At 36.6% G+C, this 72089-nt stretch overlaps 3 protein-coding genes across 3 annotated transcripts; all 3 read right to left on the bottom strand.

Moving 5' to 3' along the window:
- Window positions 1–23230: 23230 nt before the first annotated feature.
- On the bottom strand, window positions 23231–37474 carry LOC105441600. Its single transcript, XM_030993986.1, has 10 exons — window positions 37349–37474; window positions 36821–36952; window positions 36295–36426; window positions 35437–35637; window positions 30544–30735; window positions 29190–29330; window positions 28127–28222; window positions 26060–26320; window positions 25303–25482; window positions 23231–23253 (listed from the first exon to the last, which is right to left on the bottom strand). The coding sequence occupies exons 5-10, from the start codon at window positions 30707–30709 to the stop codon at window positions 23231–23233; spliced, it is 867 nt and encodes a 288-aa protein (XP_030849846.1). The 5' UTR covers window positions 30710–30735; window positions 35437–35637; window positions 36295–36426; window positions 36821–36952; window positions 37349–37474.
- A 529-nt stretch (window positions 37475–38003) lies between these two features.
- LOC100888352 (inactive serine protease PAMR1) lies at window positions 38004–52906 on the bottom strand. The gene is made up of 4 exons (XM_030993985.1): window positions 52663–52906; window positions 40590–40734; window positions 38607–38786; window positions 38004–38023 (listed from the first exon to the last, which is right to left on the bottom strand). The coding sequence occupies exons 1-4, from the start codon at window positions 52672–52674 to the stop codon at window positions 38004–38006; spliced, it is 357 nt and encodes a 118-aa protein (XP_030849845.1). The 5' UTR covers window positions 52675–52906.
- A 5995-nt stretch (window positions 52907–58901) lies between these two features.
- On the bottom strand, window positions 58902–67142 carry LOC115927131 (WSC domain-containing protein 1-like). Its single transcript, XM_030992604.1, has 5 exons — window positions 67046–67142; window positions 64028–64197; window positions 62701–62889; window positions 59446–59640; window positions 58902–59288 (listed from the first exon to the last, which is right to left on the bottom strand). Exons 2-5 carry the CDS (start codon window positions 64182–64184, stop codon window positions 58912–58914), a joined length of 918 nt encoding a protein of 305 aa, XP_030848464.1. The 5' UTR covers window positions 64185–64197; window positions 67046–67142; the 3' UTR covers window positions 58902–58911.
- Window positions 67143–72089: the final 4947 nt, after the last annotated feature.

The raw sequence follows: 72089 nt of genomic DNA, 5'->3' as shown, positions 1-72089 counted from the left end.
CATTTATACTATTAAACTGGTCATATGAGAAATATAAATACATATTAATTAGGAGTAGTCAATTTAAAGGGGCACGTTACCGCCGGTGTAGTTATCGCTGCTCTAGTCATCGCCATCTTGGTTCGTAAGATCGACTTCTAATTTGAATACAGCTGTTAATCAAATACGTGCCTTCACGGTTGTCTCATTGCAAAGCATGCCGGGACATAAATCTAGTACAGGAGTAGATTTTCACCTTCGCCGTGATCAGCTATTCCGTTGCAAACAACAGGATTCTTATCCTGTCGATTCAACTCTTGTACAAAATCCGCTATTCTGCAGTGATTTTCTTTCAATCCAGTATCATTTGTACGGTAAGAAACCAAAGTTTGTGGTTATTCATTTTTATGACGAATAAAGGTGATAATACGACGTAAAGTGGGCCAATGTCTAATGAGAGTGGGTCCAAATTTAGTAAATGTAGGCCTAGTCCCGTATGTTCAAATGTGTGTGCATTTTAAGTAGACTGATTGCCTTTTAAGCTGCTAAACACTCGTGTTTTAGCTAGAAGTTAACCAAAGGTACAGTAAAATGAGACTTATGTCTCAGGTAATATGAATATATACATAATTGATAATGGAATACTAGAATGGCCGACAGTTAGTGATAGCAATCAAATCATTAATGTAAATAGTAAAAGGAATGTATATATTCATATTTCCTGAGACATAACTCTCATTTTACTGTACATTAGCCCACTTTACGTCTTTACGTATTATCAGCTTTATTCGTCATAAAAATGAATAACCACAAACTTTAGTTCCTCTCTGTACAAATGATACTGGATTGAAAGAAAATCACTGCAGAATAGCGGATTCTGTAGGCATACAAGATTATGATGTTGATTCGACAGGATAATAAATCCCGTTGTTTGCAATGTAACAGCTGATCACGGCGAAAGGTTAAAATTTACTCCCATACTAGAATGATGTCCCTGCATACTTTGCGATGAAACAACCGTGAAGGCACGTATTACGACCTGCCCTCGCCAAGCCAGCTGATCGCTGCCGATCGTGACGTGGTGGGCGGAAACAGTAGCCGAATCTTAGAGCCGAACTGCGATTGGTATTACTTCGGCACATGTATGCGATAATCGGTATTGTTCAGGCATTCGGAACATGCCATCTGCGTTAGAGCCGTATTCTGTTGGTGTCAATAGGCAGCTAGCACCGTCCACCAGCGCGTACGTATTTTGAACGCCCTCTGGAATACGGGGAACGTGCCCCGTTAATGTACATTGTACCTTGTCTAAATAGTCCCGATGGTAGATTATCATAAAGCTAGACTGGGATGTCCGTGCAACGAGGAGGCATAGTGACATTACTACTGTGATAATTTTCATTTAAGAAAAAACATGGAAAAACTCACAGTATTATTACCTTTATAATAATTATTATGACACATAAACTGTATTTCTTTATGCATTTGAGTGTATAAAGTACAAATACTTAAAGAAAGGGTGTTGATTAAAGTGCAAATTGACATGACGGGTTTTAAGGTCAGAAAATGAATTCCTTTTATTTTTTTAACACGCAATTGAATTGAGGTGTATTCAGATTTCATACTATTTAGATTTCGTAGTATACTGATGGGCCTACTGTGTAAGTGATCACGATTATAATATTTTGTATTATTATATTTCTTGTGATAATCATCAATCAATTAACGAAATGTTAAATAGGTTAGAATAAGATAAGTTATTAATTTGTAAATGTATGAATATGACAAGTAGAGAAATGGTGAGAACATATTCAATCACTTAAATGTTATAGCTGAATAATTACAACATGAATTATTTTACGATTATTTGATATTAGTTGTTTAATTAATTAAAATCATGAACTTGAAAATTGCTAAAAATCTATATTTTTTCAATTCATGTATGTTTATATTAATTTGGAAACTGAATTGTATGAGTCACCGACCTTTCTACTCAGCATGTTCTATTTTGCAACAGATATTGAATGTAATTCTGGAGCCTATTTTAAAAAAAAGTAAATATAGCGCTTATATGCCGATTGTTACTTGTGTAAACCCATTTTTCGAGAATGTATTTGAATTAGATAACCTATCTCGATATAGATATAAATAACACTAATACTTAATTACAAGCTAAACATCTAGCATAAATCAATTTCATGTCTCTTTCTCACCTACAGCGCTTGTACGTATAGCTCTTGACGTGTTATAATATTATGTGGATAGGACAATTTTTACAATCACTCTAACGATTTTGCAGGTTTTGTTTGCCAAAATAATTTTGTGTGTTTACATTAAAGAAAGATGATAAATATTATAAGCATGCGCAGAGAGGGCGCCCTTTTCTCGGTTATTTGATAGTCACCGGAAAAAAATATCCCTCAAAATCTCATTAATCGGACTATAAGCAGTTCTTTAAGGAATACAGATCATTTTGTGAATGAAATTTTCTCATTAAACTACATTACTAGCTAACCAGTGCAGATAGTCAAAATGGTGACCAGCAAGGGCCTTGCACAAGGTTCATACGCTAGCGCCGCTAGATCGGGCACGCCGGAACAACACCGTGACGCTAATGAACGGACCGTAGCCGGAGGTAAGCCTGTCTTCATTAAAGATCGAGAAGTACCTCTTTCGAAAGATAACTTTGTAACAAGTCAAGAAATGTATAAAGCTGTTGTGAATTCAATCTCCGCTACGAAAGATCAAGGTATTCAGAAAATCGGAGGCCTATGGAGGCTGTATCTTGGCCCAAATTTGAAATTATGCGAGCCAAATATTGGTACGTAATGGTGACCAGCAGTTACGTAATGGGGGGGGGGGGGTGCAGGGAGGGGCGGGTTTATCCCCTACCTCCTCCGCGAAGCGCGGAAGCTTCGACATTTCAATAAATTATTAAAGAAAGAAGGCGATTCGTTGTACCATTCCCAAAAATAATCCTCGTCTGAATTATGTTTCCCCCCCTCCCGCGCAAAGCGCGGTAGCTTTTACGTTTCTCTAAATCATTAGAGAAAGAAGACGATTCGTTGTGTCGTTATCGACTCTTAATCTTCGTCTAACTTCAGTTTTCCCCCTCCGCGCGAAGCGCGGAAGCTTTTACGTTTCATTAAATCATTAGAGAAAGAAGACGGTTCGTTGTATCGCTCACGAAAAAAATCATCGTCTGAATTTATTTTCCCCCTCCCGCGCGAAGCGCGGAAGCTTTTACGTTTTATTAAAACAGTAGCGAAAGAAGACGATTCGTTGTACCATTATGACTTTGAATCCTCGTCTAAATTCAGTTTCCCCCTCCCGCGCGAAGCTTTTACGTTTCATTCAATCATTAGAGAAAGAAGACAATTCGTTGTAACGCTCTCGAAAATAATCCTCGTCTGAATTTAGTTTCCCTCCTTCCGCGCGAAGCGCGGAAACATTTACGTTTCATTAGATCATCAGAGAAAGAAGACTATTCGTTGTACCGTTCTCGACTCTTAATCCTTGTCTAAATTCAGTTCCCTCTCCTCCCGCGCGAAGCGCGGAAGCTTCGACGTTTCATTAAATTATTAGAGAAAGAAGACGATTCGTTGTATCGCTCACGAAAATAATCCTCGCCTGAATTTATTTTCCCCCTCCCGCGCGAAGCGCGGAAGCTTTTAAGTTTTACTAAAACATTAGCGAAAGAAGACTATTCGTTGTACCGTTCTCGACTCTTAATCCTTGTCTAAATTCAGTTCCCTCCCCTCCCGCGCGAAGCGCGGAAGCTTCGACGTTTCATTAAATTATTACAGAAAGAAGACTATTCGTTGTACCGTTCTCGACTCTTAATCCTTGTCTGAATTAAGTTCCACCCCCACCTTCCTGCGCGAAGCGCGGAAGCTTTGACGTGGGGCAAGATCATTTTGACCCCCCACCCGCTCCACACATTGTTGGCTGGATTAACCGCAACTGATCTCCCCTTCTTTTCTCCCTTTTCTTTTCATCTCTCTCTTTTTTTGTTCCCTTTTAGCTCTCCCCTTTTCCTTTTCATTCCTTCTCTCTCTTTTTTTTTTTTAGCGGGAACGATACATGATGTACAATCAGTATCATCTGAGATTTGTCTATGTTGTTCAATGATTGAAGTATGAAGTGTCTTGTATTAAATAGCTTGTTTTATATTACTTATTGTGATTATTTCTTGTAATGTGAATTGATGAGGAAGGAAATAAAATATCATTAAAACAAAATTTAAGAGCTTTTTTATGCTAGAACTATTGAAGGCATTGTTCTCAATTGCATCTCTCTCTCCTCTGCTCCTCTCTCTTGCTCTGCTTCCCTTCTCCTCTCTTGTTCAGCCCCTCTCATTCTCTTGGTCTGTCTCTGCGTGTCTCTATCTCTATCTACTCTTTCACCCTCACCCTCTTTCACCATCTCCCTCTATCTGCCTCCCTCTACCTTTCCTGCCTTGCCTCCCTCTTATTCTCTTGCTCTGTCTCCCTTTGCCCTTCTCTTTTCTGCTCTCTCACCCTCTCCCTTTCTCTTTCCCGCCTCTGAGTTTCGTTCTCCCTCTATTGTGTCTTGTAATGTTCCTTAATTTCCTCTAGCTCTTCCATTCGCCTTTGTATTCTAATTTCACCCCTGCCATGTTTACCATAGAGAGAAAACGGGTCTATTCATTATTATTTTATTCACATAATCATCTTTTTCATCAGTATTATCATTATCTTCGTGATGTAAATTAGAGTCAAAGGTGTAATAAGTAATTGTACAGGTTCAATGGTCACATTGTCCCTATTTATCTTTCCTAGATCCATAATGATGAAGGCTGCCCAGTTGAAACTTGACATATGGATAGACCATAATGGGAGAAGCATTTTATAAGTAATATGAAATCGTAAAAATGCATTCTTAATTTATGTAAAACATTAGCATACGTATTACCTAATTCGTGACGAATTCAAGTTTAGTTCTCTTTCTTTCTTTTTTGGTCCTTTTTTCCTCTCTCTCTCTCTCTCTCTTCCACGCATATGGCTCCGAATAGTCTCATTGGACAACGCCCCCTATCATCAGAGTCCAGCAGCCTAACATGTTATCCTATAGACTTTTACCCCCCCCCCCCCAAAAAAAAAAAAAAAAAAAAAAAAAAATCGTTAAAAATTCATTTTTTATTTAAACGAAAAGCAAATCCACCCCGAGGTACGTTGACACTAGCTCTTTCATTGGAACCCTCATGTCCCATTGACTTTTGAAAGTTCACCCACCGTAATTTGGTAAAAATAGGTAGCTAGCTCACCATTGCCTATATAACACATGTGAAACAAGTCGAAATTTGGACGCAAATTGCCACGCGATTGTAAGGTTATATGTCAAGCACACGAAGGATAACAAGCATGAATTATCATAGATGTCCATTTCAGCCAACCCCCCCCCACCGTAATTTTTTCCATTTAGTATAGGCAAGCATTTTGCAGAGGTAAGCAAAACATGAATATTCATAATCGCCATGGACTATTCGATTATTTACAGAGGGGTGCAATTGTGCACCACATCAATCTCCCCTACTTTAAGTCAAGTATTTCATTGTATTATGTAGTTTGGTAGGTTTATTTTACTAACTGTTTAATTATCAGATATCAATGATAGTTTAAAGATATGGAAAATGTTCTTGGATTTTATATTTAGCAAAGCAATCTCACATACAAAATCACTACCAAATGTCGTCTAATACACCGATTGCCGTCTGCTATATACGCTCAAGGCACATTTATCTGTGTAGATCGACAGTTTACTCGTCATTGTAGATTCATGATTAGCCGTCTGTCATTATTAGTCTTTAATTGTTGACACACATACAATTACCACACACATGAACACTCTCACTTCCCCTCCCTAACACACCATTTCCGCACACCCTGCAACATAGTGGAACATTCTAGTTTGGTAGTGCCGTCGAACTAGCTACGTTTGTGCTGGCAATGGTCCAGCCAGCGAAAATGAGACAACCGGAGCAATATGGTTGTTTCATTATTTCTTCTTCACTTGTTTATTTTTCGTTAACCACCTTTAGGACTTTTTTTATTACATTATTAAATGATATATATATACATGAATATATATATATATATTTTATTACATTATTAAATGATATATATATATACATGAATACATATATATATATATATCATACATATATATATATATATATATATAATATATCTGTGTGTTTATGTGCGTGTGTGTGCGCGTGTATATGCGTGTGTGTGCGCGCGACAGAGATAGAGAGAAAGAGAGAGAGAGAAGAGGGCGGGTAAGAGAAAATGATAGGGAGTGAGAGAAAAGTGAAAAGAGACACAGGGGAATAGAGAGAGAGAGAGAGAGAGAAAGGGTACTAGACTTTTAAATCCGTTTTCGCAGAGCAGTGAAACCTCCTACCATCTTTTTTCAGTCTTTCAGTCTTGAATTCTGTGTTCCTTCCATTTTTACTGTCATGAATCATCCACTTATTTCATTAAATCATTGTCATACCCATTTTCGCCCTTTCTTTATTTGCCTCCACCACATATGCAATCTGACTCCCCTTTTCTCCTCTCTTCTTTCACTCTACCCCAGTTATATCTCACACTCTTTTTATTTTTGCCTCACAACATGAAACCTTTATTGCAAAATGGGGGAAATTAGAGGTCATTGTAAAATTATCAGAGGTAAAAATAGGGGTGAAAATATATCTTCGCCTCCCTCATATTTGTATGGATCTCAGAGGCATTATGGGAAAATGTCGACACTAATATCAGCTGTGGCATACTAACCCTTTTGACTTAATCGGAATTTTTGGTGGGAAATATTTGAACAGATTATCCGGGGTAAAATTATTGACCCTTCCCATGGCGGTATGGTCAGATCATTTAGGCCACTGGTCAATTTTTCCAATCGTTATTACTATTATCAAAGGAGATTTGATCGTCATATTCTATGTAAAATGTTCTGATGTTAGAAAAGTGTTCAAATTGACCCTTATCAACAACAATTTGGTTATTTGGGTCACTTTTTGGGCCCAAAATGACAATTTCTATTGAGTTTGGTCCAAAATCAGGCTACATTTTCAGTCAGAGTCAATTGATGGGTGGGTTTTGACATCCAAAGTCCATATCAAGATGTGCGCTGATATTAGAACGATGAATCCTATTGAAATTATCCCACAGTTCGGACCACTTTGGTCATTTCGATTAGTGGCTAGCGTTTTGCTGTGCTGCACTTTTGAAAGATTCAAGATTCAAATGATTTTATTTTTCATGCAAAACATAGTGCAATAAAATTGGTCTCATTATTTGCAATTTAATATAAGTATTTTACAACAAATATACAATGAAACAAAACAAAAATGATAGTAATGGCACAAGAAGAGGGAAACTAAATAGAAGCAGAGTTTGTTGAAGTATTAGTTCCCCTGAGGATGGTTTACATCACGTCTTGAAAACAAAGTACATGTTTACGTAGAAAATCAATAAATTAACAAATATGTATCAATAAGGAAATGATTTTTTGGAAGGAGAAACTGATATTTTTAAAACAAAGAGGGAAAAAGGGGAACAAATTAGGAAAAGGTAAAAAAAGTAAGATGGAAAAGGAAAATGGAAAGATTGCAAAAGCTCCAGAAAAATGAGGTTAGATCAGCAAAAAGGGAGAAAGGGATTGAGCCGAGAGTCAAACAAACCGAGATTCATGCATACTAACGTGTCAACCCGCAAGCTGAAAAATTGGCCTGTTGCGGCTTGCCGGTGGGGGCGCTGTAAATTGTGAATCCAGCCTATCGCAAAATGAAGTAGATCTACGTAAAAGTTCGGACATTTATAATTTGAGGTTTTGAATGCTCAAAATGAACAGAAATTGCATCGGCCCTGCTGAGAATGCACAGTACACAGATAAGGGTAGAAAAGACTACAGGAACTACATTCCCTTGGGGTATACAAGTTTGGTCCAAACATAATTATGACCTACTTTTTTCCCCTTCATATTCATATTTTTAATATGAGGACATTTGAACAATCCTTTTCAGGAAATATTTCTCCTATGACATTCTCCAAAACTGGCATAAACTATTGTTTTATATTGAATCTGACAGAGAAGTAAATTTAGTCTCAATCAATCAATCACCATCTTTCCTCTGAAGCATAGGATGTAAATACATGGAAATAAAATGAACATTTCTGAAGAAAAAACATGAACTGCAGAGTATCTAAATCATTGTAAGCTAGCATATAGGCTGCAGACACATCAACTCATTACAAATATTCCACCGAGATATGACAAACATTTCAATGTACTTTACGGTGCATTTGATTGGCTGCTATTGACTACTGGGAGAAGGAAACTACCAGGAGCCCGTTTCACAAAGCCTTTTTTCAATGACAAATTAAAAAAATCAGTGACAAATCTGCTGATAACCAATCAGAAGCAAGGATTTCAGTAGCTTATAACAAAAACCGTCATTTGTCACTAATGACAAGTTTTGTGAAACACCCCCAGGATAGTAAAGGGGATTGCTGAAAGAGTAAAGAGAAAACTAAATTGGATTTGTACACCTTAACTCATCTAGTATAAATTATAGCTCAAGAGCTCCAGGGGGCGTTTCACAAAACTTGTCATCAGTGACAAATGACAGTTTTTGTTATAAGCTACTGAAATCCTTGCTTCTGATTGGTTATCAACAGATTTGTCACTGATTTTTGTCATTTGTAATTGAAAAAAAGGCTTTTCTAAACGGGTCCTAGTTCAAAGGGGAGTTAGGAGACCACCGCTTAATGTTTGGGGTTCCATGGCATTCTACCATTATTATTAACGTTTTAAAACTCAAAACGTACCTTCTGTAAAGAGATCTTGCAAGTTGGAATGCACCCTTACTAAGTAGAATCTTGTAGACAAATTACAAATGTTAAAGCGCATACAAGGGCACAGGAGCTCAATACAAGTTAACTTCAATGTGGTTCTCCAAATTAAATCATTTGTAAAAGCCATTAGATATGTTGCCTAATTGTCACTATGGCAGCCGTGCTAAAGCCAGGGTAATCATCGGGAGCGCCAGGAGGGTCAAATCTGACTGAGATGAGCGCTTTTCAAGAACCCACTATTATTATTATTATTATTATTATATGGTGGGTTTTTGTTCTTTGGGGAGGGTTGTTATCATGTCTTGTAATGATAAACAAGCGATTGGTCCTTTATTATGTTGTTCAAAAAATGATTATTTTTAGAATACCACTCCAGAAATAATAGAATAATTTGTAAAGGGATGATGTTGTCTCTCTCTCTCTACGTGCCATACCCTGAGACGTTGGCGACCATGGAGTGCCACAACTCTCTTCCCATATTCTATGAAGTAATTTAATTCATTTCCCCCGAGATCAATTCCAGCTTCAGAGATCCCACTCGTTAAGCTACTCATTCACAGAATCCTCCTTCTACCCCTACTCCTCCGGCTACCCTCGATTCTTCCAGTCAGTGCAAGATTTTCCAAACCATTCTTCCGTATAACAATCATGACCCAGGAAGCTCAGCTGTCGACCTTTTATATTATTCAGAAGCTTTCGTCTTGTTCCTGCCATGGCAAGAACCTCATGATTAGAAACTCTTTCTGTCCATGAAATTCTTAGCATTCTTTTCAGGAACCAAACTTCACAACTTTTCAGTCGCTTTCTTAGGTGTGATGTCAACTGTTATAACTCATCTAATTACCAGCAAAATGAACATATTTAGCTTTTATATAGCACTTATAATACAATGTCTCTCAGCGCTTTAACAATTTATTATATACCTCACTTAAGAAATCCAGCCATCTGATTGGTCGAATTGCATTCATAAACTTCAACTATTTCTGTAAAATTCCCAATAACCATGGTTATTGGGAAAATAGTTCAGTCTCCATGGTTACCCCATAGGTTTACATGTTAAAAAATGGTCTGAGCGATCGAGGATACCGCGCACGTGTGCGAAAAATTGGTCGGCAATTTCAATACAATTGAATCTCGATCGATCTTACCGACAATTTTATCTTGCATTGTTGACATGAAGACGAAAATAAACTTCCAAAAACAAAAAAACAACATCTGCCGATAGATCTTGATCTAAATTCGTGCCAATATGCATTGCAAAAGTAAAAGAAGGGCCTGTTTATATGGAGCAGCCGCGAAGCATCCTCCACTCGAAACCGTTTTCAATCTATTTTAATGTTTATATAAGAAAAAACTACTATGTATTTATCAGAGCGCGATAGCCGAGCGGGTTAAGGCGCTGACTTTAGATACATCACCTTTTGTACGCAAGAGTTCGAATCTCATCTTCGACAAAAGTTTTTTTATTTTTTATTTTTTATTTTTTAGTCTATTTTTTTTCGGCATATAAAAGTATTAATGACTGCTTTAATATTCGAGAAATAGTTGTTTTATTACGCTCTCGGGAAGGTTACAATTGGGCTGTTGCCCTCGGCACGCCTCGGGTAATAGCACAATTCTAACCTTCCCGAGAGCGTAATAAAACAACTATTTCTCTCAAAGCAGTCATTAATACTATACTATTACCCTGGTCATTGGATTCAGTGCTTGCCCACATACACTGTGTGCACATTCTCCACTCCCTTGGGAGCATTCCAGACAGGCGTTACTTGGCGCTCAAAAACTGTTTGACCAACAATGATCGCATCCTTCAGGGTACCCATTTAACACCTGGGTGGAGAGTAGCAATTGCAGGTTAAGATCTTGCCGAAGGATATTAGTGCCGTGTCGGGATTCGAACCCTCGACCTTCGCATCTCCAGTCAAGCGCCTTAATTCACTCGACCACGACATGCGGTTGTAACTCATCTAATTACCAGCAAACTGAACATAGACAGTGTGAGAAAGAGAAGAGTCATCAGACCGGCAAGTGAACCACCCAGAATGTGACGTATGTGGTGGGCTTAGACTTATTACCATTGTTGATGGGCCATAATCATCCAAACGTACAGCATCCTGCAGAAAGAAAAAAAATGAAATGAAGTTGATTTTAAACCGTCTGTTTGGAACCACAAGGGCATTAATAAACTCATAATTATTCCAATATTCAGCATCCTGCAGAAAGAAAAAAGATAGAATAAAATAAATTTGATTTTAAACCGTCTGTTTGGAACCAGAAGGACATTGTTAAATTCATATACTTTAACACAGAGTCAACGCTCTTATGCTCTTAACAGATGATATATCCATACCCAATACTGCCATTTCTAATGAAATACTATTTCATCTTGTAAAATCCCCCATCAAGCCAGATAGGGTTGTGTATCTATATCCTACAGCGTCATAAGACGGACATATGTTGTGAAAAAATGAGTCATTTAGTAGACATGGTCATTAGCAGGACATTCTCATGTCCTGTTAACGATTTAACGATATAATCACTGCCCTCTACGTATGTTTGCAGGCAGAGAAAACCTATAGGCCTCCCAAGAAACAATAGGATTTTCATCATGATGATCATCATTCTTTAGTATTCTTGTTTGTACAAAATATTGTTCTGAATACCTAACCCACTGCAAAGACCCAAGTCTCCTATGAATTTTTCTACCGATAATAACAGCAACAATTGACGTAACACATCCAACAAGTTGAAAGGAATTTTCATCCGTCCGTCTGCTTTTATGTTTAGGGTTTGATGATACCACTCACTATGAACACGACGGACAAAGAAAGAGGACAAAGTATACAGTTCCTCAGGTAGACAAAGGAACATCCCTTCACTACTATTATGTACAAATGTGTAGAACAGGTGTCACATGCATATTCACCTGTTTTGCTAATTTTTACATAATAGCAGTGAGGGGATGTTCCTTTGTCTACCTGAGGAACTGTATATTTTGTCCTCTTTCTTTGTCCGTCATGTTCATAGTGACTACAGCCAATATATGCTCACCAGGCCATTCTGTGATTCAAATCTTGCTACCTTATTGGAAGGCACGTGACAATAAATGATGAGCTGACTGCGAGGCTGGATGATGATTGTTCCATTACTCCTGAATTCAAGGGGCCTGTAGTCTTTGAAGACGATTCTGGTGTCTGCAGGAACTGGAAAAGAATAATAATGGGAAAAAAATGTTAACTCTTATCATGCCACAGGGCTAATCCCCATTGTGCCAAGCCCCAAATCCCCCCGTTCCAGGTTGTTTTGGAGATAATCTGATTAACGCGATGGTTCTATGAATAGCGAGTGCAAAACACACAGCACAGTCCGATGAGCATGAACAATAACTGCTATTACAAATGCTGTATTGCACGCACATGGCACCCAAGCGATAGCTCTCTCGCATGGACAAAGCAGTATAACGATAGCGTGCATGCAGCCTTATGGCAGGCTAAAGAATGACAGTCCACAGGCAAAAGTCTACTGCTTACACCAATAGTGCGTACTAACACTGAGCAATACACCCATTCCACATTAAAAAAAATCCTCTGTACGGCCATGCATTATGGCTCAAGGCATGAACACACAGCAGATTTGTTTCTGTTGGGGACCGGGGGGGGGGGGGATTCAATGAATTATTCATAATTTATTGCATTTCTTTGATTTTTTTTATTTGTGGGAACTGCCCCCTACCCTAGCCCCCGTTGCGTACAGTCATGGTTCAGTAGCAAAGCAATGGCCTCATAACTGTGAGGCACCAGGATCGAAACCTTGTCGATTTGCTATATAAGTGCCCTTCTGTGGGGCATTAATCCTCATTACTGTCATTTATGACTTCAGAGCGTAGGTCCCCTAGTTGAAAAGCATAGTAGCATTTACATGCTTTAGAAGTCACGCATAACAAACACTTGCAAATTATGATTCAATACAATCTGAGAATGTATACTATTATTTAGATCTATTAGGAATAAATCATTGTCAAAATAATTCCATAAATTGGTGTAATAAAAAATCTAACTCATGAACAACATCCAGTTAATTCTAGAATAATGTCTGTGCATGCCTTCTTGTAAAGTAAACTTCCCCCTAATATTCTTTGCATCATGGTGACCATACAGTAGGAATACTCCCCAGGGAGTGGAGATGGTGCACATTGTTCGTGAACGAATTCGACGACCGGGGCAATAATATCTGTAAATCGTTTAGATTCTATATTTTTCATATTGAATGCTCTAAAAATCCAGATTAATATATAATCGTTTACACCACATCAGTTCTAAATGTTTCATTTTTGGGAGAGAGACGTCTTATAAGGACTAGCAAATAAATATTTTGATGAGTAGCCTTGCCCAGCTTGAAAACATATAGGGCCTACATGATCCCCATAGGGCCTTTAAAAAAGATGTTGTATTGTCCTATAGGTCCATTAACATGGGTCGGTCGGTCGGAAATCTTTTCTTTTTTAAACTAATTTTTTTTCTTTGGGCTGATGTTTCTCAGTTTTTAATTCCTTAATATTTTGTTTTCTCTAACAAATCAGTTATTTTTTTTATTTTTTTTAGTCGGTCGCAAAGAGCAATACAACATTAAAAAAAAAATCCACACTGTCCTACTTGTTGCTACTTGCTCCCTCTATATAGAAAACAATGCCTAATCGATGACCATTGGTCCCCAATGATCCTCCTTTCCTTATGTTAATTGAGAGCTGAGTTGATGAGATAACCACCTGTCCAATGACCTTGCAGGGTAGTCTAGTCCCTCCTATAAACTAGGACAGATAAGCTTTAAAGAACGTCACACTACTGGGCCAGAAGGGATTAGACCACACAGCGAGGTCATTGACAGGTGGCTATCTTATTAACTCAGCTCTCAACGAACATGAGAAAAAGAGGATCACGGGGGACCAACAGGCACCGATTGTGGATTTTTTTTTATATAGAGGGAGCAAGTAGCTACAAGTAGGACAGTGGGGCTTTAATGTCAAATTTGGGTATGTTGTCTTACCACAGCTCGGTTGCTCCCCTGCCCAGCTACCATCAGAACAAGTTCTATTTGAACTACCACGCAACACATACTCTCCGGGGAAGGTGCAACGAGACACTAGAAATGTCCCTTCAGGAAGCTCATCATGAGGATAAGTAGCAAGTTGGTTCGTCTCTAGTCCGTTCACATACTGGACAACGTCAAGAATGTATCCAGGCCAGGAACACGTCCTGACTGTAGAAGTCAGAATAATAATAATATTAATGATAATAGGCATTTCTACAGTGTGAGTCAAAAAAAAGTTTACACCTAGAAAATTGCTAATTATTTTTAAGAATCATCTATGTTCAGTAAATTATTATACATCTTATGAAAGAGTGTTTTATCCCAAATCATTTGGTATCATTTTTGTGTGGTATGTGTTCACGCTTGGATGAACAGGAGGCATTTTTTGCGAGAGTGCAAAATTCGACTTGCGTCAATGTTGTTTACGTGATGTTTAAGGGATTTGGGTATTAAATCGGTTTTTGTAGATCCAAATAACATCCCTAACAAAATTAATCATGCCACACATATCAAATATCGAATATCAAATATCAATGAACATTTGTGCGCGGGTGTGTGTGCGTGTGTGACGTTGCCCTTGCAAAAAGCATATGCAATGCAATTCATTTGATACATTCATTTCATTCTCTCACTTCGCTAATTCGAAGAACACGCTGTAAGCATCACTTTGGCGCAAGTCGATTTTTGTACTCTCGCAAACAATGCCTCCTGGTCATCCAAGCGTGAACAAATACCACACAAAAATGATACTAAATGAATTGGGATAAAACACTCTTTCATAAGATGTATAACAATTAACTATTCATAGATGATTTTTTAATAATTAGCATTTTTCTAGGTGTAAACTTTTATTTGACTCACACGGTAGAGCGCCGTCTATCTAGAAATTCTACTCCGAGGCGCATATGATAACGTCATGCCATTGTGTGCCTAGACTACAGCGGAACAATGGCAGATTCTGGTCTGAATATATCATCAGATCGAGTAAATGAAATGAATATCAACACTTGTGACTTCCATATCATTAGCCATGACATGGTTTCACACTATGTCAATATGTTGTAATACTCGGGTAAGCTATATGGAGGTATCATTATTGGTTGCGGTATATTTGAATTATGAACCAGTGGCGTGATGATTCATTTAATTCCTTCTCTTTTGATACATTGTTTATTTTGTGCAACGATCCATGTATATGGCGGAACGTGAACTACCTGATATTTCACAATACGCACTACACCTCGCTTGTCAGTTGCATACAATCAAAGGGTACACTATACTACATCGTTACCTATTCAGTAGAAAAGAGGTCCTCGCAACGGCAAAATTCACAGAAATTACTCGTAAGTATTTTTTTAAACATGAAAATTGATAATTTTCATTATTATAAAACAAAATTAGCAAATTCGATCAGAAATTGGTAGTCTTCTCACTCGGGCTATAATTCAGAGACACGCTATACAGTTTGACTGCAATGATCAGCGTGTATTATTCATCTCTTTAACCGTTACTATGAGTCGTATCAAACTGACGAGTAATCAGAATAAAAGAAGAAATAATGGGAATGCTTGATATCATAATATGTTCTTCGGATTCTCACTTTTATTTAACGTCCAATAATTCATGTCTTTGTCTGATTTTCTTTCCTGATCCGCTTTTCTATCATGTTTTCTCCGAAAGTCATTATTACCTATCTCTAGTTCAATTTGTATCATTGTTCACGATGCAGGTTACTTGCTTGCATTTGCTTCTCATCATGGCGTCCGATTTCATAAGAGAGAAAGACGAAAAGGTCAAGCTACGCACTAATAAAGGTCATGATATGACATGGTCATGTGACAAACACGGGGAGCCAATCATATTTTACTGCAAAGAACACAGAATCCCCGTTTGTCATCCATGCGCTACCAAAGATCACGGCAAGACACCATGTGAGCTGGACGACATCGAGGATGTCATCTTGGAGAGAAGGAGAAAACTGGATGAAAAGCAGCAAGAGATAGAGGAAATGAAGAAACAAGTGAAAGCGCTTGACTCTAAACTAGAGTCCACTGCAATCTCTGCAAGTAACCATTTTCAATCAGTCAACAATGTACTTAAAGTGGCATTCGAAGACAAATTAAATACTGTGAAAGACAGTAAGAAACGAACGATTCGTTCGATCGACGAGGAGGCGGATAAATAAATACAAATAATTAACGAAAAGAGGGAAAGACGGATTAAAAAATGTCATGAACAAGCAGAACAACAACAACTAACCACCAAAGATAGCCAAGCAAAAGTCGAATCAGAGACAAAGGCAATCAGCGAGGTGGTTGCTAAAAAGATAAACGATCTCACAAGTAAGTATCAGCATACAATCAGCAATATGGATAATGTTGACGCCAAGATCAAACGAATCAAACAGGATGACAAAACATTGGTGAATGAAGTTCCTCAAGTTCTTGCATCCCTAGATGACATTTTAAACTTGAATGTTCATCAAGGTGTTAGCGACTGTCTTGACAGAATACAGATTGAAGTTCAGAGAGTGCAGTTTGTCGGGGGTGAAGTAGGTGGGGGACACTATGGGAGAATTGATGGCTATTTCGGTAAATGGGAGCTTGTCAAGTTAATCTACATTCCATCGATTGTTAATACACCGACGGTGTGTGGTTTGCTCAGTAATGATGAGATATGTGTGCGGGACGTAAAAAGCAATGCCACGTATGTTACAAATATCAGCACTAAGCACACACAGAAAGTCATTGAAGGAGATGATAACGTGGGTATTACCTCATGCGCCACCATAGGCAGCAACGTAATAGTATGTGGTAAGGAGAGGGAAGGTTACACGGGTGACAGCTTGGATGGATGCATCACTCTCTATGACAGACAATGGAAGGTGATAAGAGACATCACCATACCGAGGAATAACTGCTCTACTGTAGAAGTGAACGTTGATGTTGACAGGGATGGGATGATCCTCGCTGCTCAGTACAATCAGTCTAATATCTACCTCATCAACCCTGATGATGGTAAGATAGTAGACACTATTGCGATGCATGGCAAGAAGGTGCTTGGTAAGATACAAGCCTTGTCATCAGGTGATATCATTGTGGAGACAAATAAAAATGAATTCACTTTCATCCAACGATCAGGAGAAGAGAAGAATGTCGTACACTCTGATGAGTGGTACTGGCCAGAATGGTGTTGCGTTGACAAACTGACAGACACACTCTACATCGCACTCTGGGATGACGAGCGTACTATGTACACAGTTGAACAGGTGTCATGTGATGGTGGGAGCATGGAATTCGAGCTATCATTCCGATGTTCTGTCGCTAGCCCATGGCTCGTAACTCCTTCTAGGAATCTTGTAGCTTGTGCCGGAGACAAGCTTTTTGTGTACAAGAAGAGCTTTATTGTATAAGTCATCAGAAGTAATAGATGAAATATCTCATAATGGAGACCTAATAGCATTAGCGGAATTTGGCTTTTCCGATTGTTCATATAACCCAGTTGAAGTTATAGCAAATACATTTTTCACGTAAATATGGTTATTACTTCAAAAGTTAGTTATATGTATTTGTAGCAGTTGTTTAATACCACCATACCCGGAATAAAATTAAAAAAATTCACCTTTTAACCATTACGTGATATTTAATTTCTTAATGTAATAATGGAAATTAGAATCACAGTAATTACAAATTCATGTTTAATTGAACAACGCGGTTTGGAGAGTATTTCTGTCACATAATTTCTGAAATAAACCGAATGAACCTGAATAATCTTTATGTACGATTAATTAGGATTTTGTATAAAGCTTGCATATGGACTAATGTTCAAATAAATGGGAATATACTTAAGTATTGATAGGGAAATAACAACTAATTCCCTTCAGTGCTACACTATATATTTAGATCGATTCGAAATCATCATATGTTGAATACAGTGATTATACAAATCTTTGCTCTAAATGTTAGAATGAGGCAAGCGGATCGAACCTCCGAAAATTCTTTGGTATAGTTGTAAATATACAATCCGATCACGAAGGCTTATATATTCATGTTTTTTCTGCTTTCTTTATTGTCTGCTAGTCTTGATAGTCAGTGACAATTTTTATTATATGAAATATTGCACTAAGTGTCTTTTAGAAGACAATAATGTTATATCTGTAAATAATCTGATGACGTGTACTTTACTGAAGTTGAAACCGGTTTATTGAGTAATAAATGTCATTTATATTTAATGTATTTTTTGTTAATTGTTGGTATGGACCGAATATACAAAGAATTATATCTAAGAATTTCAGACAAGCATTGTTATAATGAAATACCTGAGTTTAGTTTTGTATCGATGTAAATATATATTCGGGGTATTCTATCCTGGCAAATTGAATACACGATTTTTTATGTGATTATTTACTACAAGCTCGGCTAGTGAAGAAAAAAGGTTTGTGCATGTTTTCTTCAATATTTGTCTTTTGCGGTGTATTTATGTCTTAACTTAGAGGTAAAGAGTTGTATGGCATAACCGAGAGGTTGGGAGATTGGGTGACAAAGACAGAGAGAGGCGGTGTAAAAAGAGGGAGAGAGAGAGGATGACAGGAAAGGGTATATGTAGAACAGAGAAAGATAGAGAGGTTTGGAGGGGAACAAGAGAGATAGATAGATAGAGAGAGAGAGAGGGGGGGGGGGAGAAGGAGAAGGGAGAGGGGGGAATACTAATTATGTGTTGAGCTATCATAGGCCATATGGTCGAGTGGTAAACAGAAGTAGATTTAGATTAAGCGACACTGACTTAAGAGGTTGGGTGATTGGGTGACAGAGAGAGAGAGAGAGGCAGTGAAAAAAGAGGGAGAGAGAGAGGATGACAGAAAAGGGTAGTTATTATCCGTTGAGCTTAAATCGGCTAAAGTTTAGAGACATAAACACAGAAGAAGATTTTAATTAAGTACGCACCTAAATTACATGTTGGGATTACATGTGTTTCTCATATGCATCACATTATTTTGTAGTATGATGTAAGTATGATGAGAGTAAAGATCGAACATAAATCACACAACTCTTCACATTAGCAAATTGCCTACACTTGAGTTTACGTTAATTGCTCTGTAAAAAGCTTCAGAGCCACAGACAAATGCTGTTCCCGAGTAGTAGTTATGATCTAATTTGTATTTCTCTTCCTTTCTATGTGTGCACTCATATTTTTCTACGTGGGTGGTAGCATACACCCGCCCCCCCCCCCCAACTCAGAGGTCGGAATGACCGCATGCGTGTTGCCAAAATGTCCGGTAAAGGGGTACTTTTCGTGCGGACAAAGTCCGGCCCGAGAATTGTAAAAAAAGGGAGGTATTTGACTTTTCACCCGGAGATTTCTTTATAAAGGGTTTTTTTTTTTTTTTTTTTTTTTCTCTCATCTCCTTGGACTCCTGAGAAATTATTCCGAATTTAGGGGGGTACATAGAGCATTTTCCCTGATTTAGGGGGGTCTCCAAGGCAGCAAAAGCCCGCGAAAGGGGGGGGGGTTTGAAAATGTTGGCAGTCCTCAGATAGGGGTGCTTTCAAAAAGAGGGAACAAGCATATGCGTACCCTAGATAACACATATAACCCAGTTGAAGTTATAGCAAATACATTTTTCACGTAAATATGGTTATTACTTCAAAAGTTAGTTATATGTATTTGTAGCAATTGTTTAATACCACCATACCCGGAATAAAATTAAAAAAAATCACCTTTTAACCATTACGTGATATTTAATTTCTTAATGTAATAATGGAAATTAGAATCACAGTAATTACAAATTCATGTTTAATTGAACAACGCGGTTTGGAGAGTATTTCTGTCACATAATTTCTGAAATAAACCGAATGAACCTGAATAATCTTTATGTACGAATAATTTGGATTTTGTATAAAGCTTTCATATGGACTAATGTTCAAATAAATAGGAATATAATTAAGTCTTGATTGGGAAATAACCACTCATTCCTTTCAGAGCTACACTATATTTTTAGATCGATTCGAAATCATAATTATGTTTAATACAGTGATTATATTCCAGTAGTAAAGAGTAAAAACAACCGTAGAAGAACTCCACGTTTGCCGTGGGTCACCAATGCTATGCTGAAATCAATAAATAAGAAAAATGAGCTGTTTTATAAGTATAAGAAAGCAGAGACAGAAGCTTTAAAAAGGAAATATTCCGTTTACAGAAATACTCTGACTTCTGTTCTGCGTGCAGCCAAAAAACAATACTATTTAGCACAGTTTCAAGCAACTTACAATAATATCAAGGGCACGTGTAAGGTGATAAGAAATGTATTTCAAAAAGCATCTAAAGTAACAAGTATAATACAAATGAATATAGATGACCAAGTGGTTGAAGATAAAAAATATTATAGTGGAAAAGTTTAATGAATATTTTTGTAATATTGGTCCGAATCTGAAGAAAAAAAAAATATTCCGAACAGTCAAACTGATTTTCATGATTACTTAGGAGAACCTAACATGCACAGTTTATTTTTGGTGCCCCGAAGAATTGCTTGGTATTGTTAGAGCCCTCAAGAACAAGAAAAGTCCTGGGTATGATCATATTGGGAACGAACTTATTAAGCAAGTTATTGTAGGTATCCTTCAACCACTGGTTCATATTTTTAATTTGTCTATATCAAGCGGAGTTGTACCGATAAACATGAAGATCGCAAAAGTTGTACCAATTTTTAAAAAAGGTGACTCTCAATTTATACTGAAAAATTATCGTCCGATTTCTTTGTTAACCTGTTTTTCAAAAATTCTGGAAAAAATTATTCATGTAAGGACTATAACATTTTTAAACAAAACATGTATCTTCAGTAATTATCAGTTTGGTTTTCGGGAGAAGCATACAACAACACATGCAATTTTACACCTTATAGATAAACTTCCTTCTGCCTTAGATAGTCGCTTGAACACCATCGGTACATTTTTAGACTTTTCCAAGGCCTTTGATACTGTAGACCATGAAATTGTCTTAAGTAAATTATGTCATTATGGTGTCAGGGGAGTCGCCTTGGATTGGTTTAGAAGTTATCTTACTGATAGAAAGCTATATGTGTCCTTAAAAGGAATTAACTCTAGTCCCCAAAAAGTATCATGTGATGTTCTCCGGGGATCCATTTTGGGACCACTTTTATTCATCTTGTATATTAATGATTTTCAACGCTCATCAAGTGTATTATCATTCATATTTTTTGCTGATGACTCAAGTGTATTTTGTTCTGATAAATGTCCACAAACATTGTTGAAAACTGTTAATGAACAGTTTCGAAAAGTTATCCTTGAATCTTCAGAAAACTAATCATATACTGTTCAGTAATTCAGTTAATATTTTGCCAGGTGAAGTGGCATTTAATTATAACCTAATTGAGAGAGTAACTTCAACAAAATTTCTTGGAATATACATAGACGAGAAACTGAATTGGAAAACTCATGTGGACAAATTAAGTAAAGTGGTGTCAAAAAATACTGGTGTTATTTATAAGTTGAGATCATGTTTACCTCAAGAGGTATTGTTCATTTTGTACTCTACTCTTATTTTATCATATATTAATTATGGTATGTTGGTATGGGGCAAATCATCCCAAACTCAAATCCACAGGCTTTTCGTTGTGCAGAAGCGGGTTATCAGAATAATTTGAAAAGCGAACTATCGTGCACATACAAATCTACTTTATTATGAAAACAGTATTCTAAAACTAGAAGATCTCTATTCAATGCAACTTGGAATACTCATGTTTAGCATTCACTCTGGGGACCTCCCTCCTGCCCTTGCTCAAAATCTTTTTTCTGGGACGTACTGTATATATACAGTGCGTTCCAGAAAAAAACGAAACCGAGAAGTATCGATGTTCTATCATAACTTAATCACAACTATAATTAATAAATGATACATATTTGGAAAGCTTAGAGTCTCCTCTTTCATGTGATGCTACTCAGATAATGCATTTTTCACGCATGAGTGATTAAAAGCAATTTGAAGGAAGGAAACCAAAAAGACATTTGGCGGGCGGTATCTGAATTTCGAAGACAAATTCACATTTCTAGAAAGTTGAGTTTCTGCCCTTTCATATGACACCTCAATCAGGAAAAATGAGCAAGGAATGACAAAGTTATGTTTGTTTAAAGTAGTGCTTGCATTTCCATAATTTTATTAAACGAATTCGTTTCACTGGCTGCCTGTCGTATCAATAAACGAAATTAACAAAAGACTTAACTCCGTTTCTTTGACAATCAGCCGTAGACGAGAGTCTTCATGCATGGCTGATTGTCAACGAAACGGAGTTAAGTCTTTTGTCAAATCTGCTTTTTGCTACGGCAGGCACCCAGTGAAAACGAATTCTTTTTTTGAAAATTATGAAAATGTAAGGGCTACTTTAAACAAACAGAACTTTGTCATTCCTCGCTCATTTTTCTTGATTGAGGTATCATTATGAAAGAGCAGAAAATGAACTTTCTAGAAATATGATTTCTTCTTTGAAATTCAGATACCGCCCGCCAAATTACTTTTTGGTTTCCTTTCTTCAAATTGCTTTTAATCACTCATGCGTGAAATATGCATCACGTGAGTAGCATCAGCTGAAAGAGGAGACTCTAAGCTTTCCAAATATGTATCATTCATTAATTATGGTTGTGATTAAGTTATGATAAAACATCGATACTTCTCGGTTTCTTTTTTTCTGGGACGCACTGTATATATATATATATATATATATATATATATCGGTGAAGAAAATGACCTAGGAACGTGAGACGTAGCTGTACTTAACAATTTTATTACGAGCTTTCGGCTTGTGAGGCCTTCTTCAGCTACGTCTCACGTTCCTAGACCATTTTCTTCACGCCTACATATTCTGGAACACCCAATGTCATGTCAGAGTTGAGTTCTCGCATTTTTATCTCTCTTTCTCTCTCTCTCTCTATATATATATCTCTCTTTCTCGTCTAGGCTGGCATATAGTGCCTATAAGTACACACCTATATTATTTGTTGGGAATATATGTGTTCCTCATATGCATCATATTGTTGTTTAGATGTATGATGTAAGCAAATAAATATCAAAGAGCGCGGAGATCTTCACATTAGCAAATCGGTTTCACGTTCATTGCTCTGCAAAAAGCTTCAGAGGCTTAGAACAAAATTTCCTCGTGTAGTAGTCAATATAATATCAGATTAGTATTTGTCTTTCTTATTATGTGTACACTCATATTGTCTAAATATAGAAAGGCATACAAACATCCTTCAATATGAAGGTGGTAAATCCGTTCATTTGACATTCCATTGCCTGCCTACACGGAAAGCAAACAATGGAAATTTGTGGTCTGAATAGATCGTCATATTGAGTTGATGAAAAGAATATCAACACTTTTGACCTCCATATCATAAAGCATGACATGATTTGACACTCTATCAGGATCTTGTAATACTTGGGTAAGTTCTGAAGGTATGACGTAGTGGTTAGGGAAAGTGTTGTGTTACTGGGTAGTTAGAAAGGCATGGTGTTTTGGCAGTGGTAAGGTTTGATACCCTGTGCGGGAATGTACTATTAAAGATACGAAATTTAAAGTTTAAAGTCTTTACAAGGATTCGTGTTGATACTGCAAACTATAACTATTTTTCGAATTCGCATGTTACTTCCAATTTTGCACGAAAAAGAAAGAAATAGAAGGAAAAATGAACATAAAAGTAACGTCGGCCTGATTCCCTTTCTTTTATTTTCATCACACTGCGCCTCGTAGTCCACAAATCATTTGTAAGGTAATGACACATTGATTTGTTGTTTTACAAATGCCATTTTTGGTACAGGGCTTCATTAGGACCTGCTGAATGATGGTAAGGTAGGAGCCCCCGGCATACGTACTCATAAATGGGTGATTGGGGGATCCATGGCGTTTGTAAAACATCAAATAAATGTTATATTACCTTACATATTATTTGGGGGCTACGAAAGCGATGCCCCCCCCCCCGCCCCACACCCTTATATGATATTCTTCCGGGGGACTTCTACCCTAATATCGTTCAGTAGGTCCTAAGGAAGCCCCGTACCAAAAATGGCGTTTGTACAACAACAAATCAATGTTATGAAATTATTTGGGGGCTCCAAAAGACGCCCCCGCCCTCACACCCTTAAATTGAATTTTTTTGCCGGGGGCTCCTAGCCTAATATCGTTTAGTAGGTCCTAAGGGAGCCCTGTACCAAAAAATGATGCTTTTATCCGGCAAGTAACGATAATTTCACTAAGCCACCTGACTATAAAAAGACTTCTTATTTACCCAAAGTCCTCCGAATTTGTTTAACCTGTTACTCACCCTCTCTCTGTGCAACCCCTTCTATGTCCCTGGTACCATGCACATATCATTGTACCATGTTAGTATTTCGATGGTGCTATGTTAAAGGCCCTCGCTGGACGTCCACATGGTACCACATCACAACAATGTCAAAACTGAATTTGAAAGTATGAGGATATAATATACAGCCCAGATATAATTTATATACATATATACATGTATATATATATATATACTGTTAACAACTAAATTATTCATACTCCTTGTAAGAGGATTGTATGTGTTTTTTGTAACTCAGCCAGCGGGGGGGGGGGGGGGGGGGGGAGGGGGGTAAGAGGTCACTTTTTTTTTTTGGTCCCCCCCAAAAAATCGCAATGACTCAGCCGACCGCTGAATAAGCCGGGGGGGGGGGGGGGGAGGGGTAAGAGGACATTTTTTTTTTTTTTTTTTTTTTTTTTGTGGGGGGGGGGGGGGGGGTCTCGAAATTTGAAAATTTGACATTTGGCTCCGTTGGGGGGGGGGGTAAGGTCACCTTGTTTAGTTCAGCTATGGGGATAATTTTTTTATTTTATTTTTTATTTTTTTAATAATTAAAAACAAAAAACAAAGGGGGGGGGGGTTTAGGGGGGTTATGGGGGGGGGGGGGTTTATACACATAAAAATACCAAAGGGGGGGGGGTTAACCCCACCCCCCCCCCCTGTGTACGCGTCTGACAATAGTATTAACCGTTCAATACACTATGAATATGACGGACAAAGAAAGAGGACAACAAAATACAGTTCCTCATTCTAGCCTCAACAATTACTGTGGTAGACAAAGGAACATCCCTTAAGTGCTATTATGTAAATATGTGTGGAACAGGTGAATATGCATATGACACCTGTTCTACTCATTTGTATATAATAGCAGTAAAGGGATGTTCCTTTGTCTACCACAGCAATTGTTGAGGGTAGAATGAGGAACTGTATATTTTGTCCTCTTTCTTTGTCCGTCATGTTCACAGTAATAGTTGTATACTAGATAGTGGTCATATTCTCTCAAGACTTACCTCTCTGACATGTTGCAGCTAAGGGTGGGCTCCAGTCACCTTCATGGCATCTTGGCAGTTCTTGGTTCGTACTAAGCTGAAACCCATCTTCACACGAGACATTGAGAAGCGTACCATGAGGAAAGCGAGATCGTAAAGGTGTCATATGATCTGGGAGGTCTGGCGCTTTGCAAGATCGTGCTATTAAGAAAAAATCGTGGAGCATAAAGTAAGAACAAAAAATAAATACAATGGAAGAAACTTTGCTTGACATTCGGTACTAAAGAATCGGTCACAAATGCCTTTACGAACTGCTACGAACGCCGTACGAACGATTTTCAGACAATGGACATTCGGGAAGACAATGGAAAAACAGGGAGATTCGTACAAAATTATCGTTCGTACGAACTTTTGTGACTGTAGCATAATGCATTGTGATTTTCAATCATAAATATCTTGATAATCAGACAGGCGATCGGCTGAATTTTGCGTTTGCCAAACGGTTTTCATATTCACTACAGTCTATTGGGGAAAACAAGTCACGCTAAGGTTTTTACCTTTTTGAGGCAATTCTTGATCACTTTGAAGCGAAATTAATTTTCAGGGCTTTAATTAAACACCATACCACAGACACTGATAACACGTAAGATCAAGCATCTCAGATTTAACATTGTTAAATGATCTCTTTAATATATTGACAGTGGCTCTTAGTACTTTACAGATATATCAATTAATTTATTCATATCAGTAATTCAAATAATCAAACAACAAAGCTTACCTGGTATAGGTTCTCCTTGTTGATAGACCTCAACCTCGCACAGACTGAGCTCTCGTCTCTCATTTATTTTTGGAATGTGCACACTGATGATGTTACCCCTGATACCGGTGATACCCTCTCTCTCACATATTATTGTTATCCCATGGTTTGCCTCAGTACTATTCTCGATTTGGCGTCGGGTGACTGGCTCTCCACACAGCAGGTTTGTGGTGTAATCTTCATTCACCCCTACTCTTATTTCTGCACCCACCAGATCAAATCCTACAATGCAAAATACTTTGGTTTAGATTTATTTTGACATAAACCCTGTTCAATTGTAACTACGAAGTTAAGTATTGCTTTTGACAGCAGGTTTGTGGTGTAATCTTCATTCACCCCTACTCTTATTTCTGCACCCACTAGATCAAACCCTACAGTTAAAAATACTTTGGTTTAGATTTATTTTGTCATAAACCTTGTTCAATTGTAATTGCGAAGTTAAGTATTGCTTTTGAAAGCAGTTTGTGGTGTAATCTTCATTCACCCCTACTCTTATTTCCGCACCCACCAGATCAAATCCTACAATTCAAAATACTTTGGTGTAGATTTATTTTGTTATAAACCCTGTTCAATTGTAGCTACGAAGTGAAGTATTGCTTTTGAAAGCAGTGTTTGAAGTTTGTATTGCTTCTGTAAACAATGCAAGCATTACATTCATTCAATGCAAAGGGATGGTTTTTCGTGACATGACCAACGGTTCTTTCATGAACCCAAAAAGTTGAATATGTGAGGCTGATGAGTATTCTTTCTTGTATTGATGAACATACCTCAGTATAATAACATATGCATGAAATTGTCAACATGGCTTCTGTACATGAGAAAATTAAATGTCGTTTTTTAATATGCTTAAAATTTTGGGGAAAAAATGTAATCTGACTTTTAAACATAGCATAGCCCCGGGTAGTATTCTGAGCATGATGTTATCTCTAATTTTTTTCATTTTATCTATATAAAATAATCGTAATTTTGAGACCACACTTTATCTCAGATTTTATCTAGAATTTTAACTCAATTTCTTACTCATTACGTGCCAATTACAGTTAAATACATGACACGCGCAACTTTAACGGTAACGCCCATCTTATTTTATGCGAAAGAAAAATGAAATTTGATATAAATTCGGTGATATTTTATCTCTCTGACTATGAGTTAGTGCAGTATTTATTTTATAGTATGCTGCTTGTTGTGTGATAAATAGAAAAAAAATACTGAGTACAGACTACATTTCTCAATTAAATTACTCATAGGGTTTTAGAGTTTTATTTCCATATGTTTTACTGACTAATATAATACTTGTAATGGTGTTCAAAAGCCTTTGGTACTACCTCAGTCATTTTCAAAGAAATCTTAGCAAAAGAGCATTTGGGGCACTTGCTGTAAAATCTGAAAAGGTCATGCTTTCGTATTCTCTTGCCAAGAGTAATACACCGTCATTCTATTGGCTGGACATGAAGAGGGTGAAATGTAACAACATTTCCTATTGGTTATCGCATCACAAATGGGTGTGTCTTAGTGAAAGTGAAATGTAACCATTTTTTTGATTGTTTATCGCATTACAAATGGGTGTGTCTTAGTGAGATAAAATCTCGCTAAAATGATTTTGAGAATATTGATTTAAAAAGATTGTAAGGGTATTTTATCTAAATGAGAAAGATCTAATATTTTATCCGATATCAAATGAATCTCAGAATACCACCCAAAGGTTGGTTTCACTGAGGAAATTATAAACAATACTTTAAAATTCACAGTATCATTTTTGTAACAAGCAGGTCTGAAAGAAAGAAAAACTAACTGATTAGTGTTTCTAACACACTCTAACATCACAATGGCCCATGACAATACGAGCACAGGAAAATGGAAACAAACTGTTGCAGAAAACTTAAAACGCTAGAATTTAGTAAATGGGCTATTCTGGATGTGCACATAATGAGCATATTCAATGAATCTGTATACCGGTAACATCTGTATCCTAACATTATTAATATGATTGCCACACTTGTTAATAAATAAAAAGGGTCGTCTACTCACTGTGATCTTCCCTATCAAGACGATTGTAAATTTTCACCAGGGTGATATTATAGATATTCTTCAGGACAGCCTTCCACCATGGATGGTAGGTCAACGCTACAATGAATGAAAAATAAAATAAAACAATAGTAAACATCAAATTAATACAGAAAGGTAAGGTTTGAGATAAACAGATAAGTAGATTCCAATAACTTTTTGGAGAGCAGAGTACTGCAATAATCGAATATCATTTTAATAAAAAGTCAAATAAATGAATGAGCACAAAAAATGAATACATAAACATCATTACAAAATAATACATAGAACTATAAATGAAAAAAAAAATAGACAATACAAATAAAAACGCATTACTGAATTGACTTATAAGCAAATCAATAGATGCAGTTAAGTAAAAGAACTTGAACTTTTATGGCAATTATAAGTACGGCAACACATCTGTAAGCACTTTACAAATACAAATTCACATATTGGAATATGGCACGCAATATATGCACTATATGCTCCTCTCATTCAGGAGTAATTAAGCAGGCATGTACGGTGTTTTTTTTTTTGTAGCATTCTTTATTGCATTCATTCAGTACCAAATATATAAAAAGAAACATACATTTTCATTGATTTACATAACATAACATTGATCAATCCGAATGGATACCAAATATCCGGGTAGATAGAAGCAATACATGCCTTTCTTCCAGCGGATCAAACCCTTCTCAACTATTTGGATAGTAAACTCAGATATGATTTGAGCGGCGAGATGTGTAAAGTAGCTGTGACATTTGAAATATAGCGAAAGCGTGAAATAGAAAATAGAAAAGTAGAGGTACCTTTTATTTTTACCACTTCAACTTTCACCTACACTTTCAGTACCATTTCATGTCAATAGAAGTGCCAGTGCGGCGACTTCCACATGTCGATCGGGATCCCAGAACGATAACAGGAGTCAAAGCGTCCATTTGTATATCAAGCACAATACCAGAACGTAGCTGGCGCTCTCTTTATTAAATAATATCTCATCGTGACACCAGTAGGAATAAATGTTCTCAGCCACTGCTGCTATACTTACGTGTTCTTGAGCAAAACTGCGGAGCACTGTCGGTATTACCATCCCTGGCCAACCATGCATTGCTTACTACAGCTCGATTATTCTTATTCTTAGTTGGTGTTTGAGAGGTTTGGGTATGTGGGTCTAGGAGTTTGTTACGTGCTAAAGTAGAAAAAGACATCAACGTTGTGTTCATTTTAACTCATAGCCTGCCACAAGGCTGCATGCACACTGTTGTTATAGTGCTTTGTACACGCGAGCAACCTACTGCTTCTCTGCGTCGTGCATGTTTGCACGCATTTGTAATAGCAGTTATTGTTAATGCCCATTGAACTGTGCCTAGTCTTTGGCACGCGCTATTGATAGTACCATTGCGTTAATCCGATTATCTCGTTATAAACTTGGCACTGGGGGATTTGTGGCTTGGCACAATGTGAATTAGCCCTATGGCAGGATAAGAGTTAACAATACAACATTGCAACACATTTAGACGTGCTCTATAGGTTCCTATGGTAGCTGAGTATTACAAATTGATAATTTCATTAAAGTCATGTGGTAGCCTTTAATCTTTTCATTTTCATTACTTTTGTCCTCAATATTGTCATTCATGTATCATCCTCTGTTGTCCTTTCTTTTATTTTCTTTGTTTTCGCTTAGTTTGTCCTTAATACTTCTTTCGACAAAAGAAAACAACAGCAGCCTTTCAAAAATGCTACAATATGGTATTACCGAAGGCCTAGTTTGTGAAAGCAACGCAACTTAATTGGTCTAACGCGTCCAGAAAGATCATGCTCATTTGATATCCATATGTTAATGTCTTATTGTTTATTATGCAAGGTTAACTGTAGCATCTTGATAAAGTTATGGACAGATCATAATTATAGCTCTGTATTACACTAAGAACAACAAAAAAAGAATTCAGCTATATAACCGTGACAAATAGTGATACGTGTAATAAATACTGTTGATAATGATGATGATAATAATAATGATGATGATAATAATAATGATAATTATAAAATAATAATAATTAAAGATAATTAAAAAAACTATTTCCGAATTCTACGCAATCGTACGTTTTCAAGAGTGTTGTAAGTCCATTTATCTATCCTATTCTCTTATATTATTCCACTGTGTAAAATGATTTATATCCGTGTTTCCATATGAATATGTCATTGTACAATTGCTACAACAAGTGTGGTAATCGTATTATCTATTTGTGTATATTATTCTCTATTGTATATTGTTTATGTGCTTTATTTAATGCCAACAATTGAATTTCCAAATGGACCAATAAAATTTATCTGAATCTGAATCTGAATCGTAATCTGTGAAGACACTGTTGAACACACAGAACAAAATTCGATATTCTTACATTGTGTGCACGTAGGAATAACTTTCCACCATCGGGAGGCATTGCAGACGGATGTTCCATTACCAAATGCAGGTACGTATCCAGAATCACAATTGACAGTTACCACTGTTCCATGGCTGCATTTTCCATTTCGCTCAGCTTTTCTGGTGTAGTTAACAAGACCCATTGTTTCTCGGATAGGGTCGCACGGCTCTAAAAGAGTTTGAACACACCACAGGTAAAAGCATAGTGTTACAAAAGTCACAGGAATTCGTTAACGTCATGAATTGGTTTATGTCTAAACTGCTTAATTCCTTGGATTATGATACTGTGTAATATGAATGAATAAATAAAGGTAACTATTACAGGTGTAAAATATTCATACTTAGACCAAACAATGATAGAAGTACATTTTGATACAAAGTATTTCAAATCAAACTCTTCTAGGTACTATGAGCAATTGAATAGTTGAAGAGAAGGAATATCGAAGTTTAGGAGTTCAGCGGTAAATGGAGATATAAAACCGTGAAGCTTTTATTCGATCTGCGAATACAGATACAAACTAGATTTGTAATACTTGTTTGGGACAAGTATAGGTGGGCTGATCCAACAAAAAATTGAGACAAAATAAAGGGTACATTTGAGATAGCTTTTTGTCTCAGCTACAACATACTCGAAGATCAGCGTAAATGAAGCTAAAACGACGTAGAAATTGCTCGCGAAAGATTGGAATGTAGAATCGAGTTTTGAGAAAAAGTCATGTCCCATAGAGAATACATGCAAAATGTGAAAAATTGACATGCGTCCTTTAATCGCAAAAATACGCCATGATACCATTGTCAAAATGAAATATCGTGGTTACTGCATTTGTAGAGAATATTCTCAGGTAGAACATATCAAAATTTGAAAGAAAATTGGTCAATATTTACAGAGATACAATCAATTTTCCAAAAATCTGCTGACGTCATAATATGCAAATTGAAATTTTGAGTTCGGAGGCCATTATGATGACGTCATGAGTTAATTGAGGGTCAAATGAGACATGAAATCATATCTCCGACTCATAATCTATCTAAATATGAAAGAAAATTGGGGGTATCTGTCCATTCTGAAGAGTTACAATGAATTTTGTATAGGCATGTTTTTGCACATGTATGTTATGTATTACAAGAGCTCGCACGCACGGATGCGTATCTTAACGGACGCTCATTCCGTTATTAATGGTCAGAAAAAGGTGAACAAGTTATCAAAATGCTTGAAGAAATGTGCAAAATATGATGACAGAAAAAAATTGGCGATTCTACGTTGCAAAATGCATGTACGCGCGAAAACGAGCGCGCATGCGCGTGTGCGCGTTTTTTTGCAAAATGCTTAAAATGGCCTGAAACGTATGCAAAATTAATTTTAAACGAATCGGAGCATTATACAATTTTGATGCGCGCGTACGTGCGCGTCGAGGTGCGCGCGCGGAATTTGTTGACATTTTTAGTTGACCTTTGACCTGAAATTGATGTATACTAAATATGGTTTATTTTTGATGACTCGTTATCGAGATATGATAATGACCTGATTTTTACAAAATGGCGCCTGGATGACGTCACGGTGACCTAATGACCTTGAAAAAGTTGATTTGACTTGAAATCATAGGGCTTGATGACTGACAGAAATTTGAAGGAAATTGACCCTGTCGATTTCGAGTGAACGTGCGTACAAAAAAGTGTACGGAAGAAATAAAAATAAAGAATAAAGAAAATTCTAGCGAAATCAATAGGTGATCTGTCATCGACAGACCACCTAAAAATAAATAAATAAAGGCAATTCTTACGAAATTATAAGGTGGTCTGTACGTTATACAGCCCACCTGATAAATAAAGGCAATTCTAACGAAATTATAAGGTGGTCTGTACGTTATACAGCCCACCTGATAAATAATAAATAAATAAAGGCAATTCTAACGAAATTATAAGGTGGTTTGTACGTTATACAGCCCACCTGACTAGGGTGTCCTTGGAACCCTAAAGAGCTACAATGGATTTTGTGTAGGCATGTTTTTTGTCCATATATGCTATTACAAGAGCTCGCGCGCACGGAAAGTTTGTTTAACGGTCGATCATTCCGTTATTAATAGTTATAAAGAGACAAAAATGGTATCAATTTGTTTGTAAAAATATGTGGAATATTATGGAGGAAAAAAATGGCGATTCTATGTTGTGTAATAGTTTTACGCTCGAAAACGCGCGCGCGATTTTTTATAAAATGCTTAGAATGGCCTAAAACGTATGCAAAATGATTTTGATACGATTTTGAGCATTTTAAAATTTTGCACGCGCATTGACGCGCGGACGTACGCGCGCGTTTTTTGACCTGTAATTGACCGGACGGATATTGACCTTGATCATGATAAATATGGATGAGAAATAACCTTTGGTTATGAAGATATGATCATGAGTTGATTTTCGTAGAATTTTACAAAATGGCGCCTAGATGACGTCATCAGTGAAGGTCAATAATGAAAACGTTATTGTGCTTTGTACATATGCCAATACATATGTGTGCCAAATTTGAAGGCTTTTGATTGAGCCATTTTTAAGTCATCGTGCCTACAAAAAAGTGGTTCGAAATAGGAAAAATAAATAATAAAGGCAATTCTAACGAAATTATAAGGTGGTCTGTACGTTATACAGCCCACCTGATAACAATGGCAAATTGAGTACATTGTTCATGTTACACAAGACACAATATAAAATATCTGAAAAAACCAAGTACCTGGGTCTATAAAAAATCAGATTAACCAAATGCTACAAAACCTTTTGCATTTCCTAATATACACTACTTTGATAAACTCATATTTTCAGAGCTTTCTTAAACTGACTTAAACAGATTACTGCCAATTTTCATTGTAAATATGTCTATCTTGCAACCATACGCAAGCTTTATTATTCGCATCTACCTTGCATTGTATAAATTCGATCTAAAACCTCAATATTGGATTGTCACTTGAAATGTATTGTATCACCTTCCACTGACTTTGACAGGCTTAAATTACATATTTCTGCTCGCCTAGGAAAAACTACCTTATAAAATGTCTTCATTAATTTCAACACGGTTTGATGGATTCAACTTAAAGGCACCGTTTAACAATGTTAAATCTGAGGTGCATTGCCCTACGTGTTATCAGTGTCTGTGATATGGTCTAATATTGAAGCCCTAAAAAAAAAGCGCTTCAAACTGATCCTGAAGTGCCTCAAAAAAGTAAAAATCTTTGAGTGACCGGTTTTACCATACTCATTTTCCCCTTTAGACTGTAGTGTTATACAGACCGTTTAATAGGAAAGCGCAAAATTTGATTTCGATTTCCAATCATAAATATCTTGATAATCAGTCTGCCTTAGAATTTCATTATTAACTATCAATCGAATAAACACTTAAATTCAATTCTTACTCCGAATACCATGACAGAAGAGCAAAGCTTTACATTTCAACAAGTAGTAATTAATAGTGTCCGCAAGCTAAATCAACTTTTGCAGACTAACTTTTGTCACCGAAACAATTAAGCACCATGAATCCATGATTTGATGTAGACTAAAAACAACCTTTTTCTTCAGTACATCTATAAAGAACATTAAACTATATTTGCCTTTAGCTGTAATTCTGTATTGACAATTATTTGACTGGACACAAACATGACTAAAAGTACGTCGCATGGGCGCGGCCATTTTGGATTCAATGCCACGTACATTATGCTAATGAGTTAAAGATGAAGTTGAGTTCTGGGCCCCGTCTTACAAAGAGTTGATATCAATCGCAACAGTATTTGCGATTGATATCAATCGCAACTATGTACATAAGAGATAGGAGACTGCAAACTTGCGATTGATTGGAGGGCTTAAGATTGATTTGGATCGATCGTAACTCTTTGTAAGACGGGGCCCTGGTCATGCGATTGCATTGTGAAAGACACGGTGTGGAACCGACCAGAAAAGGTTGATCATCTAGCATATAAGAATTTGTGTGTATTGCAAGGTTCTGTAATCATCAAAATGATAAGAAATTTGGCCAAGTCTTGGTAAAGTTACAAACACTGTACACAGAAAGATGTATATGGGACTACACGAACACGTGGCGTAAAAAACCGGCCCCCGATTTTTACGATGTTACATGCATATTTAGAATATGAAGGCATTTGAAGAGCCATGCTTTTCAGGAAACATGTCTTATCTGATGTTCTTCCACACTTGCATAATAAGAATGAGTAATGCTCACAAATTATTTTTCACCTCTTCCCAGAACTCAACCTTTTCTTTAAGTATAGATTATGTACAGTTCTTTAGAGTTCGTTTTTAGAGTTCAACTTGAATTTATCTTATAATCAAGTTTCTATAAATCTTAACGTTCACTTTGGTTGCGGGACAAAAACTCAACTGGAATGCTGGTACGGCAACTGACAGGTTAGCTGGTAAACCTGTCAAACTTGACCAGTATTAAAACTGCTTGCTGGTGTGACAGAAGAAAATGGCGACAGTGACAAACTTGACATATGGTAACTTTAATATATTCATCACATAAATTGTTCGGTTTTCAATTAATTACTGAGACTAACTTTTAAAGGGAGTGTGTCATGACGAAACTATGTGTTTTTCATGTGGCCCTACTCGGGGCCAATCGGGTATAATATGTCTACGGACGACGCGACCGCAGCATTCATGTGCGTGCAACATACGCGAAACCGAAGCGTGAGGACAACTTCGGTCTGTTTCGCGAACGCTAGCGCGCTGACCAAGTTAATCAAGTCCATTCGTTTACGTGTATTTGTCCAAAAGAAGACGTAGATGGCGTTAACCAGTATTTTCAATGATACCCTCCCTTTAACATTAGTAATGACTCACAGGACAAGAAATGAAAATATGAACTTACTTGGATGACATTGGATATCACGACTGCCTTCCACCCATACTCCATTATCACATCGACTTCTATTGAAGCTTCTTGACCTGTAACCTGAGCCGCATCGAAGGAGCCGGGTGTCTCCATGAAGAGGGTGATCATGCTTATTAACTCCATCAGGGGTTGTGTAAATTAATCTCCCATGGGAAACTTCTTCCGCTGGGCATGGGACTACAGATAGCAACAGACACCGGACCAGATATAATGTTATGAACAAGAGCAAAATAACAATGATTTCCTATCGAAATAAATTCATTCGGATCGGCATATATCACCCGATACTTAACATATTCAATTCGTTTTAACATTTGGAAATAGAAGATGAAGTTCATACGCATTCCATTTGCAGAATCATAGAACGATGGATCCACAGTGCATTCGTCAATATCAAGGAAAAGCTAACATTTGTTCACCCATAGCAGTCAAGATATTTCTAAAAGTCTAGATGCATCAACTTTTCTCTTTGATTGGTAACAATTATCCGTATGTCGACTCTTTCATAGAGTGAACAAGTAAAAATGGATGTTAAATCCAAGATTGTGAATGAAAACTTCAACAAATCAAGGAGAAATTGCTAATTTGTAAACGAACATAGTGATTACAAACTTCACTCTCCATTGCAAATTTAAAAAGTGGAATGCCTATTTCAGATTAAATCGGTTTTATTGATGGCATAGTGACAGTGTACTGTTCCAAAAGTGGCTTTAAACTTTCTAGTGTCTTCTGGACTTCATGATCTTGTACAACTTGTAATTTAGAGCATTATGAATCTAAAGATTAGTAAAGATGTCACTAAAAGGTGACACTAATTTGACATTACATCCTTACCACTGCAAGCAATGCCATCATCGCGTAATTCATATCCAGAGTTACATGAACAGATGTACGAGCCGACTGAGTTCCTACACACTCCATTCACAGAATCACAGGACGATGTATTCACAGTGCATTCGTCAATATCTAGAAAAGGTTAAAATAAATCACCCATAGAAGTCAACAGTTTTCTAGCGTCTAGATGAATCAGCTTTCCTCTTAAATTGGCGACAACTATTTGTATCTCGACTTTTCATGCAGTTAAAAACATAAAAAGGAAGTTCAATAAAATTGTGTGAATGAAAACTACGAAAAATAAACGGGAAAATGCCAATTTTTATACGAAAAGAGTAATTACACGTTTCACTCTCCATTGCTAGTTTAGAAAGTTAAATGCTTATTGTTCTAGAAGTGGCTTTAAACTTTCTACTGTCTTTTGGACTTCGTGTGCATGTACAACTTGTAATTTAGAGCATTATGAATACAAAGATTGGTAAAGATGTCACTAAAAGGTGACACTAATTTGACATTACATCCTTACCACTGCAAGCAATGCCATCATCGCGTAATTCATATCCAGAGTTACATGAACAGAAGTACGAGCCGACTGAGTTCCTACACACTCCATTTAAAGAATCACAGGACCATGTATTCACAGTGCATTCGTCAATATCTAGGCAAAGTTAAAATAAATCACCCATTGAAGTCAACAGTTTTCTAGCGTCTAGATGAATCAGCTTTCCTCTTAAATTGGCGACAACTATTTGTATCTCGACTCTTTCATGCAGTAAAAAACATTAAAATGAATGTTCAAAGAAACTATGTTAATGAAAACTATGAAAAATAAACGGAAAATTGCCATTTTTTATACGAAAAGAGTAATTACACGTTTCACTCTCCATTGCTAGTTTAGAAAGTTAAATGCTTATTGTTCTAGAAGTGGCTCCAAACTTTCTACTGTCTTTTGGACTACATGTTCATGTACAACTTGTCATTTAGAGCATTATGAATACAAGGATTGGTAAAGATGTCACTAAAAGGTGACACTAATTTGACATTACATCCTTACCACTGCAAGTAATGCCATTATCGCGTAATTCATATCCAGAGTTACTTGGACAGATGTACGAGCCGACTGAGTTCTTACACACTCCATTTACAGAATCACAGGACGATGTATTCACAGTGCATTCGTCAATATATAGAAGTTGGTCTAGAAGTGGCTCCAAACTTTCTACTGTCTTTTGGCCTTCATGATCATGTATAACTTGTAATTTAGAGCATTGTGAATCTAAAGATTGGTAAAGATGTCACCAAAAGGTGACACTAATTTGACATTACAACCTTACCATTGCAAGTAATGCCATCATCGCTTAATTCATATCCAGAGTTAAATAAACAGATGTACGAGCCGACCGAGTTCATACATATTCCATTTACAGAATCACAGGACCATGTATTCACAGTGCATTCGTCAATATCTAGAAAAGGTAACATTTTTCACCCATAGCAGTCAAGAGTTTCTTACAGTCTAGATATGCACAAATTATTTGTATCTCGAGTCTTCTTCTATTGGGTAAAAAAAATATTTCGAAAAAAGCCCCCCACCCCCCCCCCCCCCCTCCTCCGAAAAAGTCTGTGATATACATTTTATATAAATATCTTCTAAAAATATTAGTATACTCAGATAGCACAATATCTGTGAATAAATATACCTTGGCCAGCTATTTTGAGCATGTCGGTCCTCTTGAAAGAATATACCAACAAATTGAAAAAAGTAATTGCCCTGCCTCTTCTTTTTGAATCACCGAGATAAAAAAAATCTCAGAATACCTCCAAAGGGCATGTGTACTTGAGGTAAGTCAACGCTTCAAGAGCATTTCAACTCAGCTAGGTCAAATGTTTTTTTTCTCATCACATGTCATATGTTTTCATTGGGGATTGTTTTAAACGTCATATACTCAAAACAGAGAAACTATCCAACCAGGGAGTGTTTCACAAAGATCCCAAGTCGAACTTAACTCTAAGTTGGACTTAAATATTATGGAGAGCCATGTGTAGCCTTATAATAACATATATTCAAAAGCGAAAATTCTATCTATTTATAAGTATTTATCTATTCTAAGTATTTTAGACTTTTTACAAATTTCACATGAAGAACATGAAATCACCTTGATATTAGAAAATATGAATGATTTGAGTCACAATTTTATCCCTTTTAAAATAACTTTAACAAAATATTTTAGTTGATGCTATATAAACGGCTTTCCATAATTTGTAAGTCTAACTTAGAGATAAGTTTGTGAAACACCCCCCTATATACTGACCACCACATACGGGCACAGGGTGAGCCCACTCTCCAGACTGAGTGCAAAAGTTGAGTATACTTCCATTCATTGTGTACCCGTCGTTGCAGTGAAAGTAGACCGCGTCATTCAGATGGTATACCAGCTTCGCGTTTGCCTTGTAGCCATTCATTGGGACTCCTGGGTCTTCACAGATGATTTCTATGGGAGGAACAGTCAAATTGAAATCCTTTAAAACTACACTGTCCTACTTGTAGCTACTTGCTCCCTTTATATAGAAAAAACTTCCCCAATCGGTGCCTTTTGGTCCCCCGTGATCCTCTCTTTCTTATGTTAATTGAGAGCTGAGTTGATGAGATAGCCACCTGTCAGTGACCTGGCTGGTTGGTCTAATCCCTTCTAGCTCAGTAGTATTGACGGTCTTTAAAAGATTAACTCTGGATCAGACACCTCCTTACCTGTGAGTCATTACCAGAAAAATGAAACTATATTCATATTAACGTTTTAAAGACTGCATTCTTAAGTCTTTACCACGGCATATTGCCTCCTTCTCTAACTGCCCTTTTAAAGAAAAAACGAAGACGTACATTCTTATCCAACAGTCAAATAAATTTCATCTATCCAATCCCAAAGCCGCTAGGGGCACATATATCATTTATTATACATAGTGGCCCAGAATATTACCAAAGTTTTAGAACGCACATGAAAGACATACCGTAAGAAACTGCTGGTTATGGAACCTTGAAAGACAGAGTTTGCCAATTGATGGAGTGAGCTTTTAATATAAAGATCATCAATACATATACATATCTTTCTTAGTCAGAATTTCATCGAAATTGCGGTAATCTGTCTCTCTCATTTTTTAGATTCCAACTAGATATACAGTGCGTCCCAGAAAAAAACGAAACCGAGAATTATCGATGTTTTATCAGAGTTGAAAAAAAAGAGTTATCTCCGTTTCGTTGAAGATCAGCCATGCATCAGGTCTTTTGTCTTCTTTGTGCATAGCTGATCGTCAACGAAACGGAGTTAGAACTTTGGTAACTATGTTCGTTTCTACGGCAGGCAGCCAGTGAAAACGAACCCCTTTTGGTCAAATGATGGAAATGCAAGCCTTACTTTAAACAAACAGAACTTTGTTATTCCTGGCTCATTTTCCTGATTGAGGTGTCATTGGAGAGGGCAGAAATTGAAATTTCTAGAAATGTGATTTTCCTTTTCAAATAACACCCGCCAAATGACTTTTCGGTTTCCTCTCTTCAAATTAGTTTTAATCACTCATGCGTGAAATATGCATCATCCGAGTAGCATCTCCTGAAAGAGGAGACTCTAAGCTTTCCAAATATGTATCATTCATTAATTATGGTTGTGATTAAGTTATGATAAAACATCGATACTTCTCGGTTTCGTTTTTTCTGGGACGCACTGTATACCGGTCGAGTTTCCCTTAAAGGTAATACAAAGTTTTGGTATGGGGTCATGAATGTGGTTCAAATTAACATATTGGACGCATATGCGGTCCTACAATATTCAGTGATCGTTGTCGCGGTTGAAATCGAGTCTAAAGTTATGAAATTGTAAACAATAAACTCTTTATGTTGTATAGCTCCCTCTCAAGGTCAAGATATAAATTAAGCTATAACACAATGTTTCTTGACTAATATCTACCGATTAGTTGTTCCCGTTCGGAAATTATATATCACAACTACATATTCTGATATTTTCATTGTCGCAGCTACCATTGTACGGCCGTAGGCGCGATATGAAATTTATCAAAATTTACCGGGAGCACCGGTAAATTGTATATTCAATTTTTCTCGAAAGCAGATGTAGTTTAGAGGCTAAATTTTCTAGTGCTTATAATACATCCACAGGGGCATCCAAATATATCAAAATTGTAAAGAATCACTATCCACCCAATTTTCAAAATTTCCCAAAACTTTGTATTACCTTTAAACTAGAGGAATTGTACCAAAGTTTTGATGAAACATATGATAGACATACCTTTAAAAAATGATGGGTTTAGAACTCTGAATACGGGTGGAGGATGACTGCAATTACAAATCCCGTATGAAAGACAGACATCGACAGCGCCTTCCATCCCGTGGATGATTACCATCAAGGAGGCTATAAGTATCTCTCGGATCATCTGTAAATAAGACAATGAATAACATTTCAAAATGAAAACAAGAGGATAATTTTGGAAGTTATTTACAGTGCGATTTCTTTTATATTACACATGGAACGGTGAAATTTAGAGAGGCGAAATTTGCATCATCATATTTGTAATAAATGGTGGCAGAAATAATTCATGATGTTAAGCTTCATGCCCTACATCAATTAACTTCTGCCACTACCAATACTGCTATTACTATCCTCCTCCTGCTGCTACTGCTGCTGATGATGAGGAGGATGATGATGATGATGATGATGATAGTGATGATGATGATGATGATGGTGATGATGATGATGATGAGGATGATGATGAGGATGATGATACAGTGATGATGATGATGATTATGATGATGATGGTGATGGTGATGATGATGGTGATGATGATGATGATAATGGTGATGTTGATGCTACTGATGATGATGAGGAGGATGATGATGATGATGATGACGATGATGAGGATGAGGATGATGATGATGATGATGATGATGTTGATGCTACTGATGATGATGATGATGGTGATGATGATGATGGGGATGAATTGATGATGATGATGATGATGATGGTGATGATGATGATGGGGATGAATTGATGATGATGATGATGATGATGATAGTGATGATGATTATGGTGATGAAGATGAGGATGAGGATGATGATGATGATGATGTTGATGTCGATGCTACTGATGATGATGATGATGATGATGATGATAGTGATGATGATTATGGTGATGATGATGAGGATAATGATGAGGATGATGATGATGGTGATGATGATGATAGTGATGATGATTATGGTGATAATTATGAGGATGATGATGAGGATGATGATGATGATGTTGATGTTTATGCTACTGATGATGATGATGTTGATGATGATGATGGTGATGATGATGATGATGATGATGATGATAATGAGGATAATGATGATGATGATGATGGTGATGATGATGATGATTATGAGGATAATGATGATGATGACGATGATGAGGATAATGATGATGATGATGATGAAAATGATGATGATGAGGTTGATGATGATACTGAGGATGATGCTGATGTTGATGATGTGGATGTCGATGCTACTGATAATGATGATGATGATGATAGTAACAATGTTTTTTCTTATTATTATTCTTATCATCATCGTTATCTTTACTATTAACAAAATCACGTGAAAATCACATCAATATCAAGGTATCGACTTGAGCAGATTTACGTTCTTCAAACACCTGAAATTTACATAAATGTGTTAATACGTTTATTGCACTAGGTCACTTAAAACACACGTACACTATATCACGCAGTTGTCACAGCAATATCACCATTATAATAACGTGAATATCCCTACCTTGGAGACCATGGTTTGTAAACCTAACGCTTCTGTTTTTGTTTGGTTATGAAATTACATCTTCATAAACGAAATTATCACATTCTTTAGAAGTTTTAGAATCGAGTCACAGAAACACGTGAAGCGTTAGTGATAGTTTTAGTCAAAATATATGCGTGAACCAGTTAATGTAAACTGGTAACCCTGGAAATTGAAATGGCTAAATGATCCAGTTGGACGTCACACGTATCACTCTACGCAAATCTAAAAGTCCCTATTATTACCAACGCTTCTTCTCTCCCCTTTTCTTTTCTTTTCTGCAAGTAACTCTTTTTTTCTTTCTTTTTTAATTGTTGTATCTAGGTTGAGGGCTGCAGGCACGTCAAGCTACTTTGGTTATTTCTGTAGCCCTCCTGCATCTAATGTAGGTTAATTATGCATTTGATATATCTGTCAAATTTTGTTTATTATCTGTATAACATTATATACACTTAAAATATTGTATAAAACCATATTATGTCCATGAAAATGTATGATGAGAAAAAATGCAATAAATAAGAAGTTACATTTTCTAGAAGATTAGTTCTCAAGGGGGCTTGTACGTGTATAATGTTGAATTGTGCTATTTTTGCTTCAAGAAAGTTAAATTGACTCAAGAACATAACGTGTTTAATGACCTTGACTCTTTATACGGTTAGTCAAAGAAATTTCTTTAGCTTGGTTGAAATATGTCAGCTGTGTTCAATGTTTAATTTAGGAATCTTATTCAGTGAAGACTAGTTCTCAGAAATTATTGTTTTGGATATATGTAATAAATGTATGCATATTTGCAATAAACGATTGTAAGGCTCAATCAGGAGAAAATACATGTATTTGATATTTAACACCTGGGTGATGTATTTAAAAAAGAATATGATTTATTGGAAAATATGTCATTTCGCATGATGTGATATACACTGGAATGATCTTATTTATCATTTGAATTTTTCTCTGTGATTGCAAGGTTTTTTGTATACATTCGAACTTCAATAAAGACTTGAAGCGAAGATCTGGTATCCTAAGCGGGAAACAAACCATCATTTTTTTTTTTTTTTTAAATGATATTTTATTTCCTTCCTCATAATTTCACATAACAAGAAATTCACATAACAAATAATTATCAAATTAAGCAATATAAAACAAGATCTTTGATACAAGACATTTCATGAGTTACATCAATCAATGAACATAGAAAAAAAAAGGGATCATATAGCTCCGTTTAGTCTCATTTGAGAACGCCCCCTATCGGCAGAGTCCAGCAGCCTAACATGTACGTTTAGCCTATGGACTTTTACCCCCGAAACAATTCATTTTTTGTTTAAACGAAAAGCACATCCACCCGACGTACGTTATCACTAGCTCTTTCATTGGAACCCTCATGTCCCATTGACTTTTGAAAGTTCATCCACCGTAATTTGATCAAAATAGGTCGCAAGCTCGTCATTGCCTATATAACACATGTACAACAAGTCGAACTTTGGACTCAACTAATACCCTTTTCACATCTACCAAATATTGCTTAACCCCGGGAAATAGGTGGGGCTAAGGGGGCTCTTAGCCCCACCAATTCCTTCCTTAGCCCCACCAATTACCCGGGGTAATTTTAGCCGGCTTTCTGTTCACATTACGTTTTGCCAAAGTGGGCTAACCCCACAAATAGTACGGGACTATCTGGCCCTGCAAAATAGCAGGGTTAGCCGGGCAATTGCGGGGTTAGCCGGGCAATTGTGGTGCTAAGCTGCGTAGTGTGAATCCGAACCGGGCTAAGGAGAAGCGGGGCTAAGCAACAGCCAATCACAGACAGCGTGGTCGTGTGGTCGTGAATTTGCATTTATCGCGCGCTATGCATGCAGTTCACGTTACGCATGCATGCAGTTCACGTTACGCATGCATGCTCTCTGTATTGACGTTTAGTCTTTTACGAGGCAGAGGTCATTATGAAAAAATCATTTAGTCGAAAGGCGCATGCGCGGTAGCAAAAGCATTAATATTCATGAGCTATCGAATAGTCCGGGGCTAAGGCGAACGTAGTGTGAATCGCGTGAAATTTCTTAACCCCGGCTAAGCACATAGTCCGGGGTTAAGAAAATAGATGTGAACAGCAAAAAAAATAGTATGGGGTTAAGGATAGTATGGGGTTAAGGATAGTCCGGGGTTAAGAAAAATAGATGTGAAAAGGGTATTACCATGCGATTGTAAGGTTATAAGTCAAGCGCACGAACGATAAGAAGCATGAATTATCAAAGTTCTGATTTGTTCATTATGTCCATTTCATCCAACCCACCACCGTAATTAGGTGGTCTGTCGTTTTCGACAGATCACCTATTGTTTTCGTCAGAATTTTCTTTCTTTATTTATTTATTTATTTATTTATTTATTAGGTGGTCTGTTGTCAACAGACCACCTATTGTTTTCGTCAGAATTTTCTTTCTTTATTTATTTATTTATTTATTTATTTTTCTTTATTTTTATTTCTTCCCGTTTTTTGTTTATCGATTAACTCAAGATCGGTTGTGTTAATTTCTTTCAATTTTGACACAGTCATAGGTCATTGTCACGATACGTGACAGGAACATTTTCAAGGTCATCAGGTCATCGTGACGTCATCCAGGCGCCATTTTGTGAAATCACGTTATCCATCATATCTTCGTGATGCATAAGCAAAGGTCATTCATATTCATATCACATATACTTCAGGTCAAGGGTCAACAGGTCATGTCATCAAAGGTCACATAAAGGTCACGACGCGCACGTACGCGTGCGTCAAAATTTACAAATGCTCAAAATCACTTAACTATTAAAGGAGAGTACGAATCAGGTCATTTTAAGCATTTCAAAATTTTCCGTCCGTAAGTGTCCCCGCGCGCGTTGCGCGCGCTCATAGCGCGCGGAAAAGGTCAAATTCAAAATTTTTACATGATTTAGATTCCTCTTACCGTAAATGACAATTTACATTTTTTTTCAGTCACCCTTGACCTTTCATAAGGCCGTGAGCGCGCGTCAAAGTTCAAAATCCGCGCGTGCTGCTATGGGCAATATAATGCAAATTTGATCAAAAACATGCCATTTTAAAAATCATAATAGCTCTTCAGATAGTCCATTGACCCCAACTTTTATATCATGGTTAGAAAAAGCATGAGTTGGAGATATGATTCCATGTCTCATTTGACCCTCAATTGACTCATGACGTCATCATAATGGCCTCCGAACTCAAAATTTCAATTTGCATATTATGACGTCATAATATTTTTGGAAAATTGATTGTATCTTTGTAAATATTGATTAATTTTCTTCCAAATTTTGATATGTTCTACCTGAGAATATTGTCTACAAATGCAGTCACCACGATATTTCATTTTGACAAGGGCATCATGGCGTATTTTCGCGATTAAAGGAGGCATGTCAATTTTTCACATTTTGCGTGTATTCTCTATGGGACATGACTTTTTCTCAAAACTGGATTCTACATTCTCGTCTGTCGCGAGCAATATCTCTGTCGTTTTATCTTTGTTTACGCTGAGCTTTGAGTATGTTGTAGCTGAGACAATAAGCTATCACAAGTGTGCCATTTATTTCTCGATTAGATGACGGGATCATGCTCATATTTCACTTGCAAAGTGGGATTTGAGAATTTCATTTTCCGTTTACGTGTATTCTCTATGGGAAATGTTTTGGTATATCGGTAACGCGCTTGACTTCCGACCTCGAGGTCCCTGGTTCGAGTCCGGGCGTCTCCAACAATTTTTTTTTTTTTTTCTTTTTTGACTTTTCAATGATCATAAAATTGAAAACAGACCACCTAATTCGTCACCATGACGAATTCAATTTCTAGTTATTATTTATTTTTATTTCTTCCCGTTTTTTGTTTATCGGTTAACTCAAGATCGGTTGTGTTAATTTCTTTCAATTTTGACACAGTCATAGGTTATTGTCATGAGACGTGACAGGAACATTTTCAAGGTCATCAGATTATCGTGACGTCATCCAGGCGCCATTTTGTGAAATCACGTTATCCATCATATCTTCGTGATCCATAAGCAAAGGTCATTCATATTCATATCACATATACTTCAGGTCAAGGGTCAACAAGTCATGTCATCAAAGGTCACATAAAGGTCATGACGCGCACGTACGCGTGCGTCAAAATTTACAAATGCTCAAAATCACTTAACTATTAAAGGAGAGTACGAATCAGGTCATTTTAAGCATTTCAAAATTTTCCGTCCGTAAGTGTCCCCGCGCGCGTTGCGCGCGCTCATAGCGCGCAGAAAAGGTCAAATTCAAAATTTTTACATGATTTAGATTGCTCTTACCGTAAATGACAATTTACATTTTTTTTCAGTCACCCTTGACCTTTCATAAGGCCGTGAGCGCGCGTCAAAGTTCAAAATCCGCGCGTGCTGCTATGGGCAATATAATGCAAATTTGATCAAAAACATGCCATTTTAAAAATCATAATAGCTCTTCAGATAGTCCATTGACCCCAACTTTTATATCATGGTTAGAAAAAGCATGAGTTTGAGATATGATTCCATGTCTCATTTGACCCTCAATTGACTCATGACGTCATCATAATGGCCTCCGAACTCAAAATTTCAATTTGCATATTATGACGTCATCATATTTTTGGAAAATTGATTGTATCTTTGTAAATATTGATTAATTTTCTTCCAAATTTTGATATGTTCTACCTGAGTATATTCTCTACAAATGCGGTCACCATGATATTTCATTTTGACAATGGTATTATGGCGTATTTTTGCGATTAAAGGAGGCATGTCAATTTTTCACATTTTGCGTGTATTCTCTATGGGACATGACTTTTTCTCAAAACTGGATCTACATTCTCGTCTTTCGCGAGCAATATCTCCGCCGTTTTATCTTTGTTTACGCTGAGCTTTGAGTATGTTGTAGCTGAGACAATAATCTATCACAAGTGTGTCCTTTATTTTTCGATCAGATGCCGGGATCATGCTCATATTTCACTTACAAAGTGGGATTTGATAATTCCATTTTCCGTTTACGTGTAATCTCTATGGGAAATGTTTTGGTATATCGGTAACGCACTTGACTTCCGACCTCGAGGTCCCGGGTTCGAGTCCGGGCGTCTCCAACAATTTTTTTTCTTCACTTTTTTTTCTTTTTGACCTTTCACTCTACCATCTCCTTTGAATATTAAAACACGTACAATCGCAAATAATGTAATAAACAACCATATTTACTTTATTATTACCCTATTATCACTAGATCCATTACTTTTGGCGTGTAATCCTTATGGGAGATGACTTTTTCTCAAATCTGGATTCTACATTCTTGTCTTTTGCGAGCAATATCGCCGTTATTTCGGCTTGGTTTTTGTTGATTTTTGAGTATGTTGTAGCTGAGACTATACGCTATCTAAATGTTTTCTAATTTTGTTCAGTCTGATGTCATCGTGGTCTGTTGATGATAATCATCAACATCATCATCATCATCATCGTCATCACCATTACTATCAAGATCATCTTGATGATCATCATTGTTTACATGTCTATATAACTTCTCCCTTTCTCAATATAGTAAATATTATAATCTCTCATAAGACTTGAAGACAGACCACCTAATTCGTCCCCATGACGAATTAAATTTCTAGTTTTTCCATTTAGTATTATAGGCAAGCATTTTGCCGAGGTAAGCAAAAACATGAATATTCATGAACACCATGGACTATTCGATTATTAACAGAGGGGTGCAATTGTGCACCACATCAAACTCCCCTACTTCAGTCAAGTATTTATATAGTATTAATGACTGCTTTGAGAGAAATAGTTGTTTTATTACGCTCAAGGGAAGGTTAGAATTGTGCTATTCCCCGAGGCTTGCCGAGGGGAATAGCCCAATTGTAACCTTCCCGAGAGCGTATGAAAACAACTATTTCTCGAATATTAAAGCAGTCATTAATACTTTTATATGCCGAAAAAAAATAGACTAAAAAATGAAAAATTAAAAATATTTATCATTTTGTCGAAGACGGGATTCGAACCCTTGCGTACAACAAGAGGTGTACCGATAACCAACGCTTAGACCACTCGGCTATGGCCCGCCGTTGACATGATTGGCAGTTTTCTCCAATATATACATCAAAATGGATTGAAACCGGCTTCGCGTGTGATGAATGCTTCGCAAAAGCTCCATATACGGACTCTTCTTTTACTTTTGCAATGCATATTGGCACGAACTTAGATCAAGATCTATCGGCAGATGTTGTTTTTTTGTTTTTGGAAGTTTATTTTCGTCTTCATGTCAACAATGCAAGATAAAATTGTCGGTAAGATCGATCGAGATTCAATTGTATTGAAATTACCGACCAATCCTTCGCACACATACGGCATCCTCCATCGCTCAAACCATTTTTTAACATGTAAACCTATGGGGTAACCATGGAGGCTGACCAACTTTTTTTAATAACCATGGTTATTAAAAGTATTGAAATGTTTTATGCATGGTTACCGAGAATTTTACAGGAACAGTTAAAGTTTATGAATGCAATTCGACCAATCAGATGGCTGGATTTCTTAAGTGAGGTATATAAATTGTATTATGTAGTTTGGTAGGTTTATTTTACTAACTATTTAATTACCAGATATCAATGATAGTTAAAAGATATGGAAAAGATTCTTGTATTTTATATTTAGAAAAGCAATCTCACATACAAAATCCCTATCAAGTGTCGTCTGATCCGCCGATTGCCGTCTGCTATATATGCGAACTAGCTACGTTTGTGCTGGCGAAAATGAGACAACCGGAGCAATATGAATTTCAGTGGGACGTATCGTAGTCGAGAAAGAGTAAGGGAATATAATTGGCGTAGCCACAGGGGGAAGAGGGTCGCTTTATAAAGGCTCTGTATTAAATAAAGAGAAAAACAAACTTCAATTTCAGTCGGACGTATCATAGCCGAGAAAGGTTAAGGAACTCTTTCTCAACTACGATACGTCCGATTTTTTGTAAATAAATACCCCCCCCCCCCACCAACACAATAATAACATAATAGTAACGAATAAGACCAGTCTGTAATTAAGACCATTCTATTTAATTTCATGCATTTTCGATATACTCAAATTGGCAACTATTATCTTCTGTCTGGCAGATCATCATTAAAGGTAATACAACGTTTTGGTATGGGGTCATGAATTTGGTTCAAATGAACATATTGGATGCATAATGAGGTCCTACAATATTCAATGATCGTTGTCGTGATTGAAATCGAGTCTAAAGTTATGCAATTGTAAATAATAAGCTCTTTATGTTGTATAGCTCCCTCTCAAGGTCAAGATATTAATCAAGCTATAAACAATATTTCTTGACTAAAATCTACCGATTAGTTGTTCCCGTTCGGAAATTATATATATCAACTAAACAACTGTACGGCCGTAGGCGCTATTTGAAATTTATCAAAATTTACCGGGAGCACCGGTAAATTTTTATATTCAATTTTTCTCGAAAGCAGAAGTAGTTTAGGGGCTAAGTTTTCTAGTGCTTTTAATACATCCACAGGGGCATCCAAATATATCAAAATTGTAAAGAACCGCTATCCACCCAATTTTCACAATTTCCAAAAACTTTGTATTACCTTTAAGGTCGATAAATACACGCAGACATGAGCATCCGCCCGCAACCCATCGTCGGTATGCACTTGTATTGTGCAGCAGTTTGCAGTGAAACCTGTGAGAAAGTACATATCATAATGTCTTCGTTTTAAATGAAAAATACTCTAAAAAGACACAAATTTGACACGAAACAGCTTAAAGAAAGGTAACGCCTTTTAAATCATGTTCACTTTTTGAACAATTGTTGAAGATTTGTTGACTTTTGGTATGTTATAGTAGGTTATCTCCAAGGCGGAGTCACGGGTCAAAGTTTGGATACACTTTTGAACAAGCGCCGGTTTCTGTGGGTTATGTTATCGGTCTGTTTCCATATAATATTAAAGGCTATGTAAGCCATATAGATTTCTATTGGTCCAACAAGATTCTGATCGTTGAATATGGTCTCTATGGGTTTTACTTCTATTGGTCTCTATTGGACGAGATCTAGACCGAATTTTCTGTCGTCTTCTGGTCACTGCTCTCGCATTTCAAAATGGCCGCGCAAACGGTGAACATGGTGTGTGTGTGTGTGTGTGTGTGTGGGCGTGGGGGGGGGTAATTGTCCTCGGGGAGGGGCGTGATTGTCCTCGGGGGTGGTTGTCCTTGGGAGTGGTAATTTTCAGGGATTGTCCTTTGGGGGGTATTTGTCCCGTTGGTAAATGGCCTTGGGAGGGGCGGGGGTGATTGTCCAGGGGGTAACTTTCATCCCTCTCTTTTAATCTCGTTTTGTTTCATTTTATGTTACGCTGTACAGCTTTTTCTTTCTTTACCTCATCATTTTCTCCTTTGTTTCCCCTTCTTTATTTTTTTCTCCCAAATTAAAAGTGTTGCGTTAATTGATGGGAGATTTTATAAATTTTAAGATTATATCAGGTTGCATTCTTTCATTGAATATTTTTTTTTAAGTACTTTGTGTACAAAGGCTACACCCACTTGAACTGGGACAGAAGGCTTTTTGACGCAGTTATTTAGTTAACCCTTTCTGTCCTTGGCGTTCCAGTTGCTGTACTTTTTTTTTTTTTTTTTTTTTTTACTTATACTTGCATAATATTATTGTCTGTTAACCGATTTCCTATGTTATTCCCTCATTGCTACATAAATGATAATGTTTCTCCCAAATAACACCTTTAGTAGACCGGTATACAGTGATAAACGTATTCAAATGTCGTAGCTAATGACGTTAGTTCTGTTCCCGGGATTTGAACGATTTAGGATATTAGACTTCCCTTTTAACGGAGTGAGATGTATTTTGTTACCATGCCAATAAAACATCACATGTTGTTGGAGCAGGAAATACCATGATAGGTATTCTAGGCCTACTTTCCACACCAACAAAATTTATCACTTAATATGTCCCATTTGCAGGCCAAACAAATGAAAAGGTTAAATTCCAAACGGGATTTGAAAGATAATACTGATTTAGATACATGAAATGTTAATAATTCCTGCAAAGTTCTACAGAATTTGATGTTGGCTGCAAAAGGGACATAGTCCCTTTAAAGGAAGTTATAACAGCTTTCGTAAACAAATGTGTTGTGCGTAGTTAAAATAGCAACAGTAGAATATTCAGACATCCATTCATATTTCTGATTGTCTACGTTTGAAAATGAAGGAAAGTTAAATAATTTTTACTAAGCAGTAAATATATACATATATAATTATAACGCCATTTTTTATTTATAAAGTGTATTATTTAAAAAAAAGCCTTTTCTCGCAATTTTTGTTTGTGATACAGCGTGTTTGGCCAAAAAAAAACAACAAACATGTATAGCGTTCTGTTTTTTCGAAAAATAGGAAGGAGGAGGTTCTTTCGCTTACAGTAGGGTAATTTTTCTTTTTTTCTTAAAAAAAAAAATAGGAGGCGGCCCCCAAAATGGAAGCGCGCGGGGACGCTAAACATGTATATTTTTGTTTAATGGCCTTTCCTTCACCGGCTGAGTAAACAGTCTCTTTCCGAGGAAAAGCAAAGGAAGGAAGCGGGTATTAAAGGTCAACTCATATATCATTTGGAAAATAATGACCTCGGACGGAAATAACGAAAGTTGAACATGTTAAAAACCGGTCACATAAATGGCATTGTATTAATTCATAAGTACAAGATAACGATTATTGGTACCAAAGGATATTCATATTTGTATGACATCGATCACCTTACATATATGTCTTATTATCTATGTTAATATAACTACGTTTAGTTATCATTTGTTTGGTATGTTAAAGATACATTGATTTAGTGTTTAAAAAAAAACAGAAATATGTTCATACTATGTAAAGAGTTCATGCATTTTGTGTTGTCTTACTTCTAAAACACCATGAACGAGGAAATAAGTTCTTACACCTTGTGGTGCGAATTGTAATGCCTCAGTAATGTCAAACTGATCAAACTTTTACCTGATTTTTGTTTCCTTTTTTTGTTTGTTTTTTGTTTCCCCCCCCCCCCTTGAAAAAAATCCTGCGTACGCGCCTGGCCTACGTTAGGCCTATCCCCCATCACCACCATCACAAAGTGCATATTGCTTCACGTTTTACTAGCAAAACTACACCATATTTATGATAACAGAAATACACATACTAACCCTTCTCACGTGGTAAACACCCTAGGACCAACACTGCATTCCCCTCGTTTCGCGTAAAGCAATTTGAAACAAAAGTACAAACAAGAAAACAAAACGTGCAACTTTACAAAAATGTTGGTGGAACACGACACCAAATCTTGAAAATTCCCTTGTAGAAATCATGTGCAAATATACACATAAAATGCATGAAGATCAGAAGAAATACTAGAAGGCAATTGGTGATCCCGTTGGTAATATAATGCATATGTAGTGTGTCCTAAATACCTATACAATCACAACCGTTCTTGGATATAAGACGCGATCAATTATTGGAGACCTAGGTTGTACGTACCTTGCAATGCATCTATGTAGGGCGCGTATTAGCGGGTTTTCCACTAGTCGTATGCAGTATGAACAGGCCGCCTGTCTGTCTGTATTGCCAACGTCGAGTGTAGCATGCAAGCTTTATGCAATGATCAAGTTCAACGTCATTGTACAGCTAGAATTCAGCGAGGCGGAATGACCGCGCGTACATTCAGAACACGCGCGAACATTTATGTCAGAGCAATATTGTGTTACAGTATAACCATGAACTATAATAGGGACTTGTAGATTTGACGACGAAAACGTGGACTGTTATATATGTGTGACATCCTTTTAAGGCATTGCCGGGCACTGCCAGTGCCTTATAAAAAGAACGTCACATTGCCGTAACAGGATGTCACATGTGGCAGTCCATGTTCTCGTCGTGCAAATCTAAAAGTCCCTACTGATAGGCTATCTAGAACACTTGAAAGACACACAATAATACCTGCCGGTATAAGAGATCTCTTACAAGGGAAATTCATGAGTTTCAAATGAAAAGAATCAAAGATTTTTTAGGTCTTTACAAAGCTTTATGAAGTAACAATAAGACGGTATATCCACCCAAAATTACAATACATGGTTGATACCTTTCAATGGCTATCAATGTGCCGCTTAAGGTGGGGTGACATCCAAATATAAGTCGATTCCTGTTGATATGCAGGGCTGCATACAACCATTCATATTCATATTCATATTCAAATTTATTGTCCAATGATTGGAAATTTGTTTCATTTGCATGTCGGTACAAGGTTACACATTATAAACATCAATAAGATACATATGGGTACAGAGTAGAACATTTAACTTGGACATAGGTAACAACAAATGCGATAGTTCAACATGCAGACTAAAATTCGATTCATAAATTAAGTAGTTAAATTCAGTTCAAGTTCGGATTAAATTCATTCGCAATTCAGATTAAATACAATTAAAAATTTAAACTAATTCAATTCGTAATTCAGATCAAATCCATTTCAAATCCCGATCACATTCAGTTCGTAATTCAAATTAAAATATAATTAACAAAATCAAATCACATTCAGTTTATAATTCAAACTAAGTAATAAAATTAAATTCATAATTCGGGTTAAGTTAAGTTCACAATTCAAATTCAATACAGTTCATGATTCAGACAGATTCAATTCATATTTCAGGAAATAATTCAATTCAAATCCCGATCGCGTACAATTCATAATTCAGATTAAATTAAATTGACAATTCAGGTTAAATAAATTCATAATTCAGATTACTACAATCTATAATTCACATCAATTCAATTCGTAGTTCAGATTAATATAAAATTAACAATTCAAATCAAATTCAATATATAATTCAAACTAAGTAATTAAATTATATTCATATTTCGGGTTAAATTAAATTCACAATTCAAGTGCAATACAATTTATTCTTCAAACCAGTTCAGTTCATATTTCATAATATAATTCAACTCAAGTTCCGATCACCTAGAATTCATAATTCAAATTAAATTAGTTTACAATTCAGATTAAATGCAAGTTATAATTCAAAAATAGGTGATTACATTCAGTCATAATTCAGATTAAGTTAGGTTCACAGTTCAAATTAAATTCACAATTCAGATTAATTCAGTTTATTATTCAGACTTAGATTAAACCCTCCTCGTTCATCAGCCTGATTGAGCTTGGCACAAATGAATTTAGAAACCTGCTCGTTCTGGACCTTAGAGATCTTAACCTGTTTCCTGACCTCAGGGCTACATAATTATTATTTAAGGGGTGACGGCTGTTATGGTAGATTGATTTCGCCTTGTCAAGTACTCTATTTCTACATATATCTTCGAAGTCTAGATTCTTCCCTACAATTTTTTCCGCTTGTTTAACAATTCTTTTTAGCATAGAAAAGTCTACTTTTCGACATGCTGTGTACCACACAACGCAGTCGTTTACTATTATGCTCTCTATCACAGACTTGTAGAAAAGGTACATTATAGTGCGGTCTACGTGAAAGGAATTGAGTTTACGAAGGAAATATAACCGTTGCTGCCCTTTCTTGTACAGCTCCCTACAGTTGTCATGGGCGTCAATCCTTACGTAATACCTATTGTTCAGGGGGGATGAATAAATAGATCATCCCCCCTGAACAATAGGTATCAATTACAGATCTACGCCCATGCATACATCTCATATATAGGTCAATACGTGCGCTATATAAGAATCCAATATTATTATTATTATTATTATTATATTTTGTTATTGAAACGTCTAAATATATTTCATAGATTTTAAAATATTGTTGAAAATATCTTTCTTAAACCTGCTAAACTCCATCTTAAGAAAATGCTCCAGATCTCATACATCACCAGGGGCCGCCCTGCACAATTTCTACCTTGAAAATATGATTCTGAAAACAAATGGCGGCCATTTTTTAAAAAGGCCGCCATGTATGAATAATGATGTACAATTCTAGAAATCACTCTCTAAAAGAACCTCATTTTACCGTGATGCCATGATATATATCACATTCAATTTATAATTGTTTTTGGATAAGTTTTATTTGCAATTCACATTGTCGAAAAGATAATCTCAAAATAAATACATATTTTTTTTCTTCAATGATACAGAGACATGATTGAGTGAAATGGAGCATCTCATAACATAACATTCCGTAAGATTTCAATTATACTATTCCATTTTCCTTATGGAATTCAATTCTGATCTTTTTAGAAATTAGCCAGCTGTACAGATCATTCAAGAATCTTGAGACAAAAAGGCATTCAACAGATAATGAAATATTGTTTGTTCATTTTGATTACAAAATTTACATATATTTTGATCAAAAATTCCGATTTTATACAAGAAGTAATTCGTAGCAATTTCCCAATGAATAAAGTTTAATTGAAAATTTCTCAATTTGTTATCTTATTGATGATCTATATATCAAATTAGAACGAGACCTTCATATTTCATCATCCGATAATTGTAGTGACAGATGATTTTCCCATTTGAGTTGTTGATCTGTTTCTGACAAAGCAATAGTATAACTACGTATACAAGTAGAGTAACATAGTTTAGAAACTCTTTTGTGTTTAAGGAAATTGTGCAATCGGTCATCATGTGGTTCACTTAATTCATTTTTTCTATAGATTGGCTCCCTATTTCCCCTTTCCATTCATTTGGGACAGCAGATATAAGCGAATTATATACCATAATAGGTACATAACCATATTTCTGAACAATAACTTCAAAAGTTTTTAAATGTCCGTCACGTGTAAAAATATCAGAAATGTTACTCAAGGAATAACTTAACTTACTATAACTTACTTAACGAATTAAACCATTTGTTGACATATATTGGTTTTACATCAGCTGAAATGTGAGAATTGAACCACAGAGGTTGGGATAGTATTTACTTAAACTTAACAGGGTTGTAGTATCTGTACTATGACCATGAAATTAAAACATAATTCCAAAAAGACTCAATATTTGGATTATTTTGATTCTGGCACAAGTTCCATAAAGTAAAGTTTTCCTCGCCAATGTAACGAAGGGACTGTTAAAAAAAAACACTTCCATTTCCCGTTATTTTCTTCATCTAAGAATCGTTTGATCCATGTAATTTTCAATGCTCGATTAAAACATAACATATGTGGCATTTTTAGACCACCATCCTTTGAGTCATTGTATATTAAAACAAAGAACGTTTAATTTTATCAACTTTTGTTTAATCCATACAAATTTAAACAACAACTGTTGAATTTCGTTAAAAAATGTAATTGGTGGGTTTGAGACAGTACATAACAGAAAGTTCAGTTTAGGAATTATCAATGTTTTGAGTACTACAATCTTCCCATATAGTGTAAGGGATCTGCCATTCCAAATATTCAAAAGAGACTTTATTTCATCCAGTTTTGGGACAAAATTTAGGTTGTAGAGATTATAATTATTATTCAATGGAATATTTATGCCTAAGTATAAAAAGTAATCTGTGGACCATTTAAAAGGAATGTTTTGGTACATAGGCATTGTACAATTCCAAGTCTTATAACATTACACTTTTCGACATTAACTTTTAAACCAGACATTTGTTTAATAGTTTTGGGGATGATATGTATACCAATTGTGAATCAAAAAATTTGATTTTTACCATTAAAAAAACAAAAGGGTATACGTTGCGCCAAAATACCTATTTTTTTTTCATATCTAAAAGCTTATCAGGACATCTAACCAAGGAATTTCAGGAAATCTATCCAGAAAGATGATAAATATTATATCGATATTCGAAGTTCATTGCTTTTCTTAGTCAACACGTTAAAGAGCTCGAAAGTTAACACTTTGTTATGAGCTAACATGGCAATTTTGGTTGCTAAGGGCTGTCTTCCCCAAGCAAAGGTAACACAGAGGGCGAAAAAAAAAAATACATCGTGATTAGGTGATATCATCCAGAACATGACTACTGGAAGTGTGAGATGATGCAGTTTTGTTATATTTTGATAATACATAATACACCAGTTTACGGTTAGGGGCGCCATTTTAATTTGCGAGTAAACAAAGCCAATGACCCAGAGGTCATGTATTTATGCGTAAATTAAGATTGCGCCCATGCAAATTATGATGACATCACTGCCTGCGCGCTGCGTTGTGCGCGCACATCATCATTGTTTCAAAGCCAATTACATGTCTGCGCATGCGCACTGATGTAACCGTAAACTGGTGTATTGTCTCTTTTTCCCGTTGCTATGGTGATAATATGCTCAGCCCCAAAAATACATGTTGTGTTCTCAGAAATCAAATTAGGATATAGGTCTAATAATAAATAAAATAAGACCTGTTCCAGGTGACAGAAAGGATTTGCAGTCAGAAATACGTAGGCCTACATATTGCACGATGGGGTTCAAATCTTTCAACCTACCTATTCCCTCATTTTAAATCCCCTCCCCCCCCCCCCCACGTTAAAATCAAGAGAAATTTTGCGATGGGGGCATTATGTTGTGTAGGGCATGGAGTGTTTAATAAGAAATGATGCATGCTATCAGCCGAGTGATAATTAAACTAAGATCTGGGGGGCGTTTCACAAAGCCTTTTTTGAATGACAAATAACAAAAATCAGTGACAAAGCTGCTGATAACCAATCAGAAGCAAGGATTTCAGTAGCTTATAACACAAATTGTCATTTGTCACTTATGACAAGTTTTTGTGAAACGTCCCCCTGGATCCAGTCGATAGTCATGATTTCAAGTCCGACTCATTATGGACGATGGAGTTCAGAATTTGCATCATATTCCTCGCACCCCCACCCCCTTGCGAATTTCCCCTCCTCCTTAAAAACTAGAGCACTTTTTGCAAAGCAGTATTCATAAAGTAAATTGCAAACATAAAAGAGATCGAATAATTTTCACATGGCATCTAAACTATCTTTGAAGTTTATAGTAAATATGTCTGTTATTATGTTATACCTCTTGCCACCACCCCCTCCATACTTTCCATCTAATAAAGCTTTACCTATTCCAATAGCTACAAAGCTTTACAAAAAAAAATAATAATGAAAAAATGGCGATACTTGACGGTTCGTTTAAAAACCTGTACGCATCCTACATTTGTTTTGGTTATATTGAAAGGCATTGATGAAAGTAATGAGAAGCTGCAATCCGAACGCTGTGACATGCCAACCCCCCCCCCCCCCCCCTCTCTACGCCCTCCAACACGCACGCACACTGAAACTGGTTCAAAGCATCATTAATTTGAAAAATAGATCACAAAGAATTCACATAACATTTAAAATCAAATGATACAAAGAAAAGTGTTAAATAACCTGTCTCCCTCTCTAAAACTCTAAATAAATCAGGTAAATAAATCATGAATCAATTAACATGCACCCTCCCCCCTCACGGTCATACAAAATTATTCAGGTAATGCTGGTAGACCTTTTACTTTTAAGGAATCCATCTGTAAACCGTTATAAATCAAATCTGGAGAATTTAGATGTCTCGTGAAAATCATCGTGGAAAGGGTGCGGTACATATCCAATATTCCTCTTGTAATGCTGGTAGACCGTTATCCTTTTAAGTATTCCATCGGGTATACCATTATAAATATGGAGAATGTCGATGTATCGTAAACATCATCATATAAAAATTAGGGCTGTTTGTATATCCAAAATTCTTCAGGTAATGCTGGTAGACCTTTATCCTTTTAAAAAATTTCATCGGGTTAATAACCGTTATAAATCAAATTTGGAGAATGTAGATGTCTCGTGAAAATCATCGTGGAAATGGTCCGGGATATATCCAATATTCTTCTGGTAATGCCGGTAGATTGTTATCCTTCAACAGGACATCCATCCTACTAATAATATCATCTATCAATGAACGCTGCTCCATGGAGAAAGGATCAAACGTCATGCTTGAGTTGGGGGACCTGTGATTAGAGCCCTCAGCGTTGGACAGTGTACAGGTCAAACGTTTCTCGTTGATATTGACCTTTAGGAATTGAAGCATTTTTCGGAGTTCCCACTCCACGCCTTTCTTGAGATTTTCATAAAATACAATGTGAATAGGCTTGTTTTGATGGATGTACAATTCAAGTAGACTCACAAATCTTTTTGACATTCCATTCACAAAATGGCGCCACCCTGTACCTATTGAAAGAGAGAGAGAGAGAGAAAGAGAGAGAGAATTGTATTATGTAGCTTAATACAGGGCTTTCTTGCAAAGCCGTTTTTTATGTACTGAAGAGACAACCCTGTATAAAGAACACAGAATAAATAACTAACTAAATAGACGAGAATAACTCACCTGAGTTATTGAAAAGATGTATCGGGGCATGACCGGCATGAGTACCAGATTTCTTTCGGTTAAACTCAGCAATGAGGGCGCTGTATGGATTCCGTAGAATGATTATAGCACCATCTATCGGTTCTTTTATGTCAGCATGATTCTTGACCACCAAAGCCTGTCCGTTGCAAGGTAGACACTTTTTTAATCGAAAATCTAAATGGAAAATAATGGCGTTAAAAAAGAGTATTTATAATTATTTTGGGATATCGGCATGTATTTAGTGCTCCTCTTATTTTGACACATACCCCTTTTCCTTTAACAAGTTCCCATATGTCCTTTGCAATTAGTGTTCATGTTCCATTCTCATAAGCGCCTTTTCAATCTCTAGTATTAAAGTTCCCCTTTTCAGGTGGGAGAAGCGCCCCTTTTCACTTTTGATGAATGCCCCCTTCACCTCTGATAATTGCCCTATTCAAATCTGAGAGATTCCCCTTTTGCTTTGACAAGTTCCCCTTTTCTTCTGTAAAAAGTAACCCTTCCTCCTTTAATAATAAATAAATAAATAAATAAATAACTACCCCTTTTTAAGTCGGATAAGCGAAACCTTATATTTTCACATGTGCCCCCTTTCCTTTTTAATAAGTGCCCCCTCTCCTTATGATAAGCGCCCCCATTTAAAAAAGAGCCACTTTCACTTATCATAAATGCCCCTTTTCATCTATGAAAACAGTTCCTTTTACTTTTACAAGTGCCCCTTCCCCTCCTGATACGTGCTCTTTTTATCTCTTACCAATGCCCATTTTGTTTTGACACGTCCCCCTTCCTAATAAATTTCCACCTTCCTATTTATAAGTGCCCCTTGCCCCTTTTCATCTTTGATATAAAGTGCCCCTTTTATTCTAACATGTGCCTCTTGTTCTTTTTAATAAAAGCCACTTTCCCCTACTCATGAAAGCCCCCTTTCACCTCTAATAAATTCCCCTATTTTCCATCGACAAATGCCCATTTCCCATTCTTATGAAATCCCCTTTCATCAGTGGTGCGTGCCTCTTTTTTTTTAGGTGTAAGAAGTGCCCCATTTTCACCTCTGATAGTTAGCCTTTGTACTTTGACACGTGCTTCTTTTCTTTTCGAATAAGTGTCTTAACCATTTCGATAAGTTTTCCGTTTTCCTCTCATCCTTAAACGTGCCCCTAATTTCAAGCGACTAAGAGCAATTTCCCCCAAAGTTCGCTCGCTACGCTCAATCGTAGTTATAGATGTTATAATTATGTAACTTATTAAAGATCTTTATGAGAATGTGCTTATAACCCCATCAGGATTGGGATTTTCCTCTTTATAAGATGTAATTTTACGCACTGCAACCTCACAAATCTTAAAAAATTCAGACCATCACACCCAACTGCAAAGTATTATGCTTAAGCAATTATGATGTATACAGAGAAACAATATCATCTCTGATAATGCAATCACAATATAGGGGTATATACCAATGTCTAAAAAATTGTATTTTGTCGCTTTGACATTTCCCTTTGAGGGTGTCCTTTTTTTCTCCAGAAAGTGCCTTTTTTGTTGGTGCCCCCCCACTTTGGAAGTCACTCCATCGCCTCTGCCACTACTGCTACTACTACTACTACTACTACTACTACTATTATTACTACTACTACTAGTACTACTTCTACTACTACTACTAATAATAATAATAACATTAATAATAATAATATAATGATGTATTACGGCTACTATAATTATACATGTACGTACTATCACATGGCTCTCGGCCAATCAGATGCCCTGATTTAAATGGCTTATAACAGTAGCTTGAAGATTCATGGAGTTTGAGTCATCGTACATTTGATCGTTATTATTGCATGAGTTAAACTAGAATTAAATTCTTTACTGTATAATACTTATATAATAATAGTAGCTTGTAACTTGTAATTGATACCGACAGGGCCCTGGAGTATCCAGCATTGTTGGTCGGTGGTGGGGATGGGGGGGGGGGGGTAGACGGACAAGGTACATTCACAACATCACGAATTTACGTGTACATTTAAACACACACACGCACACACCTAGTGGCGGATCCAGGGGGGCCCGGGTCCCCCCCCCCCCCCCTGGTAACAAAAAGGAAGAAAAAAAAAGGGGGGAAGGAAGGGGGGAAAAAAAGGGGGACAAAAAAGAAGGAAAAAAAAGGAAATAAAAGGGAAAAGATATCAAAGGTATCAAAGTATGCTCATCTGACCGTAATTAAATGCCTAAAACCCCTTGACTTCCGGTGTCTCTGCCCCCTGGACCCCACCTAGGGCCAGGCGGACGGCTGTATGCTAATCTGACGGGAGTTAAATGTTTAAAACCCCTGAGCTTCTGGGGTCTCGGCCCCCTGGACCTCACGCCAAATAAGGTATCAAAATATGTTCATCTGACCGTAATTAAATGCCTAAAACCCCTAGGTTTCTGGGGCTCCACCAAATATGCTCATCTGACCGTAATCTATTGCCTAACACCCCTGAGCCTCCGGGGGCTCCGCCTCCTGGACCCCACGCCAATTCGTGACCTGCCAGTGTCACAAATAAGGTATCAAAATATACTCATCTGACGTTAATATAATGTATAAAGCCCCTGAGTTTCTGGGGCTCCGCCCCTAGACCCAACACAAAATTGTATCCTGCCAGTGTCACAAATAAGGTATAAAAATATGCTCATCTGACCGTTATTTATTGCCCAAAACCCCTTAGCTTCTGAAGCCTCCGCCCTGGGAAAAAAACGTATAAAAACATGTTAATTTTCCTTTTTTGGGGGAGAGGCCCCTGGCGCTAAAGAGGGGGGGGGGGGATGCGACTTTTCAAATTTTCGAGGGCCAAAAAAAATAAATGAGTGCTCACTACCCCCCCCCCCCCCCCCCCCCCCCCCCCCCCCCCCCCCTCTCACCACACTGAGCGAAATATTGGCCGGCACGATTTTCAAATTTCGGCACACTAAATTTCAAATTGATTTCAAATTTGGGCCCCCACCGCTAAAAAAATCCTGGATCCACGCCTGCACACACCCTAGCACAAACGCACACACAGGGGTCTTGTCAGGGCACGGGGGGGGGGGGGGGGGGGGGAGGTTGGAATGGTATTAAGGTCTTAAGACTCCTAAGTTCCATGGTGGGTTACATTTTTTTTGTCAGGAGGGCGAGAGGGGCCTGGTTCGTGCCCCCTGTGTATACGCCCATTTGCTAAGGGGAGGGGGGGGGGTAAATATATATGAGAGGTCTATTATAGAAACCTGTTGAGTGTTGTACGTTGTAGACGCTGGCTGCAGGGAACCCAGTCGAACTTTGGAGAAGCCATCTAACCCACGTGTTCCCGCTGCCTGGTACACTAGCCAGGGCGATGTAAGGGAAAGTCCCCGGGGGCATGAACCTATAGTCACTGCATCCAGTGGCATCCGAACTGCTATTGTTTGGAGGGAGATCTGAGAGAGAGAGAGAGAGAGAGAGAGGGGGGGGGGTGGAGGGAAGAGAGAGTGAGAGGGAGGTGGGAAGAGAGAGTGAGGAGGGAAGAGAGAGCGAGAGTGAGGAGGGAAGAGAGAGCGAGAGGGGAAGAGAGGGGGAGGGAGTTAGAGAGAGAGAGTGGAGGAGTTTTTTTTTGGGGGGGGGGGGTGGGACATAAATAGAAATAAGTATGTTCCATCATTTAATTGAAATACTTAAATAATGTTAAATACATTTCATATATCATTCTCTGATCTCACCGATCAATCAACTTTTTTGTATCACACAATAATTCTTTGTGACTATTTATTTATATCAGTCATGATCGCAAATGTTCGCCGCCTATTGAATAGCACAATGAGAAAGTATATCATTTGATACAAAGTACAACAGGCCCTGATATTGCCCTTGAGTTGATCGTGATCGTATTTTCATCAACGCTACTATTTCTAAATTATTCATATGCTAAATTAAATTGGCGATACATTTTTTTCGTAATGTAATCGAATTTGATGCATAATATAGACTAAGCACTATAATACCCCCTCCCCCCCCCCCCGTCGAATTTTTGCCGCTACATCAAAACCCCTGAACCTTTGGCGCTGAAATTTCAAGAGTCGTTTTCCTCATGTCTCCCGCACATTTTGATACCAAATTTGTTATGGGCAAACCTATGGTTCGGGTGTTGGGTGACAAAATATCATTACATGTTTATTAAAATATGTAATTCTCACAATTTTGCGTGTGTAAGTATATTTCCCCCCCCCCCCCAAAAAAAAAAAAAAAAATAAATAATAATAATAATAATAATAATAATAATAATAATAATAAAAATAAATAAATAAAAAATATTAAAAAAATAAAAAATGAAAAATGCATATTGTCATAACAATATTAATACTAAATGAATAAACATAAAAGAAAATAAAGATTACTGTCTCATTCAATATACTTCAATTTATCACCATGCTAATTTTTCACATTAATTGGACCTTCCTAGGCCCTTTTTACGATTAAATACGTATATACAACTGGTTAAGAAAACCTGTCGCTAGGTCAACAAATTTGGAATACATTTTAAAAATAGTTTTTCGAAAGGGGGCGGGGCGAGCAATTTACCGTTGGTCACGTGCCCCATTTTACGTCTGTGTTCTTCGGTTTCCCTTATCAAAGATACGTTATCCGGTGACGTCATAATAGTACTCCAAAACCATACGACAAGGAGAAAAATTGTTACTATCACCACGGCATCGCGCGTGAGTGCTGTGTATCCCATCCTTCTTGATTCACTGTAGTATAGAGGTTCGAAAGGCAATGCAAAGATGAAAAGGTGTATTGATAACAATGATGATGAGAAGATAATTAAAGTAAGAACAATAACACTAACAAATAATAATAATAACAATGGTTTATATAGCGCAGATACTATAATATATATACAATAAAATGATGCTCGATCCGTACTTTTAATTAATATTCATTTTTTGGGCGTAATTCCGAACTCCCAGCACAACTCAGCACTTTCATATGTACACTGTCGCTCATAAAGTTGGAATATTTTTGTTTGACCCCCAATTCATGGAATTATTTTAAAAATAATTTAAAGATAATAGATCTAGATAATAGTATACATTCTCAGATTTTATTGAATAATAATTGGACAATGTGTGTTTTGCGTGGCTGCTAAAGCATGTGTATGCTACTATGCTTATCAACTAGGGAACCAACGCTGTTAAGTCATAAATGACAGTAATGAGGATTAATGCCCCACAAAAGGGCACTGATATAGCACATCGACACGGTTTTGATCCTGGGGCCTCACAGTTACGAGGCCATTGCTTTGTCACTGAACCATGACTGTTCGCAGCGGGGGCTAGGTTAGGGGGCAGTTTCCATAAATAAAATTTAAAAAAAGAAAATGCAATAAATTTTCAATAATTTATTGCACTTTACCCCGGTTCCCAACATAACAAAATCCTCTGTGTGCCCATGCCTTGAGCCATAATGCATGGCCACCCAGAGGATTTGTAACTGTGAGGCCCCAGGATCAAAACCGTGTCGATATGCTATATTAGTGCCCTTTTGTGGGGGCATTAATCCTCATTACTGTCATTTATGACTTAAGGGCGTAGGTCCCCTAGTTGATAAGCATAGTAGCATACACATGCTTTAGAAGTCATGGAAAACACACATTGTCAAATTATTATTCAATAAAAACTGAGAATGTATACTATTATCTAGATGTATTATTTTAAAATTATTTTTAAAATAATTCCATAAATTGGGGTAAAACAAAAATATTCCAACTTTATGAGCGACAGTGTACTGCATGTTTATATGTATATTTAACTAAAGGCGTCATTAGAGGGACATTTGGAGTGAAAAATGATTCATTAAGTAGACATTGTCATTAGGAGGACAATTTGGTGTCCTCTTTACGTTTTTTACGTTTTATTTCTCATAGCAGGCCTACTTTTGTTATACAGTGTGTCCCGAAAAAAACTATACACTTTTGAAATGGCTGCCGAATAAAAAATATATGATTCTAGGGGGGAAAGTTGTATATGTATGGAAAGTCCATAAACTCAACTTTCATATGACACCAACAAGTTTGAAAATAATTCATGCTTGGGTGAGCACTGCTCACTTTTGTAAAGGGTATGAAAATTAGGTTGCGCAGGAATTAGCCTTTCAATGTGTGAGAGGTAAATCCTTTGGAGCTTACAACATTGAGGGTGATATGATAAATTCATGATTTGCTGAGTGAATTCCATGGTTTATTAAACCAAACTTTTATGCACGGAACAGGAATTTCATTTTTCTATTGTAGCATTGTAACTTTCCCTGGTAGACTCAGTGGTGTGTTCATGAGAGTTAGGATGGGGTGATGGTACATGTTGTAATTTCCAGGTTACAAACTGTTATTTTTTACATTTGTGACTTTGAATAAAAACCTTCACTCCACATTTCAGTTACCATTTACCTGAAGAATAAGTAGCCGACATCTTGGACATTCCTTTTTTCAACAAACCCTATTTGAATATTCGATTTACATTATCCCTACCTGGGTATTGAATAAATCAATGAGATGTTCAACTAATCTTACAATAATTGAAATTTGGGGTGAAGGTTTTTATTCAAAGTCACAGATGTAAGAGAATAACAGTTTGTAACATGGAAATTACAACATGTACCATCACCCCATCCTGACTCCCATGAACACACCACTGAGTCTAACAGGGAAGTTACAGTGCTACAATAAAAAATGCAATTCCTGTTCACTCATGCATAAAATGTTAATCCCATAAACCAAACATTTCACTCAGCAAACCCAAACTCATCACAATTGATCATAAATTGGTCATATCATCCTCAATTCCGTAAGCTCCAAAGGATTTACCTCTCACAAATTGGAAGGCTAATTCCTGCGCAACCTAATTTTCATACCCTTTACAAAAGTGAGCAGTACTCACACGAGCATGAATTATTTTCGCAACTTTTGGTGTCATATGAAAGTTGAGTATATGAGCTTTCCATACATATATAACTTTTCCCCTAGAATCATATATTGGTTATTCGGCAGCCATTTCAAAAGTGTATAGTTTTTTTCGGGACACACTGTATATCTCTCTCTATATATATGTAATTTTACTAAAGGCGTCATTGGAGGGACATTTGGAGTAACAAAATTGAGTAAATAAGGAGACATTAGGGTTAGGGTTAGGGTTAGGGTTAGGTTTAGGGTTAGGATTAGGATTAGAGTTAGGATTTTTATGATGTCCACTTAATGTACCATGTAGGGTATTATATATTTATATATATATATATATATATATATATATACAAACACACATGTATATAATTAATTTTATGTTAACACTGATTATGATATTACTACAGCTCATAAAAAGAGGAAATGCATGAAATAATATTTCCTTCATCCACATGGGACATTTAAGTGCTTTTGGAACAAGAAAAGCTTAAGAAACAGGCCAATATGCATCTACTTAATGTATTGGAAATCTTGAAGAGTATGCTGAATGGTCAAGCGCTAGCTCACACATCCCGAAAAAATTGTTATAACAACAGTGAGTATTATTATGTGTGATGTCAATAAACCAGAACTAAGGTACTTACCGCAGAAACTCGGTATACGTCGTATATTGCCGTTATAGTCCTTCTATATAAAAACGAAACAGTTAAACAGACTTCAAAACAGTTTAAGAGTCGTCGTGTGTACAAAATACAACAAGATACAATTAGCTATCCAAATAAAAGGCGTAGAACGTAATGTAGCGAGATAGAGATAGACTTGGGGAGAAATCGGTTTTATTGATCGTTATATACCTCACTTAAGAAATCCAGCCATCTGATTGGTCGAATTGCATTCATAAACTTCAACTGTTCCTGTAAAATTCTCGGTAACCATGCATAAAACATTTCAATATTTTTAATAACCATGGTTATTAAAAAAAGTTGGTCAGCCTCCATGGTTACCCCATAGGTTTACATGTTAAAAATGGTTTGAGCGATGGAGGATGCCGTATGTGTGCGAAGGATTGGTCGGTAATTTCAATACAATTGAATCTCGATCGATCTTACCGACAATTTTATCTTGCATTGTTGACATGAAGACGAAAATAAACTTCCAAAAACAAAAAAACAACATCTGCCGATAGATCTTGATCTAAGTTCGTGCCAATATGCATTGCAAAAGTAAAAGAAGAGTCCGTATATGGAGCTTTTGCGAAGCATTCATCACACGCGAAGCCGGTTTCAATCCATTTTAATGTATATATTGGAGAAAACTGCCAAGCATGTTAACGGCGGGCCATAGCCGAGTGGTCTAAGCGTTGGTTTTCTGTACACCTCTTGTTGTACGCAAGGGTTCGAATCCCATCTTCGACGAAATGATAAATATTTTTAATTTTTCATTTTTTAGTCTATTTTTTTCCGCTATAGACTCTGCTCATCTTGAATGAGCACTGGCTGGACTGCCCTCATCGATCAATGAATGATCACTGGCTGGACTGCCCTCATCGATCAATGAGACAATAGGGAAGTTTGGGGGTCATCATGTGTCTGCAGGAACAAATGTGCGACTGTTAAGATGCTTGTGGTTGGAACATTTCAAAGGGACTTTGACAATAGGCATGAATTATTTAAGGTTGAACATTCAATTGTACTACAAATCGATGTAGACTGAGTAGAAGACAGGCAGAATAATCTTGCATATAAACATGCATTTGAATTTTGAAGTAGAAGTAGTAGAAGCAGTAGTAGCAGTAGTAGCAGCAGCAGTAGTAGTAGTAGTACTATTAGTAGTAGAAGTAGAAGTAGTAGAAGTAGTAGAAGTAGAATAGCAGGAGTAGAAGTAGTAGCAGTAGTATTAGTATTAGTAATAGTAGTAGAAGTAGTAGAAGTAGTAGAAGTAGTAGAAGTAGAATAGTAGGAGTAGTAGTAGTAGTAGTAGTAGTAGTAGACGTAGTATGCTTCGGCAAATTCACCTGTCATTTAGAAATCAGTGTATCTACGACTGAAAACTAAAATCTTTTAAAGATCAGTGTATAAATACAAATAAAATAAAGCCAGAATAATCTTGTTTGAACATGCGTTTGAAATTTGAACTCTGAACTTTGACCTGATAATTGGTGGTCATCCCCTTACACCTGAAATGTAAATGTACAGTTCGAAGATGATGGTGAACATGTCATTCATCATTCAGGTTTAAGGAGGTAGAATTCTACTTAAGCCATTTGCGAAATCCAACCAAATGTATGCATATATTTATAAAGAGAAGGTTCATTGAATTCTGGGGAGAAGTAAAAACGGAAATTGTGAACGTTTTTATTGTTATTATGTGGAAGTGTGGAAGAACATCAGAGATAAAATGTTCCTTTAAAAGCATGGCTTTTCAAATACCTTTGTATTCTGAAGATGAAATATGTGACTCTTAAAAATGAGGACCACATTTTATGCCACATGTTTGTGTAGTCCAATATACATCTTTCTGTGAACAGTGCTTGTTACTTCGACCAAGAATGGACCAAATTACTTATCATTTTGATGATTCCAGAACCCAATTCTTTCCCTTTTCCCCTTTAGCTCGCTCTCTCTTCCAACTCCTCCTTATATGGGGATGTTGCACAAAACTTGCATCAGTGACAAATGACAGTTGCTGTTATAAGCTACTGAAATCCTTGCTCCTGATTGGTTATCAACAGATTTGTCTCTGATATTTGTCATTTGCCATTGAAAAAAGGGTTTGTGAAACGGGTCCTTGATCTTTCACCTCTCCTCCTCCTTTTTCTTGTCTATTCTACTCTGTTCCCTTTCCCTCTCTGCCCTTGCACTAAACTCGTTACCCCCCCCCCCCCCCCTCTTTCATTCTTGAATTCAAGTTTGACTTTTTCCGAAAAGGGGACTAATAGCTTTACAAGCTCTGCTTATTTTATAGGTTCTTCCACTTTTTCTCAAATTATGATGTAATTAAGAATGATTATTTTTTACAATTCTGTTATAATGATGCAATGTATATTATGTTCACTAACTTGTACATCATTTAAGAATTGCACCATTATTTTTGTACCCAATACACTGTTTTTTTTTGTTTATGTTTTATTATTGATGTTATGTGATATGAGAAAGTGCAACCAAAATTTGAACCTTGAACCCCGATCAATTATCGAGGGTTCAGTGACACAAAGACGTAACTCCATATTTTGCAAAAATGAGTATTTGATATCAAAATATTCAGAAAAATGTGGGCTTTCCAAGAAACACAAAGACTTAACTCCACCCAACACCTCATTGAAGTCAATGAGACATAGACTTAACTTGATCCTTAAAGCCCAAGTGTTCACACATAGCCTACACCACTTTTTCTCAAAATGGCTAAAATGGAGTTACGTCTTTGTGTCACTGACCCCTCGATATGATGTCCTCTCCTGGGGGATGTTTCACAAAACTTGTCATCAGTGACAAATGACAGTTGTTGTTATAAGCTACTGAAATGCTTGATTCTGATTGGTTATCAGCAGATTTGTCACTGATATTTGTCATTTGTCATTGAAAAAAAAGGCTTTGTGAAACGGGTCCCTGCTCAAAGAGTGAGGAGATGCTTTGGGGAAGAGTGGTTGAAATAGCTTTAGGGATTTGGTAACTTTGTCTCAGATTCTGAAACAAAATCCTGGATTTAAGTAGCTCATGCTGCAATGATAATTATAAACCTTTAGGTCAGTCAGGAACCCCATGACTTTTACAAGCCGATTGCCTGTCTGATTATCAATATATTTATGATCGGAAATCGAAATTTCATTTTGCGTTTTCCTAACGGTTTTTATAACACGACTGTCTATGAGGGGAAATGAGTATGGCAATTTAAAACCGGTCACTCAAAGATTTTTACTTTTTTGAGGGACTTCGTGATCAGTTTGAAGCGCAATTTTTTGAGGGCTTCAATATTACACCATATCACAGACACTGATAACACGCAGGGCCATGCATCTCAGGTTTAACATTGTTAAACGATGCCTTTAAAATTTTGTACAAATATCCGATATTGAATTCTGTCGATAACTGAAAGCCAGTGTAGTTTAATTCAATTCAATTAAATTCAAAATGGTTTATGTCAAATAAAACTTCCGTCGCGGCGCTTAGCCGAATTACAAAAGTTTACAATCAAAATTAACAACACATAATGTAATATATAACAAAGCATAACATGATATATTGAATTTGAAAAATAAATCAGTATAACTACGAGAAATATAGCTTATTGCAACATATGGAAACATAAATTAGAAAGAAATCTTAATTAAATAGCATAAAGTTCTACTGAAATCATGTGAAAGAAGAAAGACTGAAGTAAGCAGTAAACGGTAGATGGAGCAGTGTAGCCTATGTGGTGGAAAATATCGAGAGTAAAACTGAAAAGTGAGGAGTAATGTTTGCAAATACACTTTAACTTATTGAAATTAAGAGTGGGAGAGATTTAACGAGGAAGAGTAAAGGCTGAGAGGGGGAAAGGTATAGGAAGAAGTAGTAGTAGAAAGCGTCATCTCAAAAGCTTTACCTATTCCAATAGCTACAAAGCTTTAAAAAATGAAAAATGAAAAATGAAAAAATGGTGATACTTGATGGTTTGTTTTAAAACCTGTACGCGTCCTACATTTGTTTTTGTTATATTGAAAGGCATTGGATGAAAGTAATGCTAACCTGCAACCCAAACGCCACTACCGTTTCTGTGACAAACCAATGCCCCCCCCCCCCCCTCCCTACGCCCTCCAACACGCATATACACTGAAACTGGTTCAAGCATCATTAATTTGGAATATAGATCACAAAGAATTCACAAAACATTTAAAATCAAATGATACAAGGACAAGTTGTAAATAACCTGTCTTCCCCTCTAAAACTCTAAATAAATCCAGATAAATAAATCATGAATCAATTAAAATGCACCCCCCCCCCCCCCCGAAAAAAAGAAAGCTGTTGAGCTATCGCAGAGTTTGTGGAATCTCTAGTATTATTTAGGTATAATACTGATTAACTACTATCACACAAAGCACACATGAATGATATCCATATATGTTAATCTCGAGAATACCGATATATCGTAAACATAAAGATCGTATATCCAATATCCTTCTGGTATATAATTTCAGTTTCAGTTTTTATTTTTCATTCCCAACAGAACAGTTATTTTTGACAAAAAATCAGATATACAATTCAACATTCAATAATATGATACATTTTGCATGGTTTAAAGTTGTGAAATAGAAAGTATACATAAATATCCGGTATAGGCCTAATGGGTTTTAATTTTTTTTTAAATATAAACCTGTGGAAATGGAGAGATTCACTGAAAAGCAGAGCTTATAAAATGTGGATCCCTCAAAATAATGACAAACATATTTTTTGTAACATGTAAATATATCGACTTGAAAAAAGAAATATGCATAGATTAACAAGAAGTGGCAGAATAATAATACATCTATAAATCAGTAATTTGAAAACTTGTTACAATAAAATAAAGTGAGCACTGGAAAGGTTAACAGAGACATTGACGACTGACAGATAAGACATAAATAATAATAATTAAAAAAGAATATATAAGACAACAGAAAATAAAGCAAGGAAAAAGATAAATGGAAGAATAGAAAATGTTGCGGCATATGTG

The sequence above is a fragment of the Strongylocentrotus purpuratus genome, unplaced genomic scaffold (genome assembly GCF_000002235.5).
Source record: "Strongylocentrotus purpuratus isolate Spur 01 unplaced genomic scaffold, Spur_5.0 spur5_scaffold_20, whole genome shotgun sequence".
Taxonomy (NCBI): domain Eukaryota; kingdom Metazoa; phylum Echinodermata; class Echinoidea; order Camarodonta; family Strongylocentrotidae; genus Strongylocentrotus; species Strongylocentrotus purpuratus.
This window is presented reverse-complemented; position numbering and strand designations above follow the sequence as displayed.

Bases quoted from the DNA above. Each gene is read 5' to 3' on its own strand.
- LOC105441600 (XM_030993986.1), bottom strand. From the start codon at position 30,709: ATGGGTCTTGTTAACTACACCAGAAAAGCTGAGCGAAATGGAAAATGC. The intron at 29,331-30,543 runs GTAAGAATATCG...TTTCTACTTTAG, and splicing joins TATTCCTACGTGCACACAAT to CACGTAACAAACTCCTAGAC. The intron at 25,483-26,059 runs GTAAGCTTTGTT...TTTTCTTAATAG, and splicing joins ACAAGGAGAACCTATACCAG to CACGATCTTGCAAAGCGCCA.
- LOC100888352 (XM_030993985.1), bottom strand. The intron at 38,787-40,589 runs GTATGTCTATCA...TTCCTCCCATAG, and splicing joins AAACCCATCATTTTTTAAAG to AAATCATCTGTGAAGACCCA. The intron at 38,024-38,606 runs GTCAGTATATAG...TTCTTTCAAGAG, and splicing joins CCCTGTGCCCGTATGTGGTG to GACCGACATGCTCAAAATAG.
- LOC115927131 (XM_030992604.1), bottom strand. From the start codon at position 64,184: ATGGGATACACAGCACTCACGCGCGATGCCGTGGTGATAGTAACAATT. The intron at 62,890-64,027 runs GTAAATTGCTCG...TCTCTCTCTCAG, and splicing joins AATGGGGCACGTGACCAACG to ATCTCCCTCCAAACAATAGC. The intron at 59,289-59,445 runs GTGAGTTATTCT...CTCTTTCAATAG, and splicing joins ACATCTTTTCAATAACTCAG to GTACAGGGTGGCGCCATTTT.